This window comes from Rutidosis leptorrhynchoides, chromosome 3, assembly GCF_046630445.1.
Source record: "Rutidosis leptorrhynchoides isolate AG116_Rl617_1_P2 chromosome 3, CSIRO_AGI_Rlap_v1, whole genome shotgun sequence".
NCBI lineage: Eukaryota > Viridiplantae > Streptophyta > Magnoliopsida > Asterales > Asteraceae > Rutidosis > Rutidosis leptorrhynchoides.
The window spans coordinates 640521790-640593878 of NC_092335.1; the positions used below are offsets into that span (position 1 = coordinate 640521790).

The following is a 72089-nucleotide window of genomic DNA, read 5'->3' on the forward strand; positions in this document are numbered from 1 at the left end:
GTATAAAAGTTTAAATGCGAAATATTATTATAATCAGTTTTTCATATAGAATTGTAGTAGTTGAATTGTATATTAGCTACTAAGTATGAACTTAACGGGTAGGTACTACCCGAATTTAAACTTATAAAATGCTAATATGAAGAAAAAGCTTTTATAAATGAGTTCATATTATGCTATGAAATACTATTAACTACTCTTAATATTCTGTATGATTAACTTGTTCCATTTGAAAATTTTGAAGGAAATGGCACCGACTACTCGACACACCGTGAATATGAATGAAGAGGAATTCCGTACTTTTCTAGCTTCAAACATAGCCGCAGTACAGGCTGCGCTACATACCAACAATAACCTTGGATCTAGCAGTACAGAAAATCGTGTAGGATGCACCTACAAAGAATTCACTGCCTGCAAACCTTTGGAATTTGATGGAACCGAAGGACCGATCGGATTGAAACGGTGGATCAAGAAGGTCGAATCGGTGTTTGCCATAAGTAAGTGTACTGAAGAGGACAAAGTGAAGTACGCTACGCATACCTTCACAGGTTCTGCGTTAACATGGTGGAATACCTATCTAGAGCAAGTGGGACAAGATGATGCGTACGCACTACCGTGGTCAGCATTCAAGCACTTGATGAACGAGAAGTACCGTCCCAGAACCGAGGTCAATAAGCTCAAGACAGAACTTAGAGGGTTACGAACCCAAGGATTTGATATTACCACGTACAAAAGACGATTCACAGAATTGTGCCTATTGTGTCCGGGAGCGTTCGAAGATGAGGAAGAGAAGATCGACGCGTTTGTGAAAGGATTACCGGAAAGAATCCAAGAAGATATAAGTTCACACGAGCCCACCTCCATACAACAGGCATGTAGAATGGCTCACAAACTAGTGAACCAGATTGAGGAAAGAATTAAAGAACAGACGGCTGAAGAGGCCAATGTGAAGCAAGTCAAAAGAAAGTGGGAGGAAAACGGTGATAAGAATCACCAATACAACAACAACAGCAATTACAATAATAATCGCAACAATTATCCCAACAATCGCAACATCAATCGCAACTACAACAAACGGCCCAACAACAACAACAACAACTACAACAATCATCCCAATAACAATAACAACTGCAACAACAACAACAACAATCAGAAGCAGCTATGCCAAAGGTGTGAAAAGTATCACTCGGGGTTCTGCACCAAATTTTGCAACAAGTGTAAAAGAAATGGTCATAGCGCGGCGAAGTGTGAGGTCTACGGACCAGGGGTTAACAGAACGAAGGGAACAAATGGTGTCGGAATGAGTAATGGCGGAGCAAGTAGTGTCGGAGCAAGTTATGCCAATGTAGTTTGTTATAAATGTGGAAAACCGGGCCACATTATTAGAAATTGCCCGAACCAGGAGAACACGAATGGATAAGGCCGCGGAAGAGTTTTCAATATTAATGCGGCAAAGGCACAGGAAGACCCGGAGCTTGTTACGGGTACGTTTCTTATTGACAATAAATCTGCTTACGTTTTATTTGATTCGGGTGCGGATAGAAGCTATATGAGTAGAGATTTTTGTGCTAAATTAAGTTGTCCATTGACACCGTTGGATAGTAAATTTTTACTCGAATTAGCAAACGGTAAATTAATTTCAGCAGATAATATATGCCGGAATCGAGAAATTAAACTGGGTAGCGAAATATTTAAGATTGATTTGATACCAGTAGAGTTAGGGAGTTTTGATGTAATAGTTGGCATGGACTGGCTGAAGAAGGTGAAAGCAGAGATTGTATGTTATAAAAATGCAATTCGCATTGTACGAGAAGAAGGAGAACCTTTAATGGTGTACGGAGAAAAGGGCAACATGAAGCTACATCTTATTAGTAATTTGAAGGCACAAAAACTAATAAGAAAAGGTTGCTATGCTGTTCTAGCACACGTCGAGAAAGTACAAACTGAAGAAAAGAGCATCAATGATGTTCCCGTCGCAAAAGAATTTCCCGATGTATTTCCGAAAGAATTACCGGGACTACCTCCACATCGATCTATTGAATTTCAAATAGATCTTGTACCAGGAGCTGCACCAATAGCTCGTGGTCCTTATAGACTCGCACCCAGTGAGATGAAAGAAATGTAAAGCCAAATGCAAGAACTATTAGAACATGGTTTCATTCGACCAAGCACATCACCATGGGGAGCTCCTATTTTGTTTGTCAAGAAGAAGGATGGTACATTTAGGTTGTGTATTGACTACAGAGAGTTGAACAAACTTACCATCAAAAACCGTTATCCACTGCCGAGAATTGATGACTTATTTGATCAACTACAAAGCTCGTCGGTTTATTCGAAGATCGATTTACGTTCTGGATATCATCAAATGCGAGTAAAGGAGGATGATATTCCAAAAACTACTTTTAGGACGCGTTATGGTCATTACGAGTTTACGGTTATGCCGTTTGGATTGACTAACGCACCAGCTGTGTTCATGGACCTTATGAACCGAGTGTGTGGGCCATATCTTGACAAGTTTGTCATTGTTTTCATCGATGACATACTTATTTACTCAAAGAATGATCAAGAGCACGAAGAACATTTGAGAAAAGTGCTAGAAGTATTGAGGAAAGAAAAACTGTACGCTAAGTTTTCAAAGTGTGCATTTTGGTTGGAAGAAGTTCAATTCCTCTGTCACATAGTGAACAAAGAAGGTATCCAGGTGGACCCGGCAAAGATCGAAACCGTTGAAAAGTGGAAAACCCCAAAAACTCCGAAGCATATACGTCAATTTTTAGGATTGGCTAGTTACTACAGAAGATTCATCCAAGATTTCTCCAAAATAGCAAAACCCTTGACTGCATTAACGCATAAAGGGAAGAAATTTGAATGGAAGGATGAACAAGAGAAGGCGTTTCAATTATTGAAGAAAAAGCTAACTACGGCACCTATATTGTCATTGCCTGAAGGGAATGATGATTTTGTGATTTATTGTGACGCATCAAAGCAAGGTCTCGGTTGTGTATTAATGCAAAGGACGAAGGTGATTGCTTATGCGTCTAGACAATTGAAGATTCACGAGCAAAATTATACGACGCATGATTTGGAATTAGGCGCGGTTGTTTTTGCATTAAAGACTTGGAGGCACTACTTATATGGGGTCAAAAGTATTATATATACCGACCACAAAAGTCTTCAACACATATTTAATCAGAAACAACTGAATATGAGGCAGCGTAGGTGGATTGAATTATTGAATGATTATGACTTTGACATTCGTTACCACCCGAGGAAGGCAAATGTGGTAGCCGATGCCTTGAGCAGAAAGGACAGAGAACCCATTCGAGTAAAATCTATGAATATAATGATTCACACTAACCTTACTACTCAAATAAAGGAGGCGCAACAAGGAGTTTTAAAAGAGGGAAATTTAAAGGATGAAATACCCAAAGGATCGGAGAAGCATCTTAATATTCGGGAAAATAGAACCCGGTATAGGGCTGAAAGAATTTGGGTACCAAAATTTGGAGATATGAGAGAAATGGTACTTAGAGAAGCTCATAAAACCAGATACTCAATACATCCTAGAACGGGGAAGATGTACAAGGATCTCAAGAAACATTTTTGGTGGCCGGGTATGAAAGCCGATGTTGCTAAATATGTAGGAGAATGTTTGACGTGTTCTAAGGTTAAAGCTGAGCATCAGAAACCATCAGGTCTTCTTCAACAACCCGAAATCCCGGAATGGAAATGGGAAAATATTACCATGGATTTCATCACTAAATTGCCAAGGACTGCAAGTGGTTTTGATACTATTTGGGTAATAGTTGATTGTCTCACCAAATTAGCACACTTCCTGCCAATAAGAGAAGATGACAAGATGGAGAAGTTAGCACGACTGTATTTGAAGGAAGTCGTCTCCAGACATGGAATACCAATCTCTATTATCTCTGATAGGGATGGCAGATTTATTTCAAGATTCTGGCAGATATTACAGCAAGCATTAGGAACTCGTCTAGACATGAGTACTGCCTATCATCCACAAACTGATGGACAGAGTGAAAGGATGATACAAACGCTTGAAGACATGCTACGAGCATGTGTTATTGATTTCGGAAACAGTTGGGATCGACATCTACCATTAACAGAATTTTCCTACAACAACAGCTACCATTCAAGCATTGAGATGGTGCCGTTTGAAGCACTTTATGGTAGAAAGTGCAGGTCTCCGATTTGTTAGAGTGAAGTGGGGGATAGACAGATTACGGGTCCGGAGATAATACAAGAAACTACCGAGAAAATCATCCAAATTCAACAAAGATTGAAAACCGCCCAGAGTCGACAAAAGAGCTACGCGGACAGTAAAAGAAAAGATATAGAGTTTGAAATTGGAGAAATGGTCATGCTTAAGGTTTCACCTTGGAAAGGCATTGTTCGATTTGGTAAACGGGGGAAACTAAATCCAAGGTATATTGGACCATTCAAGATTATAGATCGTGTCGGACCAGTAGCTTACCAACTGGAGCTACCTCAACAACTCGCGGCTGTACATAACACTTTCCACGTCTCAAATTTGAAGAACTGTTTTGCTAAAGAAGATCTCACTATTCCGTTGGACGAAATCCAAATCAATGAAAAACTTCAATTCATTGAAGAACCCGTCGAAATAATGGATCGTGAGGTTAAGAGACTTAAACAAAACAAGATACCGATTGTTAAGGTTCGATGGAATGCTTGTAGAGGACCCGAGTTCACCTGGGAGCATGAAGATCAGATGAAGAAGAAATACCCGCATTTATTTCCAGAAGATACGTCAACACCTCCAACTGCTTAAAATTTCGGGAAGAAATTTATTTAACGGGTAGGTACTGTAGTGACCCGAACTTTTCCATGTTTATATATATATTAAATGAAATTGTTATTTACATGATTAAGTGTTTCCAACATGTTAAGCAATCAAACTTGTTAAGACTTGATTAATTGAAATAGGTTTCATATAGACAATTGACCACCCAAGTTGACCGGTGATTCACGAACGTTAAAACTTGTAAAAACTATACGATGACATATATATGGTTATATATATAGTTAACATGATTTTATTATAAGTATGTATCTCATTAGGTATTTTAACAATGAGTTATATACATAAAAACGAGACTATTAATTTAAGAAACTCGAAAACGATATATATAACGATTATCGTTATAACAACGTCTTACTAGGTACATATGAATCATATTAAGATATTGATACACTTGGTTAATTATGTTAAATGATAATTAAATATATTATTAAGTGTATTAACAATGAAATACATATGTAAAAATAAGACTACTAACTTAATGATTTCGAAACGAGACATATATGTAACGATTATCGTTGTAACGACATTTAACTGTATATATATCATACTAAGATATATTATATATCATAATATCATGATAATATAACAATTTAACATCTCATTTGTTATAATAAACAATGGGTTAACAACATTCAACAAGATCGTTAACCTAAAGGTTTTAAAACAACATTTACATGTAACGACTAACGATGACTTAACGACTCAGTTAAAATGTATATACATGTAGTGTTTTAATATGTATTCATACACTTTTGAAAGACTTCAAGACACTTATCAAAATACTTCTACTTAATAAAAATGCTTACAATTACATCCTCGTTCAGTTTCATCAACAATTCTACTCGTATGCACCCGTATTCGTACTAGTACAATACACAGCTTTTAGATGTATGTACTATTGGTATATACACTCCAATGATCAGCTCTTAGCAGCCCATGTGAGTCACCTAACACATGTGGGAACCATCATTTGGCAACTAGCATGAAATATCTCATAAAATTACAAAAATATGAGTAATCATTCATGACTTATTTACATGAAAACAAAATTACATATCCTTTATATCTAATCCATACACCAACGACCAAAAACACCTACAAACACTTTCATTCTTCAATTTTCTTCATCTAATTGATCTCTCTCAAGTTCTATCTTCAAGTTCTAAGTGTTCTTCATAAATTCCAAAAGTTCTAGTTTCATAAAATCAAGAATACTTCCAAGATTGCAAGTTTACTTCCAAGTTTTCTAAATCCATTCCAAGTAATCATCCAAGATCAAGAAACCTTTGTTACTTACAGTAGGTTATCTTTCTAATACAAGGTAATAATCATATTCAAACTTTAATTCAATTTCTATAACTATAACAATCTTATTTCGAGTGGAAATCTTACTTGAAATTGTTTTCGTGTCATGATTCTGCTTCAAGAACTTTCAAGCCATCCAAGGATCCTTTGAAGCTAGATCTATTTTTCTCATTTCTAGTAGGTATATCCAAGTAACTTGAGGTAGTAATGATGTTCATAACATCATTCGATTCATACATATAAAGCTATCGTATTCGAAGGTTTAAACTTGTAATCACTAGAACATAGTTTAGTTAATTCTAAACTTGTTCGCAAATAAAAGTTAATCCTTCTAACTTGACTTTTAAAATCAACTAAACACATGTTCTATATCTATATGATATGCTAACTTAATTATTTAAAACCTGGAAACACGAAAAACACCGTAAAACAGGATTTACGCAGTCGTAGTAACACCGCGGGCTGTTTTGGGTTAGTTAATTAAAAACTATGATAAACTTTGATTTAAAAGTTGTTATTCTGGGAAAATGATTTTTATTATGAATATGAAACTATATCCAAAAATTATGGTTAAACTCAAAGTGGAAGTATGTTTTCTAAAATGGTCATCTAGACGTCGTTCTTTCGACTGAAATGACTACCTTTACAAAAACGACTTGTAACTTCTTTTTCCGACTATAAACCTATACTTTTTCTGTTTAGATTCATAAAATAGAGTTCAATATGAAACCATATCAATTTGATTCACTCAAAACGGATTTAAAATGAAGAAGTTATGGGTAAAACAAGATTGGATAATTTTTCTCATTTTAGCTACGTGAAAATTGGTAACAAATCTATTCCAACCATAACTTAATCAACTTGTATTGTATATTATGTAATCTTGAGATACCATAGACACGTATACAATGTTTCGACCTATCATGTCGACACATCTATATATATTTCGGAACAACCATAGACACTCTATATGTGAATGTTGGAGTTAGCTATACAGGGTTGAGGTTGATTCCAAAATATATATAGTTTGAGTTGTGATCAATACTGAGATATGTATACACTGGGTCGTGGATTGATTCAAGATAATATTTATCGATTTATTTCTGTACATCTAACTGTGGACAACTAGTTGTAGGTTACTAACGAGGACAGCTGACTTAATAAACTTAAAACATCAAAATATATTAAAAGTGTTGTAAATATATTTTGAACATACTTTGATATATATGTATATATTGTTATAGGTTCGTGAATCAACCAGTGGCCAAGTCTTACTTCCCAAAGAAGTAAAAATCTGTGAAGGTGAGTTATAGTCCCACTTTTAAAATCTAATATTTTTGGGATGAGAATACATGCAGGTTTTATAAATGATTTACAAAATAGACACAAGTACGTGAAACTACATTCTATGGTTGAATTATCCAAATCGAATATGCCCCTTTTTATTAAGTCTGGTAATCTAAGAATTAAGGAACAGACACGCTAATTGACGCGAATCCTAAAGATAGATCTATTGGGCCTAACAAACCCCATCCAAAGTACCGAATGCTTTAGTACTTTGAAATTTATATCATATCCGAAGGGTGTCCCGGAATGATGGGGATATTCTTAAATATGCATCTTGTTAATGTCGGTTACCAGGTGTTCACCATATGAATGATTTTTATCTCTATGTATGTGATGTGTATTGAAATATGAAATCTTGTGGTCTATTGTTACGATTTGATATATATAGGTTAAACCTATAACTCACCAACATTTTTGTTGATGTTTAAAGCATGTTTATTCTCAGGTGAATACTAAGAGCTTCCGCTGTTGCATACTAAAATAAGGACAAGATTTGGAGTCCATGTTTGTATGATATTGTGTAAAAACTGCATTCAAGAAACTGATTTCGATGTAACATATTTGTATTGTAAACCATTATGTAATGGTCGTGTGTAAACAGGATATTTTAGATTATCATTATTTGATAATCTACGTAAAGCTTTTTAAACCTTTATTTATGAAATAAAGATTATGGTTTGTTTTAAAAATGAATGCAGTCTTTGAAAAACGTCTCATATAGAGGTCAAAACCTCGCAACGAAATCAATTAATATGGAACGTTTTTAACCAATAAGAACGGGACATTTCATTTGATGCGGGTGGGGTGGCTGCTCACATTACCAAGCCAGGATATGTAATTGGTTCCAATAGAATTGAGATCAGATATAGTGATGTTAGAGATGATTTGGTGTCTAACTTGAGGATTATCAAAAGAAATGTGGTGTTTAGAGATCCATCTGACGATTTGTTATCTGGTACTGAGGCTGTTCTGTTGTACTGTCTTATGGAACGTATCAAGGTGAATTTTAGTCAGATTGTCATTAATATCATGAAGGATGCTTTGGATAATGAGGAAAAACCATTTCCCTATGCCGTCCTTTTAAATCATTTGTTTGATGAGCTTGATCTGTTTGAGGACACGAATTACAAATTGAAGCCAGTACCAGAGGATGTTATTGAAGCATAATCCTTATGTTTGTGATTTAGTGTGATTATGTTTAACTATGGTTATTATGTAATTTGATAGGGCTAGCATGTTAGCCTTTGAACTATGGTGTGTAATAAACATAACCTCTGAACGATATAAATGTGTGGGTATTAGTTAATGTACTTGTTATGTTTGTTTATCCGTTGATTCGTACGATTAACTAGATACCCCATGATACATGGAGGTAAATGCTTATTGGTTATATTTTTTTGAGTGTTTTTTTCAGATATTCACGATGTCTCAAGAGCAACAGCAGATGTCTGATGAAGAACGTGAACCACGAATCCCTTTATCTTCTGAGTTACCAGGTCTGATTAGTCAAGAAGATACAAACGTACTTGCATGTGTTGACGAAAAGGGTCCTGAGGCCCAAAGAGGAGGATTTAGTCCTATTATTGCATTTTTGAAGCGTTCCAGGATCTTTAAAGCTATTACTGCTGAGTGTACTCCATATTATTCTCATCATAGAACATTTTTGAGTTCTGTCAATAACACGATTGTTCGTATTTCGGCACAGACTATCAGGGAAGATCTGAGGTTCCCGGATAATGATGATATGCCAACTGATTTGCCGATTTTGAAAGTTAGAAGGTGCTTAAAGAGATGTGATTATACTGGTGATATAACCAAAGCTGTTAAACGTACGAAGCTTCCAAGGCAATATCGATACTTTACGTACGTTCTTCTTAGATGTTTGAGCCCGATGCAGGGCGGTTTTGACGAGATGACAGCTAAGTACATCTCTATGTTTGTTGCGTTGGTTTTGAACGCTGATTTTAACTTTTCTCAAGTGATTTTTGATGGAATGGTTCTGAATGTTAAGAGGAAGATTCATCTGGTGTTCCCAAGGTTTCTTCAAATTATGTTGGAGAAGCAAGTTCAGGGGTTAGTGAAAATTCCTGAGGATGAGCTAAAACAGAACCACTTAAATGATCAATCATTCAACAGGTTTTTGCAGAGCCGGGTTGAGGTTCCGGAGAAAGGATTAATTGGTCATCTGATTAATGAAAATTACGTCTGTCCAGAAGGTTTGAGCTGTCGTCATGAGAACAGTACTTCTGGGGATGAGACCGATATTACTATTGAAGGAGGAGAAGAGGTGAATCAGCCACCGCCAAGACATACTGGTCCTCGATTAGTTGATGAGGAGAATGTTACAGCGCTTGATAAGAGTCAGGTGGATTTGGTTAAAAGAAAGCTAGCTGAAACTCCCAAGGTGTCAACAAGAGGGAGACAAAAGCGTTTGAAGATTTTAGTTAAAGACGGAAGTTCATCTTCCACAACTAAATCTCAGCCAAAGGTTGCTCCAACTGTTCAGGCTACTGGTGTTTCTACTCAAACTCCACCCACTCAACTACAACAAACTACATCTTCTCGGCAAGTTCAAGCTTCTCAACGTCCTGAGGTTGCATCAGGTGATTTGTCGGGAATAGTTAACAGGAGATTGATTCAGTTGTCTGCTGATTTTGCTAAATTTCAAAAGGCTGCTGACGAAGATAAAAGGAAGACAGAAACTGAAATGTCTGAGTTGAGGAAGTTAGTTGATTGACAACAGTTGAAGATTGATGAACTAGAGAAAAATGTGGGAAGTCAAGCTGGTGAAATTTTAACTCTTCAGACTCAAAATCAAGAATTGACTGAGAGGTTAAATGAATGGGAGAAAAAGGTTGTGTTTGAAGAGGAAGATGGAGAACCTGATCCTTTTGGTACTTTTGTTGAAGCTGAGGAAGACAGGGCTGTTGAAGTTGCAAAAGGCTACACGGAGGATAACCCGCTGTATGTAACTCCTCTTCAAGTTATAACAGTTTCTGAATTTTTAGCTATGCAGGATCGTCTTAATCACACTACTGTTTACACTGATTTAGAAGAAGGGGAGATCCCTCCGGATCTCACCGAAACTGAGCAGGAATTGATGGAGCGTCTAGAGCAAGAAGCTAAGGAATATGCTGACGCTGCATCAAAAGCTTCAACTGAAGCTTCGACTTCAGGGGCTCGTAATTTTGATGATGATATGAGTGATACTGATGTTTTTGATGAAAGTGATAACAGTTTTGATGAAGTTGTTATTGAGGATGAGCCAACCGAGCCTTATCCTCGTTATGAAGGTGTTGGTGATGAGTATCCAACTTTTGCTGATTATTTTCAGATGAATGATGAGCTTTTGAACAGACAGTGTAAAGAAAAGGAACAGAAAGAACAAGAAAGTGTGTTACCAGAAGGTTTCTTGCCAGTGAAGATCAACAAAGAAAAAGTTGAAGTGTTGGAAGAAGAATGGAAGATTATGATGCGGATTAGGAAGTATGTGATGAAACCTAAGGTGGAGCCACAATTTTTAAAGTTTATTGAGCACTGTGAGAGTTTACGTGCTAAGGGAAAAATAATTGTCTGGGCTTATATTAAAGAATTTGATATATATGCGATCAAGAAAGAACATGGAGTGGATTATATCAAATCTCCATATGAATTCAAAACGTTACCTTATTTTGAGTTTATGCAGGTGACCAGGCTTAAGATGTTGTATCAGGATTATTGTGGAGTTCCTGATATTTTGGTTCGTAAGATAAGAAGATCATATCAGTCACCTAATTTCATAGGATTCCGTCCTCAGTTTCCGAAGATCTCTTATCGAACGAACAAGAAAACAGGGGTTAGAAGGAAGATAGTAAAATATCAACCTGTGAGGTATATGCGGAAGGTTCCTCTGAGGAAGATGCCGCAGCACTTCAGTCCTCGTTTTCGTTGGTGGTATTATGATGAACGCTCGGAGGAAGCGGTAATTGTGTTAGACAAATATAGAGGATATGAAAATGATAGTATAAGGGGTTCTAGATCCAGTTTGGTTGAGAAACTGCTGTGAAGAAGATATGTTTACCCTTTACTACAACAGGATGATGTATCGCCCAGAGAATCGTGTGCAAGCTGAACAATATTGCAGAGTTGTTAAACTTTGCTATCTGAAGAACTGGGTGACAGATCCTTATACGGATTGATAACCGAATGCTTTATTGTAACGGCTAGGTCTTAGGGGGAGTTTGTTGGTGCATGAATCCCCAGCCGTTATCCGTTTTTATGTTTAACACGTTTTGGTTATGTAATAATGTTTTCTCGAGACTATTGATTATATTTGTGTTTGTGCGTACTTAATTGATTAAGTGATCAATATGTTAAACTGCACACAGTCGACCGAGTGTGTATAGACACTCGACCGACTGTGTCAGTCAGTCGACCGAGTGTTCACAGACACTCGACCGAGTGTGTCTGTGTTCACTATATATACGGGTTTAGATTTCTTTGATGAGGTTACTCGTCTCATTCACCCTAAGTCGTTGGTTTTCGTCTCCAGAGAACCCTAACACCATATACCACCGAAATATATCGTCTAGGAGTCGATCTAATCTAGGTTTTGCTCTAGGTTTGACCGATTCGATCCCGAAACGACCCATATCTCGGTTTAACCCTTTTCTAGTGTATTCCGCCTCTAGTTTAGAGTCCAAGCGACCTAAGATCCTTAGAACAATCGTCCACATATATATTTATTTTTTATTTTTTTTTGAAAGGCGTTGTTGCCCTTTAGTTGAATCGAGTTGTTTGTTTTATAGTTTTTATATACAGTATATAAAATTTGAGTTGTGTATGAATTATGAAATAATGAGTGTGAAGTATTTAGTGAAGTTGCTAAATGTAATGTTTGTGTCATTGTGTGGTGTAATATGTTGTCATATGCTTCTTTTGAGTAATTAATCGGATAGTGATAATATTATGTTTCATATATAATTTACACCTTTTTTTTGTTTATAATCGTATTGTTTCCCGTCGATTATCGGTTATTTTATACTCCGTAATATAGATTTATGGTCTCGCCTCCTCGGAACAAAAATTCAAGTTCCGCCAATGTTCTCACTACCTCACTCGTGAGGCTTAAACCCGCAACCTCTTGATTGAAGGGTTCCTCTCATACCGATTTTTTTTTTTACGGCCAAAGAATCAATATTATTAAAAAACGATCCCTAGCAAGACGCTAAGGGATGATTACAAAGGAATAGATAACCACAAGTTCCAATTTAAACCTAAGTGGCCTCTATTTTTAATCCAACGAAACGAATACATTCTAATTACATCAAATAAACTACCAATATTACAAAAAGAATCATTGAAAACGAGACCGTTTCTATATCGCCAAATCGACCAAATGCACGTACCATCACCGCAATGATTCGGCTTTTTGAGGAGCTTGCTAAACGAACTCCTTCCAACCAAACCACAAAAGAATCCCAAGAGGAAAAATGAGGAATACCACAATCAAGCCATAAAGAGATCTTATGCCACAAAACACGAGCCACATCACAATCAAAAAAATAAATGCTCCCTCGTTTCAACCCCATTATTACAAACCGGACAAACAATGGAACTCTCGTCAATACCTTTCCCGGAAAGATTCCAACGAGTATGTAAACAATTTAAACGAAACCTCCAAAGAAAAACGTTAACTTTTCAAGGAATAAAAGCATACCATAGAGTTTTGAGCTGATCGGAAGGCAACAAGTTTCGGTCCAAGGTGAGTCTCGCCTCCTTAACAGTAAACGAGTTATCTGAATTGATGGTGTTGACCCAGCTGTCCGTACGATCTGATAAGGTGGGCAAGCCAATAGCTCCATGAGCGAAGCCAAATATTGAGCATTTCTACCATGCGCAATATCTCTAACCCATGTAAAATTCCAATGACCATTTACTATCTTATCCGCAATGCAACAACCCGGCTTAGAATCAAGATGATAAAGTCTATTGAAACGAGAAACAAGTGTCGAATTCCCACACCATAAATCATGCCAAAAATGAATCGAGGATCCATTACCAACAACCATTTTAAAAATATCTTGAGGTAGAGAATTCGTGGTTAAAATCTTATTGCAAGACGATACAATATTCGCCAAAACACTATTTGAGGCAAAAGAAATTTTTTTCAAAAACTTTTCCATGAATAGATTTAATAATAGAGACCCACATATCGTTTGGTTTTGTCAAATAACGCCATCTCCATTTTAAAAGTAAGGCTAAATTGAACGCTTTAAGGCTACCAACATTTAGACGTCCTTTATCATAAGACGCTAACACTTTATCCCACTTAACCCACGACATCTTTCTCGAAGTATTACTACCACCCCAAAAGAAACGAGCCCGAATCGATTCAAGACGTTTTAACATGGATTCAGGACACTTAAAAATAGACATCAAGTATATTCCAAGACTACCCATAATCGATTTAATCAAAGTAAGTCTACCTCCTGATGAAATAAGGCTCGCTTTCCATGAAGAAAGTTTATAATTAAATTTATCGTACAACGTCTTCCAATTGGAAATTCTTTTCATATTCGAACCAATAGGCAAACCAAGGTAAGTGGTAGGAAAAGACCCGACCCTGGCACCCGTAATGTTAGCTAAAGTCACAACCTCAGCATCCGAAACACCAATGCCAAATAAGTGTGATTTAGTCACATCTAAACGCAAACCAGAAATACGATAAAATATATCCAAAATAATAGGTTCCTCTCATACCGCTGGACTAGTGCCATTTGGTGGAGTAATAGTTTTTATAAGTTAAAATAATTACCTTTTTATGTGAACCATTCAATAACAAAATAGTTAATTTACAAAATCTATATGTTCTTGTTTCCTTGCTTGTACTCTGTCAATGTATGGATTTATCTAGGGAGTGAGTTGGTAGATCACCCACAGAAAGCTACACATCACTGCAAATTTGTAATCCTTTATTCATGTTTTTGTGAACCGAATTTCAATATGCTCGTTTTCTTTCAATCATTGTACTCGTCCTGTGTGTATGACGATAAGAGCGAGTTCTTTCAATTTCAATCATTGTCATTTGTACGTTCCACCGGATCTTTACGATCTTTTTATATATATATATTAACTATTTTGCCAAAAAAAAAATGAGCTGAAATTACGATATACAGTATAGCTTATCTAATATTATAACCACCACAAGATCTAATATTTGACATCCTAATATAACCACTAAGAGGTTTCATGTTCAAGTCTTATTGACATCACATCATGTGATGTAAGAGAAATGGTTTGAAATAATCATGAAATAAATCAGCTAAACCCTATATAAGTCTAGGGATGTCAATGGATGAGATATGGATCGAGTGATGATGTATCCATATTCATATTCAATTAGTTTTTGTTCATCCATATCCATATCCATTTAATTTCAGTTTATCCATTCATATCCATATCCACTGGATTAAGCGGGTTAATGGATATCCATTGGATATTAAAAAATGTTATAATATTCCCTAATATGCGATTAAAAAAATAAAAACGTAGTATAGCAAAAATAAATATAAATGACATAATTAAAATCTCTCCATAAGAATGTGTAATTTTTGTCGAAGATAGAACGTACACAATTTGTTAAATTTACTCTTAAAGATAGATTATGAAAAATTAAATATGAAATTTGTATGTGTATTTAGTTAGATATACATGTTTTATTGTAATACCTCACAGTTATTTCATTATATCTTGACTTTTTTGCTTCGTTGGTCCCTGTATTATACTCCATTTTGCTAACAGCGTCCCTTGGTTATTAATTTGGTCTTTAGAATCCTTTGTTTATCAATATTTTGCAATCAATGTCCCTCGGAGAGACGCTGATTGCAAATTTGAAATATACCCCATTTTTCTAACAGCATCCCTCGAAAGGGACGCTGATTGCAAATTTTTGATAAACAAAGGATTCTAAATGCCAAATTAATAACCAATGGACGCTGTTAGCAAAATGAAGTATAATACAGGGACCAACGAAGCAGAAAAGTCGTATATGTTGAAAGCAAAATGTAAATCTTACGATAAATGCATATGTAATACTAGTAATTATGTAAGCAAATATCTATATTTACGTATTTATATATGTATTTTGGGTGTTAATGGATATATCCATGGATGAAACTTTTCGTCCATATCCATATCTATATCCATTTATGTTCGTCTATATCCAGGGTCATCTCAACAGTTTAAAGGCCCTAGACGAAAATAAAAATGGGCTCACACATACGTTAAAATTTTTTACTATGCATAAAAAAAATACTTCACTTTATCTAGTTATTTACTTACGTTGTATTTAACTATAAAAACACGGTATTTTAACTTTAATTGACAATTTTTTATTTGATTTAATTAAATATACTGTGATAAATATATATATATATATATATATATATATATATATATATATATATATATATATATATATATATATATATATTCAAAATTTTGGGCCCTTCTAAACTTTTAGGCCTTAGGCGGTTGCCTATCTTGCCTATGCTCGAAGACATCTCTGTCTATATTCGTATCCATATTCATTTAGGTTCATCCATATCCATCATGAAGCGGGTGGATCGAGTGGATATCCAATGGATTGGATGACCATTGTCATCCCTATATGGCTATATATAATAACTGAGTAAAAATGGTCGCCTCCCAGATAATCCTAACATGTAAAACATTATTAAAGCCTTAATGGGCTGTATGTCCTAGAAAACTTATTCGGTCAACTACACTTGATGTTTTATTAACGACTCTTTGGCTCACCAACATATCCATATGGGGATTATTGGTCAGTCAAAAAAGGTGTGTCTCCTGCATATAGCCATCTTTTTACATTCATTTTCCAAACATACCCTCATCCCTCCCAACTAAAATTTCTCTCTTTTTCCCTCATATCTCTATTATAGATTCTTCGTATAATGATTGTAACCCTTATAAAAAATAGATCCCCTTTTAGCGTTTTGTATTAATGATAAACTTTTAAGGTTTTGTGTTTATCATCGATGTGATATTTTGAATACAATGAATTTAATGTATTGACGGAGTACAGATCTCACATATCAATCTATATTGTTTGTTGATCTATGTACAAGCAGGTGTAGTATAACTAGGGTCTCTTCTTTTACATGATGGAACAAATGATTGAAGTTGAACAAAGAATCTGGTTTTGGGTTTGTGGCATCTGATCATTATTGGCCTACAAAAAGAGTGAATTTGGAGAGAAATCAAATAAATAAAGATCTCTCCAAACGATGTTTAGTCGATAATTAAATAACAAGATTAATTTTTCCTTATAATTAAAACTCTCGTGTCAATACATGTTTTGGTTTAGGGGTAAAATAGTCAATCTCATCATTCAGGTTGTTTATTCAACACTAAAAGTAAACAATATTCTAATTACTGCATATAGTCATCTATATTCATATTGTCATTTATATCCATACAGAACTTAATAAGAAAAAAAGTAAAGAGGCCCTCCATATATAATAACGTAAATTAGGATTACTCAATTTTATGCTTGCTCAATTAAAGTCCCTACTACTGTATTTTGTTGAACCCATAGATGCTTGCTCAATACTAGTCTATAGTCTGTTTAATCAAGTGGTTGAGCCAACTATTACGCTTCAACCATTTTCGTCTCTAACCTGTGATGACAACTATTTATTGGAAAGTCGGTTATCTATGATTGATGTTAAATACGCTATTTGGCTATGTGGTATTGATGAGGCTCCAGGACCAAACGGATTTTCATTTTTCTTTATTAAACACTTTTCGGAGGTTCTTAAGGATGACATTTTTTCTTTTGTCCCTGACTTCATGCACACGTGTATTATGCCGAATGGCTCGCACTCTTCGTTTATTACCCTTGTTCCATAGCTTGCGAACCCTCTTTTTGTTAAAGACTACAAGCATATTTCTCTAATTGGGTGCCTTACAAAATATAAAAGTTATTGCAAATGGGCTTTCGAAGGTGATCGATAAAACGTATAAGTGGTGAGCAGTGTGCCTTTATTCGTGGCCGACAAATACTTAATGTGCCTTTGATTCTTAGCGAACTGATTGATTGGTACAAAAACAGTCACGACAAGCTTTTAGTTTTGAAAATTGATTTCAATTATGCTTGCGGTCTCTCAATTTTATTTCATCTCAATTGGAAGCTCTATGAAACGCGTGGCCATTTGGACGGATCTGTTAACTAAATTCAAATCCAAAATTGCATCTTGGAAGGCTAATATCCTCTCTACCAGAGGTAGTTATACATTGATTAAATCGGTTCTGAGAGTGTCGGTATTTACTATATCTCTGTCTTTAAGGCTCCGGAAAAAAATCATTCAACATTATTACCAACAAACAGTAAATGTTACACTACCTGAGTATAAAGCTCACCAGTCACCACAGGTGCTGAAAAGGCTTAACATTTTGGTGACATAGATATTAAAACAAATAGGTGAAAAATGATTATTTACATTGAAGGACTGATGGGTTGGTCCTCATAATGAAGGGGGTAAAGTTGGTACTATAATGGATGATGGCAATTCATGTGTTGATAAATTGGTGATGGGGATACTTGACTGACCTCTTCACTAATTTCGTTAAAGTAAACAACATCCTGCATTGTTAGTTGATGGTATTCAACGATTTCTCTTAGAAACCGATTTTCCCTAGAATAAACTGAATTCTCCTGAGCTAAACGAGCTTTCTCTGCTAAAAGTGATTCCAGCTGGAGCCGTATCTGCAATGCAAATACAAGTTGTTAGAAGGATCAAATTGGGGAAGTGAGATAACTAGTTTGAACACACTGCTACAGCTATTTCAGCATTTAACAAACAAAAGACAACGGTAAATAAATGACATACCAAATCATCATCATCATCATCATCATCATCTTCAGGGTTGCCGCCTTTTCCACCTCCCTCACGAAGTACTCTGTTTTCGTCTTCTAATTGAGCGCATCGCTCCTTTGCAAAAGCAAGATCAGCCTTGACAGTTTTCAGCTCCCGAAGTAGAACCTTTGCCTTAGCAGCCATTGCCATTGATACCTGTGTGACAAATCGAAACACGTATCATGTATCTTACACTTAGCTAGAAGACACCATAACTTTCCAATAATATAGTAATTATATTTCCTCCTTAATCAATCAATAAATTATAATCTACATCATAATACACATTAGTGATGCATTGCAGTTCACACATCGATACTTAAGCATACACGGACTGTAATAATGGGAACAAAGGAAGGTGGGGTAATGGGTTAAAATGAGTGTGATTCCTATAGTATGGGCAAAATGGGTACTGACCCGTAAATCCTGTGTCCAGTTTTTGAATTATAAATTATTTGCTAAAATCAATTTAAAAGGTTGTATGAAAAAAGATATATCTTTGGGTGACTTCCGATTTGTTTGACCCATTTGAGTTGGTTGAGATAAAATATTCCACTTCGACCCATTCTTAAAGATGATGTGGATCGATATTCAATATTGGAACCTCTGCATAACATTTCATTAGAAGACTAGTGATACATGGTTGACACCTTACGTCTCGAGATGCCTTTAGTTGAATTGCTACATCGGTTTGAGTCTGATGTTGAGCTTGAGTTTGAGTGTGCGTCTGCTGTAACTGCTTAGCATTTTCAACATCTGAAGATGCACTCTTTGTCTTCATATGTAGTTTGCGTGTTTCGTGAATTATGTCTGCAGTTCTATTTTCTACTATTGTCTTGCCCTCCTGTAATTACAGACAACAAGATAAATGATGGATACCAAAACTAATATCACTCAATCCGTTTTGAATGGTATCTTAACAATGTTATACAGGGAAAAATGTTAATTTGTTTGTAATATGACGTCCGTAGGGATAACAGGAAAAAAATAATGTTAATTGGATTCTGAAAAAAAAAAAAAAAAAAAAAAAAAAAAAAAAAAAAATTGTCGCCTTTAAAAAAAGAAAATTGATTGTGAAAAAGTATATAGTAGAAACTAACCTCAAGAGCATTACCAATTGTACCACCGATGTAATTAAGAGATGATGCAATCGCTCCTAAACCCTTTTGAAATCCACGATTGTCTGACTTTTGAAGACTCTCAGGCAACTGACAACCTGCTAGTATACTGAAAAATATATACCAAAATAATAAATCTCAGGGTTTATGCTGAAAATAGGCTATATACTTTTTTTTTTAACCCGATGTAGGTCATATACCCCAAATAATACTAGTGTAGTACATAAAGTTTCAAAATGTGTTCTAATTTAAACAAATATGACCGGCTACCTGATGAACCGGTAAAACTACCTATGTGGCAGATATTTGTTTACATTAGAACACATTTTGAAACTTTATGTACTACACTAGTTAAAAAAATAAGTATATAGGCTATTTATGGCTTAAACCTTTTTTTATCACTTTTATCAATCGGTTGATTTAAGCTTCCGGGATTCACAAATTAATTGGTAAACCACGAGTCACGGAGATAATACGATGATGGTGAATCGATGACGATGATGATGAATCGACGATGATGGTGATGATGAATAATGATGGTGAATCGACGATGATGGTGATGATGAATAATGATGGTGAATCGACGATGATGATAAACAATCGATGATGATGATGATGAACAATCAATGATGATGATGATGAATCGGCGATAAATAAAGGAATAAATAAATAAATACACTTAATTATAAATAAATAAAGTATATTGGTTGTGGTTAAAAAAGTATATTGGTTTATATTAGCATACTTTTTTAAAGATTATAGCCTACACTGAGAGTATTTTGGGTATATGACCTACATCGAGTTAAAAAAAAAAGTATATAGCCTATTTTCAGCATAAACCCTAAATCTTATATTTAAAATTAGTTAGTCTAGCATTTAACAAAGTAATTTTATATATTTTGAAGAGAGACGTAAGAAATTGACACAGAACAAATAAGTTATAGATAGTTCGAAAAATCAAGCTATATATATGAGGCTGCAGAAACCATACATATTCGGTTAAAGAGGAAATTATGCCCCATTTACTTACGAATGGGTCGGTGGGTTGTGTTCTATCTCAAACGGGTCAAATAAACAGCTTAGCTAAGAGGGAATAACTCAAACAAATTGAAAATCACTCAAATCATGTTTTTAATGCGTACAACCTGGTTGTCATTCTACTATAAGCAAACATTATCAGTGCAAAAATGATTTTTTTTTATAATATCATATTTAACGCATTAACTATTAGAAAAATATGTATTTCGGGTGTTAATGGATATATTCATTGATGAAACTTAGTAACCCACTAACTACTCATTCTATACGTAATCATTACCTGACCCCTTTTCTCTGACTCATACATTTGCTGCCTCCTCTTTTCGGGCGTTTCGTATTGCTGGATGACATCATCATCATCCTCGATGATGGACCGGGCTTTTCTAGCCAGAACACCCCAAAATCCACGATTGCGTTTTTCCAAATTCTTTATCGATATGTAATCATCTTTCACAGAATCATCCTATACCGATATACAGAGTTATAAATTCAAAGAAAGCAGCAAACCATAAGATTACGTTTTAGTTCACATGTAATCGAAGTTTAAACATTGATAGAGGCTCATCAGAAACCAACTAAAAGCTGAAAAACCATCAAATTGCATTTAAAAAACGCATTTTATTTTCGTTCACGTGTAATAAATGTATTTTATACGTAACTTTATTACTTTCCGAATTAAATCAGGTTTTTTTTTTTTTTTTTTTTTTTAAATTTGAAAATATCTGAGGACATTCACGTATCGAATAAAGTTAATCACATAAAATCAAACACAATTTCAGATTGTAATTGAATTTTAATACAAACTCAAACACAGAGAGTGATATCGGACTTTATTTGTACCTGAATTCGAAGAACGAAGTGAATATGCGTTAACATCTGTAGATGAATCAGACGGTTGATCGTACGCCGACGAGAGAGCAGAATCACGATTAGCCGATGACGACGACGCTCTGATGGCTTTAGCAGCCAGTGACGATGTATCCGAAGCTGAAGATTTCAACAAGCTATCATCCACCAAATTCATCGACCTAGAATTAGGGTTAGCTGGGATTACAAATTCTTCAAATGATGACGAATCATTTTCAAAACCTTGACGTCTTATGTACGCCATGGACTTGGCAGGCAGAAGGAATTTTATATTATTATGTTGGTGTTGTTGTAAGCAACGGTTTTTAGGGATGTGAATGACGGTGTTTGGTTAATGACTCCGGTAGTTTGAGTAATTTTTCCGGTGAAGTAGTTTTTATTTAAGGGAGGTACAGAGACTGAATGTATGTTAAAATGGTCAACAGTTTCAAGTTTGCATTAAAGCAGCTCCCATGAGTTTCGGGTTAACTGCTTAAATACATAAGATAACGGACACGTTTATAGTAGCTTTCACAAGCTTCAAACTGTTTTGTGTTATATCCTAATTTTAAGGGATCACACATTTTTTTAATCATACCTTATTACCTTTTTTTTTTTTTTTTTTTTTTTTTTTTAAGGCAAGCTTGCATCAGTCCGGACCGAAGCCTAGTCATCATTTGCACACACACGCGCTTTCGGGCAGGAAACCCAAACCACACTCTGAGGATCCGACCCTTTAACCATCCCGAGGGGCAGGCGGGCTGGATCTTAGTCCCGGAGCGGGTCGGTAAAACATTCCCTTTGGGCCACCTTCAAGAAATATATTTCAATTCCTAGAGCGGATAACGAGGCTCGAACCCGAGACCTCTAGCCCTACGAGTACACAAGTGTAACCGCGGTACCATTGAAGCAATACTTCGTTGGTACCTTATTACCTATTTTACTCTTACTTATACTTATAATAATAATAATATAAGTTTAATTCTCTAAATTAATCTAAAACATAACTGTAAATTTATAAAACAAAGTGTACATGGATAAAAAAGTGGCGTAGAAAGGATCACGTCCCAAACCTAAGAGTTGTTAGAAAAGTGTTTCATCCGACCGAGTAGCTCACCTTAGTCATTTTAAAGATTTCAAAAAAATGATTCCAATTACAAATTTTCTAATGATAACCTTAAAAACAGTCTTTAACTCAATATATGTAACACCGGCCAATTTTTATTTTTTTTAATTTTTTTTAACACAGCGGAAGACTTTATTAACAAACACACTATAAGTCGCGTCATTACATTAATCTGAGTAATTAAGTGTAAGTTTACACAACGGTGTTACGTTATTACAAAACATGATTTAAACAAAAGTTCACATCAGAGTAGGGTTGTCAAACATGTCTTCTGCATCCATACCCATCCCGACTAGCAGTACCTAAACCTGCAAAGGGGAAAACATGTGGGGGATTAGCGCACCGCTAAGTGAATGGAATCTATCTAACAGATATAGCTTAAGTCACACACAAGCTATATACTAACAATAACACATGTTAACTACCAACTAGCATACACTAAGACAATACGAGGATCGGCAGCTTGTACGAGCACACGACTCTCAGCTGATCGGGCTTGAGTCTACCGATAGTCCCTGCTACTCAATTCACAGTATAGTTATCCAGATGCAGGGGGTGCATCGTTCACACTATACTCAACAATCAGTAGCCTATGGACCCAACCTCCCCTAGGCACGGTTGACCTCATACGGACTCTAACCTCTCCTAGACACGGTCTCGAGTCCCCAGTCTCCCTAGGCCCGACAGGTGCCAATCACACAGTGTACACATAATTCACATACAACATCAGGCATACTATATTATTCTAACATGGCAATTTCTACACTATGCATGGTAAAAGAGTCAACCACAGTAGCATGATATGCTACTTAAACTCTATCCGGAGATAGACCCACTCACCAATTACCAGCAACTGCTCAGTTATTATTTCTGAGCTTCCTCATTGTCCTTATCTCCTGAGAACAGCAAAAACCAAGTTAGAATAGTGTTCCCATCAAGGTTAGACACACGGACAGCGAATTATAGCAAATTAGTAAAAAAATGCGTCCGCTAAAAATTTCATGCTTAACACTTATGCATTTTCAAAATTTACATCCTGAAAATCTTAAAAATACACGGACAGCATAACGGCTATAAATCAACACTTAGTAAAAATTTCACTGTCTAAGACCATCGGTCGATGGTTCCATCCATCGGCCGATCGTCAACACACCATCGGTCGATGGTCTCACCCAATCGGTCGATCGTCAAAATTACATCCGCTGGTCAGAAATCATACACCATCGGTCGATGGTCTCGTCCATCGGCCGATCGTCCTCACCATCGGTCGATGGTCAACGACCATCGGCCGAAGGTAGTTCATCAGCTGCAACAGCAGCAAAGTGACGGGTTTCAATCCAAAATCACCAAATCTCGACTTTGGACACGTTTTTGACCTCAAAACTGGTTACCTCTTTTACACTAGACATTTAGAAACATAAACCCACAACTTTTATGCACAAACAATAACAAATTGAACCAATTTGACACAAAACCCCATTTTAACAAAAACTAACTTAAAAACTCATTTAATCACAGATTTGATCATGAAATCTTACAAACTTTACCTTGTTAGAACCACCATGACACAAGGAACATTTTGACACCAAAATCAAGCTTCAATTCGAGATCAAATGATTTAGGGTTGTTTGAGATGATGAAGATGAGGTTAGGTGAGAGTGTGAGTGAGAGAAAGGAAAAAATCAGGAAACTTCAAGAAAGGAGCTGGTCACCAGCTTTTATTTGGGTTAAAACACAATACCCCATCACACACGGGTATTTAGCAGTTATCTGATATCTTTCGCACAAGATTAGGTAACCCAAACGAGGTCCAATTAAAATAAACAAACCTGTTCTGGGACCCTTGTCACAAACTGGTCACAACAAAATTATAACAAAACACTAATAAAATAATTAAAATAAAAGAACTTAAGACTAAGTACAAACTCTAAGGGCAAAATAGGCAACTTACAACTAGCCCGGGTTTCAGTCTGTTACAATATACATCAAATAGTTATACACTTAATATAACTAATCACTTCCGGCAAACAATCACCCACCCCATGTACTACTTATTTATGCACATATTTATTTCTTAATGACAACCCTAAGAGTTATTGTTAAAAAATCTTTAAATTAATATTTATTTACATATTTGTTTTATCGTAACTAATTCATAAACTAATTAACTAATGTGAATTTTATATATATATATATATATATATATATATATATATATATATATATATATATATATATATATATATATATATATATATATATATATATATATATATATGTATGTATGTATGTATGTATATATATATTTTCTTTTTAAAAAAGATTAATAAACTAAATAATTACTAAACTAATTAACTAATGTGAATTATATTTTACTAATGACAATCCTAACACTTTATTCCAGAGTTCTATTTTGGAGAGATTGCAAGCAAATGAAAAGAAATTTAAAACAATTGATATTCTTGAGTTTTGACATGAAAGAAAGGGAAGAAAGTGGATGGATGATTTCGGTATAATTTTCCTTCCAATCCTTACTTCCAAATTGAAAGGATCACACGTCCGTCCTCTTCATCCCTCTTCGATCATCTCATGTCATTTCTCTCATAAACTAACTCGGAAACATAGCTTAGTGGTTGTCCTTAGTGTGCATGAAATGGTTGTACACGGAAGTTAAACATTGAGTTTCTATTGACAATTACTAAAATGTACAACAATTTGAAGCGCTTTAACGACAATACTTATGATTATCGTTAGTAAAATTCTTTTTTGTAATGATATAAAGTAAATAAATGAATGAAAAAGCTAATTAATAATTAATAATGACTTTTATGTTAAATTTGGAATTTGTTATATATTCATATAATAAACCATATTTTGTGATATAATAAACCATATTTTGTGTTGTAAGAACAAAAGCTAACTAATCCCTTATAATTTTTGAAAAAAAGCTAAATTAATTACTCTCATTGTAATTGTCCATTTAATATGTTTGTTTGTTCAAAGAAATTCACTTGCATTAGTGTCAGTATTTTACCTACATTATTACTTTTAATCATCTAATTATTAATTTTCAGTCAAACATGTGTTGAATACATTGTCCAAACTAACAAATAAAGTATTAAAATAAGAACAAGATGTCTTTTTTTTTTTTTTTTTTTTATACTAAAATTACTATAACTCATATAAAAATGGAGACGTTTTCAAAAGAAAACGTCAACAACCGAGAAATACAAAAAAGAGTATGGGAAAGGCTCGTATTAAGAAAGCTACATAGAAATAGAAATAATCGAGAAAAACTATCTATAACCATCTCGTCCGACATACCGAGCAAACCAAAGAAAACCAACCCAGCTAACAAGGAGCTTCTAGAGCTCGCTTTCAAGTTTTTAAAGGAAGATAAGAGAAGCCGAAAGAAATACAAATTGTATTGTGATCCTTGAGTTTTGTGGAGGGAGAAGAGAAAAAGAACGACATGAAACTAAGAAACCATCAAAGGACCTCCGACCTAACGGTATCGAGATAACTCATCAGGTTGTGAGTTTGAGTACTGTTGTAGTGGACTATATTTGTAATTGGTTATATGTGTTTGCCTTTCTAAACAAAATGAAACTAAAAACCATCCAATATTCTAAAGAGAAACTAAACAAAACGAAAGGGAAGCTAAAATTCCAAAAATCACTTAACAAAACAGAATTTTCAAACTATCATTTTGGAAGTATAATTTTCATGAAAGAATTCTGTATTTATTGATAGATACAGTCATTCCAAATATATATCTGTAGCAGAAAGACAGGCTTCCCTGCACAGCCTTGCGCAAATCACTAAATTACTTATATCAGTTGGATCATAAATACTCAGAACAAAACTTTTTGCAGCATGGTTTGATGTTGCAACATTGATATCCATCAACTGATAAATGAACAGTAGTCTTCTCTATATGCTTTAAAGTCAAACCACCTCTTGAATCCATTGACCATGCTTTATACAATGTTTCTCCCACTTGCTCACAGATTCCATTGTTGCTAACATCTAGCAGCCGAAGATGTTTTGCCGCTGAAATCGCACATGATAGCTGTTGAATAAAGGTTGACTTTGACTTTATAAGGTTGTTTTCGAATGAACTTGTACAACTCCCATCAGCATCATCTTCACTATCAGCAACTACCAGTTCACACACGTCTTGGTTGATGTCCTGATCTGGTTTGGCTACGACCAAAGTATGGTATTCGTCTTGAAGTGCGTTTTCTGACAAGTTGAGTTCCTCGATAGACGTGTTGTCGGATAAAGCTTGAAGAATACTGAGTACACCAACAAGGCTGAGTTGGCACTTGCTCAAATTAAGAAATTTTAAACAATGAGTTTCTTTGAGTAATGATGCCAAAGCAATGCCACCCTCTTGCATGAGTTGATTCCCTCCAAGATTCAACTCAATAATTCCACTGATCAGAGATGCATTGGAACTGAGTTTAATGATGTTGTTTGATGTCAGCAAACAAGATGATAAATCAAGCTTGAATACTTCCCCGTTCCATGAATCCATCAACTGTATCGCCCTCTCCTGCAAAATTGACAACACCATCATATATCATATAAAAATTAAGATGAACACAAAAACAAGAAGTTAAAAAAGATGTACAGAAAGATAGTTACAGTTCCAATACTTGTTTCTCCAATCATCAGTCCGGACAAGCAAGATGTTCCGACGAGCTTACAAAGACTGTCAACTGCATTCTTGGTTAACTTTATGCCATTCATATTTAGCTGACAGAAGCTGCAAACAGCAAAAAACATAAATACATATTGAATAAACTAAAGTTTTTTCATTCTTGAAAGATATAAAAACAAAAACGTTTACCTATTTAAAGATGCAAGTTTGTCCACTAGATTTACAATGGCCTTTTCAGTAATGGGGCTGTTGTATCCTGTAAAATGGTAGAAACTTAGGCCTGCTCGATAAATGAATGGGGAAGATAATAAACTTGCTATAAAAACGTAAGGCAGCAATTTTGACCGATTAAGACAATTTGGGGTATGTTTTATCTCTGACAGGTCAAAAAGGTCAACTCAAAAAAAAATAGTTAAAAACGAAATGGGACATAATGTAAAAAGTAACTCAAAGTGCATACAGAGTAGTAGATATTATTGTAATAGTAACTAATTACTTAATATTGTCATAACCAAACAATCAACTATTGCCACCTCTAATACACATTGTTGAATCTTAACTAACCTATGAAAAGTTCTGAAAGTAGCGATTCAGAATTCAGTGACTCGGTAACCTTTTGGATTGTTCGATATGTAATAGAACAGCGCTCTATATTCAAGCTGTAGAGACCTGCAGAAATAACAACGCTTAATATATATATGAAAAGCCAGGGCAGCAGTGAATATGGCCCCACTATTTGTTTTTCTTTGCATAAAAATGAATATAACTTAGGCAGACAAAAGTTAAATGGTTTTATAGTTTAATGAAACTGTATTGTGCTATACTTGGATTTTAATATTCTTATAATTATGAGAAATGGTCACCTTTGCACTTTTGTAAGATTATGGAAAGGTAATTCGCACATCCATCAGTCAATCGATTCCCTGAAATATTAAGTACCTCCAAGCGAGACAGAATCACAGGGCATTCAGAAATCTGTAGGTCAAACAATAAATTCACTGTTTTAACAATTTAAAATAAAGATAAAAAACTCAACGAGGATTTCATATTTACCCTCCTAAACCCCATAGATATCATATAATTCGCAATGCAATCCGACACGCTACCTTTCACGCATGCTTACAGATGTATAAAATTTGGATGGTTTAGTAGGAGAGATATGAATCTAAAGTGAAAGCAATAAAATACTGAACTACATATGTCTGGAGTTCAATATGTTGAGAGCCTCTATTAAGTTATAGTGACAAACAAAGAAGACTATTCATCTTTATTTATAATGAAACAACAAAGGATCATAATATATGATTATTAATTCAATTGATCTTATCGAATATCGAATATAGCTATGATAAGATAAACAATCCTTAAAATATGAGTGGATTCAAGATCAAACAAAGGCTAAACAGCATGTAAAACTAGTCCAAGAAGAAAAAAAACTAGTCGAACATATACCAAAAGACATATATTTAGAAAAATGTTGTCCCACAAGCAGCTGTCTAAAATGCAATTTTTAGTGTCACGCATATACTATGCGACAAAAGATACGAAATAAACAGAACAGGAAAAAAAGCTTTTGAGAGGTAAAAAAAAATCACACAAAAAATGAGAAACTTGGGGCCATTGGCCTAATACAACAATGTTATTAACCTTTGGATAGCACTAACTTTTTTTTCCTTTAAATAAGCCAATTTAAGGTTGGTATATATTACTTGAAGTATAAGAACCAAACAACGATATATCAATACAGATTGCAAAAAAAATAAAATTACCTGAGCTAAGGCACTAGGACCAAAGCGATTGTGGTGCAAATCGAGAACTAAACCACCATACGTTGGACTGGATGAAACAAATACTTGTTTTAGTTTCTCAAGTGTTTCATTTCCTGCCAATACATATAGGGCTTGTAAATAACTAAGAAAATGATGTTATTATTTGACTTGATACCAAGTATTATAGACGAGAGCATTCGCAACTCAAACGAGTAGAATTATAATGTATATGTTCACATGTGATAATGTAAAGTTCAAATACTGCTTGGACAACAGTTAAAACACATGTGAATTTATTGTTCAACCTTTTTTTGCTCTTACTCTAATCTATACCAATTTTCACATATAAAAAACTTTATTCTCATGTGAACTTATTACTTATACCTATTCGTGGTTGGCTTTATTTTAATTATTGATTGAACAATTCATTGATTGTCTACGTGTGTAAAGATTAGATACAATTATCATTACCTAACAAATTGTGAGAAAGGTTTAGCGCAGCAATCGCTGTGTGCAACCTTAAAGCATTTACAAGTGGTGTTGCTGATTGGTCTTCCAATTCACACTCAGAGACATCAATCACATCCTCCGATACCTGATAAAAGGATGCTTAGAAGATAAAAAATTGTAAACTGATACCATAAATTCATAATTTTTATCTAACTATAGCTATAATTTCGCAATTTTAATATAATTTTAAACTCTACAACCTTCCATATTGCAATTTATAAACTGATAACATAAACATCTACTTCTTACCTCTAACTTATAAAGCTTTTTAAGCAGGAGATGGTTGGGGGATTCAGAAAGATCATTACAACAATCAATATATTGCTTTATCAAGCGTTTAGCAACCCAACCTACAGAAACATACATTTAAAGATGATTAACTGCTTATTATATATAATAAGAAACATATAAGTAGAGGTGCAAGTATGCAACACCGAATTTATTAAATGAAACACGTACGATGAATAGAGACTTCAACCCAGCATTTTCCACACATAAAATCCTTTGGAGTATCCAATACATCCGACGATTCTAGAACTTCTCCACCACACTTCAAATGTTGAATAACTGGCAGAAGACCTAACGACAAGACGAGAAAATACAGATTCTATCATATAGGGGATAATCAATATATTTTTAAAGCTCTAATGAAAAATAATTTTTTCTTTAAAAATTATGTTCTTTAGGTGTAACACGTTGTACAATTTCTGAAAATGCATAGCTCCTGTTTTCCACTTATTACCATTTTCTGGAGATCCATAGCTATTACTAAACTTTTGGTATTCTTTTTGAATAACATGATTTTATATTTATATGCTTTCGCAGTTATACATGAAATTTTATGGAACGTATTTACCTTTGTAATTTTAACAAGAGCTAAGTCAGAGGTTATCATGCCGGATCTTTTTATCATCTATACCTTGTCAGTTTTAGAAGTAGAGGCCTACAATTTACTATCTTAATCTTATCATACATGTTATACATGCTTACTAATTCAGATTCGAAGAGTTTATGCAATTAATCTACCTGTGTAACATTACCAGATGTTTAATGGTTAAGTTATTGTGTCATATCTAGCTTCCATCTATCTTAGTGTTAGTGTGTCAAGAAGCCTTGAATCAATCTTTCAGTTATGCTTTAACAATTTGTGTAAGCAATACAGTAAAGCATAGCAAAAGCTAAACTAAAAGCATATAAGAGCATACCTGTAGACCTATTCTCTTTACAGAGTTTCAAGAAGTATAAGCATGCGACTTCAACCTTGATATACTCCATACTATGCTTATCACCAAATTTACATGTGCTTGGTTCTATGTGTACAAAATCATCCTCAACTTTGAATATAATATGCTTCTGCAAGATGCAAGTAACCATCTCAACATGACAAACCAGACTTCAATATAGTTTTAAACCCAAATACATGAACATAATTCGGATGGCATCCATTTAAAAGTCACTGGTTTCAAAATCATGCCAAAGAAAGAATGATTCACATAATTATGATATATAACTATACACAATGTATCATTCACATGAGCGACACGCGAAAATCTAATGTGAGCCTTAATAAGAGAACATATGGTATACTTACACAAGACTCATCATCACAAGTACCAAAAGAATGATCGGTTTTCAGACAGATATTTTCCGAAAGACCAGCTTCATTGGCCATTGAAAATCTAATAACTTGTGGAGTTCGTGTAGCTTGTTTCGAACTCCTAGATTTATGGGAAGAAGTGCTTTCTTCCATATGTACAGGAGTAGTAGTAGCACTGATTGCAGATCTAGTAGCAACTGGTGAGATGTCCTGTCAAGAAAAAGCCCTTGTCAACTTACGTACTCAACAAGTAGCAGTGTGGAAGAACTCAGAATTACTCGATGAGTACTCGGTTTTAGAGGCTCGGCAAGTGCTCGCTCAAAATCAGTCAAACTTGGTCAAATTCGGTTAAGACTCAATCGAACTAGGGATAACTCGAAAAATCGGCCAAAACTCGAGATTACTCGGAAAAACAGTCAAAATTGGCTAAAAATTAATCAAAATCGGCCAAATTCAAACTTAGTCAACGTCCGAGTACTCCCCGAGTTGCCGAATACTCCTTAAAAAGTCCCGATCATGTACTCCCCGAGTAGCAATTTTTGCAACCTTGACAAGTAGTGATAAGAAGAGAAGACAGATTGTAATTAATTGAAAGATTACTAACCGGATATTCGTCAACATGACTAGAGATATTATCCCTGCTCTTTACTGCAATAAAAAGAAAGTCAATTTAGAATGATGTTAGCAGTAACCAAAGTAACAGGTAGTGACTCACGTTCATTAGAAGTGGCAACATGTTCTTGCTGAAAATCATCAACGTTTCCTTGGAGGGACCGCACTTGGTCAACGTCATCATCTTCATCATCAGAAAGCACTAAACGGCCCCGCTTTCGGCCAACTTTCTGACCACATCTTCTGGGTGAGGTTGACTTTTTGGAACCCGTGGATTTTGATGGATAGTCATTTGAATGAGGTGAGAGCAAAGGGGGATCATCATCTGCTAACTCATCATTTCCATTTGACTTGATGATGTTTGACTTTGGTGAGTCAGTCTTCATCGGTGATACATCGTCTCCATCTGTATCAGTCTCAGAACAGCAGTCTTTTGGAATATTTGATGGTCCGCTCTCACTGTCGATTAACTGCTTTAATTTTTGTATTTCTGAGTTCAACCTCCTACAAGAGAATATATATACTTCATTGATCGAGACTTTACATATATTGTGGTATGTTGCTAACAGTATTGTTCCATTACCTGGCTTCTTCATCATTATCAAACCTCATCATTTGACTGTAATGCATATTGTTAAGTGCGGACAGCTGGGCATTAGGCAGGTTAGCTTCGCAAGCAATTCTGTAACAGCAAAAAAATAAAATACGCGCTTTTAACTAAGTGGAATATCAACTATCAGCCAAAGTTATTCGCTAACCACTTTTTCCACATCAAACAACATCCACTAACTTGAACACGAAGAAGATGGTACCATGTACCAAGTTTTATCTCAGGGGCTGTTTACTTTTTTCCTGTATCAAGTCATGTTTCTATTTGACTCTTAATGGGAAGGGTGTCTGATTCTATGTATCCTAGAAACAGACCGATTTTCAGATTAAGTGACAGATTACGTGACAAAGAAATAACAATTTTAATTACTGAAACAGATCATTAAGTGAAAAGTAAACAGGCCCTCGTGCTATTTGAAATATACTACCCACGATATAAACTAAAGAAAATGCACTTTTATAAAAAGTGAAACTATGTAGTATATAACAAAAATAATGAAAATAATTGCCTGTAGCCTTCAGTAAATGCTTCTAAAGCATCTGCCCATTTACCAACACAGTCCAAAACATCTCCAAGATTTATCTTTGCTAATGCTTGTCCCTGTGATAACTATCATTTGTAAGTAACATGACAGAAACCGCATAGTACATACACAGAAAAAGACAGTTCATAATCAACTCAAGAATACCTCCAAGTTACCAATTGACTTGTATGTATCCCAACTTTTAGAGTACCATTTGTTGGCTTTGTCAAAGTTTCGGAGCTTATGATAAGACTCGCCTATAAAAAGGTACGAATCACCCAACTTCTCTTTGTCACAAAGTTCACTTGATACTTTTTTCTTCTTTTTGGCAAACTCACAATGCTATCAAACAAAGTACATCATATTACATTATATTTATTAAACATTAAATAAAATTACATGCGAAACATACCTTGGTCCATGCAGAAATACTACTCGTTTGATCAATAAGTCGATCGAGAGATGCATTCTGCTGCAACAAACATTTCCTTTCACGCGATGTACCTTTACACACAGCCATGTTTCTTATCAATTTTTTGAGATTTTGCTTTTCTTTGTTTAATTCCTCCATCACCTTAATTGCTTTGTTTACAGTTTTAATATTCTGGTCAATTTGCTTAACCAAATCATCTTCATCATCCATAGATTTAGCCAATTTCATTGCTTTTTCATAACAATGACTAGCTTCTTCATATTTCTGTAACTGGTAATGTAGTTCACCAAGGTTGATGTATCCTTTAGCCTCACCTTGAACATGACCAATATTTTTACAAATCACAATATCTTTCTCAACGTGATCTTTGGCTTCATCCCATTTCCTTAATTCCGTGTAAACTCTACCTAAATTGTGATGAAGTCTAGTGCGCCCATCGTCATTTTCGTCAACCTCTTCCTCATCACAGATCCTTAATCCCTCTTCTAGAGTACTTTTAGCTTCTTCTGGATTATCAAGATCCATTTCTAACATCCCAATGTTATTATAAGAATCAATGTACTCCTTTAAAAATGTTTGTTTGTTTGATTTCTTGATGGTGCGTGCTAGCTTCATGGCACTAGTAAAATACTTCTTGGCATTTCGAAGAGAGGTTAGATCATCTTCAGATTTTAAAAACAGTTCATGATAAGTCCGACCAAGTTGGGTGTTTGCTCTTTGTTGCTCAATTAAGTCATTTGCATCCTTCGCGAGCTCCAGATGCATTTTCTGCCAATTGATAGTTTCATTTCCATTTTATATTTAATTTACATGTAAAGTAAATTCATTTGCATTGATCCACCTTAACTGTTAGGGTTATATAATAAGAAAAAATAGAAAGAACAAAACCTGCATATATATGTATGTTTGAACAACCTGATAAATAAAAGAAACAAAGTCAACAAAGGTGGTAAACCCCAACCCTAAAGACCCCATCCATTACCAAATTCTCACAGCTTCAAATTGACACGTCATCAGTGCACTTTCTTCATCAGTTTAACAAAACCATAACCCTAAGCAGCCCATCCATTACCCAATTTTCACACAAGAAATCAAAATACACTAAAATTATTCAAATTAACACCATCATCAAACCACGTAATTCACCAATTCATCAAAACCATAAACCGCTGCCAATTCATCAAAACCCTAATCCGTCACCAATTCATTAAAACCCTAATCCGCAATCGGCCACCAATTCACAGAACAATTATTCATTTTACCTTTAATCACACAAAATAACAACAATAACAACAAAACCTAAAAAAAAAAAATGTGAGTAGAAAAAAACCTGATAATTCAAAGCATCTTGAAAATGGCAAAGACGAAGATGAACTTCACCAAGTGATTGACAAGTAGGAAGCAGATGTTTCTCCGGTAAATACTTAACGGAAACCTCATAATCGGTTCGTAACCATCGCAATGCTTCCACGTATTCTCCTCTGTTTTTCAATATGTTTCCGATTTGATTCGCCCATCGGGCTTCTTCCTGATGATTACCTTCGCTTGATGCGTTTCTGTACGCTCGTTTAGCTGCACTTAGCTGACCTTCATCGCTTTTCTTCGTCATTTTTACTGATTTATTGATTATTGATTGTGTAAGAAAAATTGTGTTTAGGTCTTCTGTTTTCTTCACCTCTCTTAAAGAACGAAAATGAGTTTCTCGTATTGAATAATTGATTCACAATTTTATTTTAAATTGGATGATTATGATTATGATTATGATTATTCGTATTTAGTTAAAGGTAAATTTTGATCTACTTTTTTCCAGAAAATTTTTAATTTTCCCGCCAGAAGATATGGTCTATTGTGAAATTTTTGTATGTGCAACACGGTATTTTGATTTCCCGCCAACACCTCCCGACTTTTTTTAATACAATATTACGTAGTACGGATTATTTTTTTTAAACAATTAAAAAGATCCGAAGATTAAATTGAATTAATACGGATAAAACCTCACCATGTCATGTCCAATGTCAAATTTAGTAACAAGTTATAGGATCACCTAACACCATTAATTAGTTTGAAAATTTTTAGCGGATCCATATATTTTTCAAATTGATAGTTTTTCTTTTATATTATATATGACACCACTAAGTTGATTATTCGGGCTCCATATATTTTTTGAACTTTTAATTTTTTGAAAGTGAACTATCACTAAAATATCATTAAAATATATTTATTAATGAACAAATTTCCAGAGCAATATTGACTTATAATACTGAAATCGTAATTGATCATGTCTGCTTGCAAAATTAAATCCTACTGTGTATTGAATCTAGTCATACCAACTATGAGACATTGCAAAATCAAATAACACAACAAATATCTATTGAAACAACCAAACACTTGCATCTTCGTGAATCTTGATACGGATTACACCTCGAAAATAGTTTGTACAAACAACTTAACTATCATGATATTTTCAATTATTGTGTACTAAAGTTTTTTATGTTTAATACACTTTTCCTTGTTGTATACTGAGTATTATATATCAAATATAATATACACAATATATGTGTGTGTGTGAAAGCCAAAAAAAAAAAAAAAAACAAGATAAAGCTCCGTACATGTTACACGTTTTTGAGGATGTTTACCGGTAAATATCTTCTTTGTTACAACCGTAGCGATCCAGACCATGATGGAGCCTATGGCGAGCCATAACTACCTTTCATAGACTCATAGAGAGAGGTCTAAAAGGGATTCAAGGCTGGCTACTGCTCGTTTTATCAGATTGTTTTGATTCGAAAATCACAACTACGGTCTCTCATAAAAGGGACTTTAAGGTAAAGTCATAACCAAAACCCAGCCACCTCTTCATCTTTAGTGTTCTAAACATATTCATACAAACCTTTGTTTTACATACACAATAGCGCATAAATCTACCAAACACGAGAGAATGATTCTCAAGTTCATTTCTCTATTTTAATTGTGTATTTGAATAAAACAACGGAATTAAGTATGTTTCTCTAAACTCGATTCCTACACTGCAATTTGTTTTTGATATGATAACTTCATACTTCTAACATTTTCAACTTTTTGCGTTTCTTTTTTGATATGCAAAGCATACACTAGTTTAACAATAAAATAGTGATCCCTATTAATCAATCAATAACTATCATGCAGTCATGCACTACCATAGTTTAGCAACATAATCAAATCTATTTTTTGAAACCAACCCTATTCAAGAAACCTCCATAAGAACTATGCTTACATCACACAAATGAATCAAGTCATGTCATATGTTATAAATACAAAGAACCAAAAAGCAATATTGACCCTATTTTAATTTTTACCAAAACCAAATGCAAATCACACAGAAAATGACTAGTTGTCTTTGTATGCGTTTCAAGCCTCTATTTTAATGGCTGCATCAAGATCATCAACTGTGTTATTCTGCTGTGACCAGAGTTGTGCGTATCTACCACCTTTTGACAACAAAACATCATGAGAACCTTGTTCAACCACCCTTCCTTTCTCAAGAACAATAATCTGAAATTTCAAAATATATCACCGTGTAAGATACTTCATTTAACAACTTTTTAGATGCACAAAAATAGGTGGTTCAGTTGTACAAATAATAAAAAGGGGCTTACCTCATCGCACTGCATTGCGGTTGTAAGTCTATGAGCAACAAAAACTGCCGTTCGGTTATCGGCAAGTGATTTCAACGCAGTCAAAATCTCTGCCTCTGTTGTGCTATCGAGAGCACTTGTTGCTTCATCACACAACCTGAAAGTAAAAAAATTGCAACAAATTTGGTTATCTAAAAGCATGCATAATAATGTACCATAACTTTGCAAAACTTATTAATTACTACAAAAGTAGAATCTTTTATTACATGTTAATTAGTAATTACATGAAGAGATATTGATATTATAATGACTTCTGAGATTAATGTCATATCCTATGCTTAAGCATGCAGACAGGAAATAAAATAAGTAATGAGATTAATATATATTGTATGAATGTATCTATATTTTGTTTACAATTAACAAAACTTAAACTTACAAAATGGGAGGAGCTTTCAGGAACGCACGAGCTAGTGCAACTCTTTGTTTCTCACCACCACTGAGCTGTAATAATAAACAGATTAAATAAATTATAACATCACATTTAATTAACAATTAACTAAACCATTTTCAGATAACTTACGAGACGAAAAGAAAACATAAGAGCTTACCTTTAACCCACGTTCGCCAACTAGAGTAGAATATTGTTGTGGAAAATTCAAGATAGTGTCATGAATAGCTGCTTTTCGAGCAGCATCGTATACCTGGATAATTTCAACTGGTTATAAAAAATGATATCCCTTGCTATATATTTTTATTGTAATTGTAATAACGAGTTAAGATATGACAATGAAATGCAACATTAACCTCTTCTGGTTTAGCTGAAAGACGGCCGTAATGAATGTTGTGAAATATTGTGTCATTGAATAATACCTAAGATATTCGAATATGTAGTCGTTAAGTTATACAGATAAATAAATATAGGTGGCACGAAACGTGAAATTTTACTAAAAGATATTAAAAGGCTATGTAATCAATTTTGAACATACTGTATCTTGAGGGACGACACCTATACATTTCCTGAGGCTTTCAAGTGTAACCTTTCGAATATCTTGACCATCTACCCTCACCTGTCATATACATAAGCATTAACAAAATATGAGCACGTCGATTACTTTAGGTGATAATGGACCAATTCTGGATAACTTATTTAAACGAGTCGAAAGGGTAAAAAAAACAGAGATTTAATTACCGTTCCAGAATTAGTGTCAAAGAACCTGAATATCATTCTGAGAATAGTCGATTTACCTGCACATGAATTTGATTCCTAAATATCCTAAAACGACACATGTTTTCAGTTATCATTTACACAAAATTAAGTTAGCTAATCAGAAAAATTACCACTGCCACTAGTTCCAACAATAGCCACACTTTTCCCAGATGGCACCGTAAACGATATCCCGTCAAGAATCTTTCTTTCTGGCAGATAACTACAAATAGACAGATAGAAAATGACACATCAGCAAGTTAGATACATGACCACTCTATGTTGCTTTACGTTTACTCACATGTAAGAAATTTGAGACATTAAGAACTTTGACTTTTTGACTTACCCGAAATCAACATTTTGGAATTCAATGCTACCTCCACTTAACTTTAAGGGCTTTGCATCATCTGCATCTCCTACTTCTGCCCTCTCCTGTAGAGACAAAACAGTCAAACGGCTTTTATAAAACACCACTAAATACATTCTAATATGGGCCAACTTTAGGTAGCATGTATACAACAACCAATTGGTCTCAATCGTAATATTACTCTTCGACTGGGAGAAACACACTATGGGAGACTTTATTTTTTTTTTTAAATATGATGATTTTATATACCAATTAAGACAAATAACCCATTAGTCTCAAAACACAAATTAGGAGCCATCTTGCATCTATGAGCTCTATTCAACCTAATTTAAAAAATAAAATAAAAATTAACACATCAGGAACATGGAATTAAGAAATTGAAACTACCTCAAGCAACTGAAACATGGCTTTCATATCGACAAGACTCTGCACGGTTTCACGATAAACACTTCCAAGAAAATTAAGAGGTAGAGACAACTGGAAGAGAAGCCCATTTACCATAACCTGTGCAAATTGCATATACATTATACGCTAATTCATAAATAGTATTGGTATCGATAATGGGTTGTAATAGGGTAATAAAAATGGTATACCAGATCACCAACAGTTGCTAGACCGTTCATTACGCCATTAGCTGAGAGTATCATGGCGGCTGATAGAGCAGTACTGAACACTAAAGTTTGACCAAAGTTCAAAACAGCAAGACTACGTTGTGTCTTTAGAGCAGCCTCTTCATACCCTGCGGTAAAAAAAAATTAAAGTTAAGCAGTTAAAATAGGTGTTGGGTGAAAAAAAAAAATAAAAATCCTTTTTAGATGTAATCAACTCAAAATGAAACCAAAATACTTATCAAATATCATAAACTTGTTTAAGAAGACAAAATACTTACTCCTCAAATACTTATCATACTCCTCAGTTTCATGATGCTCGTTGTTGAAATACTTAACAGTCTAAACAAAACATTTAGAAAAAATTACAACAAACAATAAGATGTGATCTCAAATATTAATAATGCAAATGAAATTAAAATACTTCTCAATCAAGAACTCCTCACCTCATAATTAATAAGGGAGTCGATTGCCCTCGTACTTGCATCGTTGTCAGCTTTATTCATTATTTTCCTGAATTTAGTTCTCCACTACATAATTCAATTGATATGTATGCGTAAGTAACAAAAAACCTAATATATTGAATTTAGTTTAGTGAATGACATACTTGTGTTATAGTCAACGTGAAGGCAACATATGCAGCAACAGACAAAGAAGTAATAAGTGCAAACGTTGGTCCAAATTTGTATGCAAGAATACCTGATACCATTGATATCTGAAACACCAAGTTCAAAGATGATGAGCATATATTAAAAAACAAGAATCAGAATAGGGTTTTATAACTGATGCTCAAACAAAAACTTGATAATTACAGACTGTATGAAAGAGTTACAAGAAGAGGTCAATATTACCTCTAATACTGTTGGTACAACATTAAACACCATGGCAGAAAGAATAAAATTGATAGCTCGGCTACCACGATCAATTATTCGGTTCAAAGCTCCTGTTTCGCGACTGCAAAAAAAAAAATAATAATAATAATAATAATATTAAAAAAATAATAATAATCAACAAGCCCACTATAGGTAAGGACTAAGAAACAACCATAAACCATCATTCAGTAATATTGAAACTTAAACTAGTAGGGGCACTTTTCACCCACTTATATATGAATAGGTTGATTTAGGTTATGTTTTATCCAACACAAGTCAACTGAAAAAACAGCTAAAAATATATGGGTACAAAGTAATCATATTATAAATGCATCTAACGTATTGAGTCGTTTTTTTATTCTGAGAAGTAAAGTAAGAAGGCAATAATAATATTAAAGATGCGGACATAAACCTGGAACCAACAAGTAAACAATACATTTGAATAATTATAGTGACTTGATGATAAACAAATTACTTACCTTAGATGATACCGTAGATCGAGATCATGCAAATGTGCAAACACCTGAAATATATCAATATTGGTAAACTTTAAATCCTATGCATCTAAAAGATTTACAAAAGCACATATAATAAAATTTGCTATATAAACCTTATTGATTAGAGGTGGCAATGGTTATGTTTGATCTCTAACGGGTTAAACAGATAACAAAGACGAATTGCTTAAAAGTTAACAGGTCAAACGTCGCCCTAAACATATTGTAATGCATCAAGCCATCAAGCCTCCCAAATCATCTTATTCATATAATTACATTGTTGTTAACATGAAACATACTAATTACTTACTGAAAAAAAGGTAAATGAACAGGTAATATTTTGGGGTCAACCCACATAGGCTTGGATTGACCCGTACTGAAGATACCCGTTTAGAAGAGAACCCGTTTTGACCATACCTATCCAGTTCAGACCGTCACCTCTGCTAACAATCAAATGCCTAGAATTGCACCGACAATAAGAGAGGATGTTTCGTATTTAAGTATTACCTTTCGTGAAACTGATCTAATAGTCCGCAATGCCACCTTTGAAAAGACTGCAGTTCTCAGCTCTGGATAAACACGTACAAAAAAGTGTACATGTGAAATAACGTGGAATAATAATTAAGGTAAACTGTACACAAATATGCAAAGAAAAAATATTTTTCTCTTTTGAAATATTATTGGATTTTAAATTATGTTTTTTAATTTTAAAATTTTTAGATATATAAACATGAAGACAAGCATTAGCAATTACTTCATAATGAAGTACCGTTGAAAGCAGAAACCCCTGTTCGTGCTATTCCATAGCCAACCAACACAGCAGCAGGACTAACAAAAATCGCTAAAGCTGTTGAATTATTGGCTGCAAACTCAGCAATTGTATTAGGATTCCCTGATACTGTTGTTAGCCAATCAACAGCAAGCTTGAACAAAAATGGAACTTGCACATTCAAAACCTGATGAACAAAAGAATATACAAATGATATATATATAACCAGCAATTAATTTACAATCAATATCAATATATATATATATATATATATATATATATATATATATATATATATATAGATGATAGATGATATACACCACCATTGCTTATTAGTTGCTAACTCACCTTGGCTCCAACCAAGAAACCCAACGCGCTAAGCACTCGTAATCTAAACTCCACGTTATCTTTCATCCACAAGTACTTTGCAAGTGTACCAAGAATCTTTGTGTTACTAATATTTTCCCCTTTTGTAGCAAAATTCTTTTCATCTTCTTCTTTACTTTTCTTTGCTCCTTGTGCTCCACTTGATGTTGATAACGAAGCGAACCCATTTGGCACAGAACCCTGTTAATCCCAAGTATATCAGCACAGACTTTATTAAACACACTTGCTATATTACCAGTATTCTTTTTCGTGCTACTTAACAAGGAACATTATCAAAAGATTACATCTCGAAAAAAAATTGCTTAGCATAACACGTTGTGCAACCGTCCAACCCTCAATTATTTGTTGTAAATCAACTACTTACACACTCATCCAAACACACAGTCACAAATTAAAACTACCTTAAATATAAGTACACAGGCAGCGTTACTGTAAGCTTTTTTACACCTTACGTGCTTATTGAAATTTCAAAAAGTCAAAAAAACCTCACCACTAGCTTTAGCAACGGGAACTTAGGGTGCGTTTGATAAAATTGAATGATTTAGCGTCGAATGGTTGAAAATAAACTGTTTGATAATCATTTAGAATGAATGACATTAAATGAGTAAAATTACCTTATTAACGTGTTACACGAATAAAAAATTCAATATAGTTGTTTGTTAAGTGTTCCGGATATAATTTGAAGACGATATTAAAGAAAATTTATGTGCTTAATGGTTAAGAAAGTGTTTCGACTCTGAATGGTTCAACATTCAATTCAGCAACCATTCAGTTAAGAGGTAAACAAACCCACACTCAGACCAAAAGTTAAAGATTATGTTGATTTTTTTCCAAATTCTAATTATACTTCATGAGCTGTGAATATCAAACTTAACCAACAATACTTCAATTACATGTTTCATTCGAGTATAATAAAAAATATATTATCAAAAAACTCATTTAATACAGGAAAATTCAATAAAAGAGTAAAAACTTACAGGTTGATGTTTAGGGGGAGTAGGTGAGAAATCAGAAACAAAAGCATTTAAACTTTTAAAAAATTGATTCGAATTCCTCGAAACATTCCATGAATTACGCCGTTGTACGGACAACTGTCTAGTCGTTAATACACGATTAGTTAAACTTGTTTGAGAAATTAATGAACTAGAAACCCTAGAGGAGCTACTACTACAACAGGCGTGGCTCGAATTTAACATCATCGTAAAGTTATTGGTTGTGGTTGTTTGATGAATGAGTTTGTGAGCCCTAATTATGTATTTTGTGGCCATTAGGGTTTAATATATTAAATTTAACTGGTGGTGGTGGTGAAATTGAAACGAAAACTCATTGACCATGACGTGAACACGTAGTTGTGGTTGCATAGAATAGAACCCTAATTCAAATGAGTACGAAAAAGTGGTCTGTAAGTCGAATTTGTGGCGGCAACCGAATCGAGATGGGCTACAGGAATCAACAAGGGTCCGTAGTTTTTAACCTACATTTAAATTTAAGACCTTACATGGTTGGGACTTGGGAGCTCTATCAAAGGACACCGATGCTAGTAAGACCATATATAGTCTGTGACGTCACATGCAGATTGTCCACTTAACTCTGACGCCCCTCCAGTGTCAAACAGGTTCCACCAGTTTTATTTTTCTTTTTCTTTTTTATTTTATTATGCATACAAATTATATTACATATAATTAAAAAACATATAAAAATTAACCATTACATAAAATTTAACCATTACATAAAATTTAACCATTCATGGTGCGGAATGCGGACGAAAGGTTCCAAATATGCTCAACTAGATCATCGGTTAGTTAGTCGGGCACTAGCTTGAAACCTAGTAAACTTAATCCTTGGATCATCTGTCGGACACGCAAAACCTTTGACTAGAGTAGCCCAGTCAGGATATATACCGTCAGCTAAGTAATAGCCTTTTGTGTACTGATTACCGTTTACCTCAAATGGTGCTAGTGGAGATGTTCCCTTTTTAAGTTTATCAAAAACATAGGATTGATTCAAAACATTTATATCATTGTTGGAACCCGCCATTTCAAAAAATGCATGGGTTTATATAGATAAAAATATATAGAATTTAAAAAAAAAATTCAAACAATCAGAAGCCGCCACATGTACTGACGCTGCCTCACCCATCCGTGAAAAAGTTGACTGATGCCCCTCAAGCGTCAGCGGTAACGCCCCACTAGGGGCGTCAGGGGGCGTCACCCATTGCCAGCGGGTCTGACGGGACCCATCTGACGCCGCGTTAAAATTGGTCTAAAGGTCCTTTAATCATGCTAGCTAATTGTGCTTGTTTATAGTGGTGAGATAGTAGCCCCAATATAATATTGTCAATATCCTCATTGTGGTGCTTCAAGTCGTTGTGTGGCATATTGATGACGGAGGTTGTTGCGATCAACTGAGATCGTTCTCATCTAGGGTTTTACATGCACTTCGTGTAGGGTTTTTGCTCAACACCCCGATCGACTATGTCTCGATCGGCCGGCAATTAGTCGTTGACCACCCTTCCAATGTCACTTTAGTCGGAACTGGGTTATTCACTTAAACGTTCAAAATAAACATTAAAAAGAGTAATATATCATTTTCGGCATCTAAACGATCTCAAATGGAAAGATACTTTCAGAGAGTCTTGTTCGTTGGGTCGTTTTAGGGTGATCTTGAGAAAATTTCAGCATCATCGGGTTCTGGTAAGGAAAGATGTTTTGTGGTGGCATACAGTCTTGTTGGGGTATTTGATTCTGCATCGGTTATTGAAATAGGGTCTAGTTCACATTAGGTACGAGTTGATATTGTGCGGTTGGATATCCTGGTGGTGTATCATCATTTCCTGTTTGCTTAACTATCTCAAGCTCAACAACCCTATCTCGAGCCTTCTTCAACTTACTTTCTAACTCATGAATGTATGTCAACTACATCAGACTGATAACCCTCGGCAGGTGCTCTGAATGTTCCAGGGTTCGAAGGGATAGTAGCGTTCGCATCCCGATTAGCCATACATGTGCTACAAAACAACTCAAACAAATGTAAAGACCCGTCGTAATCCATCTGGATGAATACATTACATTTGGTTACATCGCGAGGTACTTGACCTCTATATGATACATTTTACAAACATTGCATTCGTTTTTAAAAGACAAACTTTCATTACATTGAAATTTGACAGTATGCATACCATTTCATAATATATCCAACTATAATTGACTTAATAATGATCTTGATGAACTCAATGACTCGAATACGACGTCTTTGAAATATGTCATGAATGACTCCAAGTAATATCTCTAATATGAGCAAATGCACAGAGGAAGATTTCTTTCATACCTGAGAATAAACATGCTTTCAAGTGTCAACCAAAAGGTTGGTGAGTTCATTAGTTTATCATAATCATTCATTTTCATCATTTTAATAGACCACAAGATTTTCATTTTCATTTCTCATAAAAATACGTCCCATGCATAGAGACAAAAATAATCATTCATATGGATTGAACACCTGGTAACCGACATTAACAAGATGCATATGAGAATATCCTCTATCATTCCGGAAAATCCTTCGGACATGATAAAAACGAATTCGAAGTACTAAAGCATCTGGTACTTTGGATGGGGTTCGTTAGGCCCAATAGATCTATCTTTAGGATTCGCGTCAATTAGTAGATCGGTTTACTAATTCTTAGGCTACCAAGCAAAAGGGGCATATTCGGCTTCAATCATTCAACCATATAATGTAGTTTCGATTACTTGTGTCTATTTCGTAAAACAGTTATAAAAATAGCGCGTGTATTCTCAGTCCCAAAAATATATATTGCAAAAGCATTTAAAAATGGAGCAAATGAAACTCACAATCCAATATTCTGTAGTAAAAATATTCATACGACGATACTGAACAATGCAGGGTTGGCCTCGGATTCACAAAGCTATATTATTCATATTTATATTAAAACATATAGTCGTAATCGAACAAATTTATATATATTATTATTAATGATATAATTTTTATATTAATAAATTATATGTTATTCTATTTATTTAAATTAATAATTTTTAATATAGTTAAGTGTTATGTTATATATCTTTTTATATAAGTAATCTTTTGTTTACATAATTTGGTTATAATAATACTAGAATAAGTACAATGATAAAAATAATAATTTTCTTAATAATAATAATGGTAGTATTAATAATAATTTTTAAAAAATATACATCTTTAAAGTAATGATACTTTTTAGTAATGATTATATTAAATTTTATTAATAACAGTACTCGTTAATGATAATCAATTTTAATAAAAGTGATAATATTAATAATAATACTTCTGTCAATATTAATGATACTAATAATTATAAAATGATACTAATACTAATAATATACTTATGTTAATAAAAAAAGTTCTAATATTTATAAAATGATAATAATAATAATCATAATCATAATAGTGTTAATAATACTTAAAATGATAAATTTGGTAATATTATTAATAATACTTATAATACTAATATGATAAAGTTAATAATAATGTTAATAACGATAATAATAATAATAATAATACTTAAGGACAATACTAAAATGATAATTTTATCAATGGTGATAATATTTATAAGCCTAGTAATAATAATACTAATAATATAATACTAGTAATATTGATAATGATAATAATAATTATGTTAATGATAATCATAATATTAATGTTAATAATAACATTACTTATCATTAAATTAACAATAATAATAATAACAATTAGTATCAACAATAATAATATTAATAATAATAATAATAAAAATAATAAGAGAACTACCTCATAAAGCTTTTCTAAAAAAAAATGCCCCGAACCGGGCTCGAACCCGCGACCTCCCGCTAACCTATCACACTCATAAACCATCTGAGTTGTTTCGATTATCTGTTGTATATTGTAACCATATCATTAAAATCCTTCAATAACATATCATAATAATAATATATAGATAATATTAATAATTATTATGATATTTATACCTAATAAAAAACTGTGGGAGTTGCTGTAGGGCGACAGGATTAAAAAGAAGAAAAAAGATTTCGATCCCCAATCTTCATCACTTATCATCTTCAATCGTTTTATCATCCTCATCATCTAACGTCAATCATCATCAATAGATCAATCAACAGCGAGCAGGTCATCTAATCGTCATCATTCTTGCTCGATCATCATCAGTCACCATCGTTGATCATCATTATCATCAGGTATGACGATTTCGTTTAATTAATTGGATTCAGAATTAGCCGCATATTTTAAAAGTATTTATCATATCGACAATTCAATTAGCCCTTCGATTTCACTTCTAATTGACGTATTGGATTGTAGGTGAAATTAGGGTTTTGAACCTAGATTCAAAACGGTATCAGCTTTCTTCCTGGTCTATACTTTCGAATCAGAGAACAAATGGACAATCTTAATAGAAGTAAGTAACAAATGTGATGTATTTGATTTGTGATTTGATTCAAAATAGAAATAGAAAATAGTAAGATAGTTTGATGGTATTTGGTTATGGTTTGGTCTCAGGTTTAATTGATTAGAAACAAGAAATTTGAAACATCTTGCAGGTTTTTGTTTATTTGGAACCAGACCCGAAACAGAAACAAGTTGATCATAATCGTTCGGCCAAAACAGAAAGTTGACTCATTAGTAGTGACGTGTTGCAGGTGGTGATTTGGTTTGGTTGCCAGTCGAAACAGAATAATAAGGATAGCAGGTAATCTGTTCGTTATCATCTTCTCATAATAGTTTCAGGTTTTGTATTTGTATTGTTGTTTTGATTTTTGAATAAAAGTATGCAGTAGCAGGAATGAAAACATGAATCACAGCAGTCTTGTAAGTGGAGATGGTGATGGTGATCGAGAAAAAATATATATAGCAGCAGGTAGTATTTGTTTGTAAATTGAATGAAGTTGAAATTGTGTGAGATTATGTATCTATAATCACAGCAGTCTTGTAAGTGGAGATTATGTAACTATAATTATAGATTATAGATATAGATATGTGTGCATATATAAGTATAAATCTCACTGAATAAATCTAAATATGTGTGTGTAAAGTGTGTGAGATTTTATATAATTGGAAATTTTGTTTTGATGATTGTTTGTAGTGGGACGGTTGTAATGGTTTAATCATGGATGTTTGATTTGGTATTAGCGTGAAGTAGGAACAGGAAACGAGTTGTAACTGTTTGATAGTTATGGTGGTTCGGTTGGTAACGGTGGTGCAGGGTGGTGATAGAGTAGAGAAGGAGAAGAGGGTGGCGGATGAAGGCGGTTCTCGGTGGTTGATGGTTCAAACTATATTCAAAATCATTTATATTCAATATACTTTATATATTTAAAATAACAAGTTTTAGTTGTTTTAAGTTACCTTTAATCACAAAATAGTTCCTTAATATATCTAATTTATTATATATAGTTATAGTTATTTACATATATAATCATTTATATATATACATTTGTTTTTACAATTCAAAGGTTCGTAAATCGTCGGTAATAGTCAAGGTCAAATGATTTCATAAACCATTTCAAAAATTTCGAGACTTAATATTACAGAATTTGCTTATCGTGTCGAAACATATATAAAATTTAAGTTTAAATTTGGTCGAAATTCCCGGGTCGTCACAGTACCTACCCGTTAAAGAAATTTCGTCCTAAAATTTGAGTGGGATCATCATGGCTGACAATAAGTATGTTTTCATGACTCATATGAGCTGATAAATAGAGTTTTATTACCATTGAGTGATAAGAATGAAATAATTCGATTATTCAAAGAGTATGAATGAAGCTATCACAAAAGAGTGAAATGAGGAAAATAAAGATTCGTCTTAACTTTTGACGTTTTCTTTGTTGAATTCCGGAATTCAAGGGATTCAAGGGATTTAGAGAAAATCATTGAGATCTGAAAGATTTGATTCTTAAGGAAATTAGAATCCTTCTTGGTTAAATGTGATGATCTGTTTCGATTGCTATGTCGGATACTTCCATTATAAATTAACCTCGCCCGTTTCATTGATTTTCACCACATCACTACTTTCTTTCTTAATTCATATTTCTAAAGATTTTGAAAATGCTTAATCCAGTTCTAATCCTTAATATCTTCTTGATTATCGTATCAATCACTCTTCTTTTTCAACTACCACCAGAGGAATCTATTCACTTCTACTATTACCTTGGGGTGATACTATTCTTAATTCTACCGTGTCTTTATATTGCTATTCATATTAATATCCACGGTTTGTAATTCCTGTGTTGTTGTTGGGCTTTATATTTTCTCTTATATTTTGGAGCTCTTTGCCTTTTTATTCTCTTCTCGATCTCTAGTAAATCGAGTAACGGTCCAGAATTCGTAAGTATGGAACTTCGAATGAACTTAATGTTCTAAACAATAAAGAACGTAATCGCACGATTTGATTTGTCAAATTACCCGAATTCAAGAGAAATGATAGGACTATCAAGAAAATATGTTCTTGATATGTTTATAGATTAGATAGAATATAAGAGTCGTGTAACATGGCACATGATGACGGTATGATCTGTGAATCATCACGTTCCATTAGAAACTCAGCATGACTTACTGTAATATAATCACGTTGATCAAGTGTCATTATACTATACTAATTCATGCATCAATTTCTTTACATTTCTCCATAATTCATTCATAAATTAAACTTAAATTTTACAGAAGTTTCCAATATAATGAAACACAGGAAGCACGAAGAGGTATATAATTTCGGAAGAGAATATTTATGAAAATATCCTCAGAAATATCGAAGATATTTATGATGATATTTTGGAATTTCTAAGTTCGATGGTTGATGAAGAAAGATTTTCCGCAAGATTTATCATGAGTACGGAGCTAGATATTCGTTGAAGGTTTCATCGAATCCAGAATTACCTGGTTTCTTTGAATATATGGTATGGTCCTTGTATTTGGCCTTGGTCTCCTTCATGGTTTGCTCAATCTGTTTTTCAGTACCAAATTTTCTGTCGAACGTTCCTAACACTCCTTTCTTTATCATCAAACTTTTGGCCGTTTAGACCATCTATAATTTTTCTGTTTTCTCTGCATTTAATGCTACGATATCTGAATCATCGGTTATCAATCCGAGGTGGGTTCAGGTGTAAGACCCAAATAATTGTTGTGTACATAAAGTGTACATAAGATGCTTGAAGTGGGGGTTTCGTTGTACATTTTTTAAAATGAAAAAGAATCTGATCTGAGGGAGTGGCACGCCGCGCGGCCTTTTGGCGCGCCGCGCCGTTTGTCTGTGACAGATTCCTTATTTCTTTTAAATTAGATATTTTGAGGGCAATTTGGTAAATTCACAAAAGGGCCGACTTTAAGGCCTTAGATTAGTTTATGGAGCCTCATTAACTCCATTTCCATCTACTTCAACCTCATCCATTCAATTCTAGAGAGAGAGTGATAACCTAGTGTGAGAAAACTCATTTTGGAGAAGAAGAAGAAGAAGGAGGATTCTTGCTAAAGCTCAAGTTCTAAAGTTGTTCATCTACTTCCTAGCTACATTTTGGTGGTAGTGGTATGCTCTAATCTTGATTTCTTGATTCAATTTTGTGTAAGGGTTAGAGTTAGGGTTTATGGTGAACTTAAAACCCACTTTGTTAGTAAATTGGGTGTTTTGGGTGAATTTGGGTTATGTTGACTCAAAGAGGACTAACTAGGGTTTTTCAAGTATTAATTGTTGTTAATGAACCTTAAGTAGTTAGTAAATTGCTAGCACACCTATATATATGTAAGTGGGCGTTGTGTGGGTTAATGGGTGACCCGAAATGGGTGTGTTGACCTTAAATTGGTCAAACGGGTCAAAATGGACCTAGGTTGGTTAATGTTTGTGATTAATGCATAAACTTAGTGTTAAAAGGTGTTTTAAGACCTAACTTGGCTAATATTAGGGTTTGAGCGAAAGATGACCCAATTTTAGGGTTAAGTGTTCAAATTGGTCAAAATGACCTAGTAGTAGTGAGTGTTGTGCGTTTGACCAACTTGAATGATTGATTGATTATGTGTATATTATAATAGGTGCGTTACCTTGAAGATTCAAGCTTGGTTTATTGATTCACCAAAGGCGTAAGGTGAGTGGAATAATTATACGCGTAGGTACATAATGTATTTATTTGTTGTAGCGTGAGATGTGAAGTGTCGATGTGCTAAGACACCACATTTAACGTGACGAGTGAAGTGTCGATGTGCTAAGACACCACTCAAAGTAATATGACGGGTGAAGTGTCAATGTGTTAAGATGCCACCCGGGATGAAGTGTCGATGTGTTAAGACACCACCCGGAGTGAAGTATCGATGTGCTAAGATGCCACTCCAAGTAAGTTGAAGGGTGAAGTGCCGATGTGTTAATGCGCCACTCGAGGTGAAGTATCGACGTGTTAAGATGCCACTTCAAGTAAAATGAAGAGTGAAGTGTCAAAGTGTTAAGACACCACTCGGGGTGAAGTGTCGACGTGTTAAGACGCCACCCAGGGTGAAGTATCGACGTGCTAAGATGCCACTCGTGGGGTTAGTGTACGAAGTGTTAAGTGCACTAATGGTAGTTGATGTGTGCGAGGCGTACTAGGAAATAGTTATATTTTTACTACGAAAAACTATTAAATACGATACAATTTTACACAAGTTATTTATTTATTTATAGAGTGGATATACCTAAACCTTGCTACAACACTATAGGCAGTGTACCTAATCGTAGAGTAGTATAGTTTTTAGTAAGTCCGGTTCGTTCCACATGGAGATGGCTTATTTCACACTATATTTTAAATGACTATATTTGTACAAAATATATATAATTATATATAATAATATATAAAAGGGGGTTTACCGTTTAATGACCGGTTTGTCGATTTTAAAACTTAAGCGTAAATATAAATGACAATAATTAAAGTGCGTAAAATAAATAACAATATAATAATTATGCTTATTTAAACTTCCGTAACCATGATGTTTGACGTTTTGATTATTTATTACCCTGGGTTAATTGTCCTTTGTCCTGGATGTATTTGAAACTTATCTGGTTTTTGTCCATAATAGTTCATCGGTCATAATTATAAAATGCTCGGCAATTTTAACCTTATACCCGAAGTCAAATATTCCAACTAACCGGGGATTCGAACTGTAACAAGGTCTTAATACTTTGTTTAATGAATACACCAGGTTATCGACTGTGTGTAATCCAAGGTTTTAATACTTTGTTAACAATTACACCAATTACCCTTGAATGTAATCCACCTCTGTTTTAATTAGTCCATTGACTATTAATCCATCCCCGTGTCCGGTCAAATGAACAATAATTTGTATTTATAAATATCCCGCCCATCGTATCCGATTAAGTGTATGTGGTTATATATAGATACGTCAAATTGTAACCTTTATATTAAATTAACGAGGTATCATTAATTTAATATAAAGCCCATTAATAGCCCATAGTCTAATTTTCACAAGTGTCGTTCTTTTGTCCAAACCCCAATTATGGTACAAAGCCCAATTACCCCATCTTTAATATTTAGCCCAACATCATGATTACTTCGGCTTAAATAAGCATAATATTAATTTAAGTACGAGACATTAATTTAAAAAAGAGAACATAACTTACATTGATTATTTATCGCGTAGTGTTACAAGGACAGAACTTCGACTTTAGAACCCGTAAAATAACTTTTACATAACCAAAACTAATCTAATATAAAACTAACCTATATTATATATATATATATATATATATATATATATATATATATATATATATATATATATATATATATTTATACTAAACAGAGGGAGTAATATATTTTTTTTGTGTGTGTTTAAACTCGATCAGAAGCCTGGTATTTATAGATATGGCCTGAGTTTTGGCCCCATGCGATCGCATGGAATTTGCTCTTCCAGGCCATGCGATCGCATGGCCAGCTGGATCCAGCCACATTGCTTTGTTTTCTTCTTTGTCGACGTATTATTTAAATATATATAATATATAAATAATTTATATAATTATTTAAATATTATATTATATTATAGTGCATAGTAGACTTGTAATTTTTGGTCCGTTGAGTCGGGCGTTGATAGTTGGTTTAGGTCCCGGTTTCGGATTTTCGAACGATCTTTTGTATAATTTAATATCTTGTACTTTGAATTCCGCAACTTGTACTCTTGTCATTTTTAGACGTTTCTCATCAATAATTTGAACCACTTGGATTGTATCTTGTACATTTGAGCTTTTTGGACGTTTGCGTCTTCAAATCTTCGTTTTCGCTTTTTGTCTTCGCACTTATTTATTTAAACGAATATTACTTGAAAATAGAACAATTGCAACTGAAAACTTTTCATATTGGAAGGATATTGCGCCTAAATATATGTTCATTTGGAGCACTATCAAATATCCCCACACTTGAGCGTTGCTTGTCCTCAAGCAATATAGAACTTGAAATAAACATACTAGAATCACTTCTTTATTTTTCACACTTTGTACATCAGTGATTTTGGTATGGCGCTATGAACAATGATAGTAACAATAGAACCATGGTTAAAGGTGGGTGTGCCATCCACAGTTTCCTCGGGTTTAGGTCAACGACACTTGCAATCAAATTGCCGATTTACTTTCGGTTTCCAAAGCAAAGTGCACATTTGAAAGGCGGTTTAAAGTCCCACATGACAATGAAAATTTAGATCCTTAAGGAAATTGGATCTTTATGAAAATATTTGCTCTTTTTTTTTAAAAAATTCATTCTAGCTTTTACCCTAGATAAGTTTTCCGGAATAACCCTTCACCGGTGTTGCAAAATATTTTTGTGTTCAGATTTGAAAATTTTAGCTCAACACTTGCGGTTTTGTGTTACCCACTTGCTAACCTTGTATTAGGAAAGCAACACGTCCAGTTTACTTGTCCCGTATATTACCTTTCGGTAAACTACCGTCCAGTTGTAAAGGAAAGCGATGAACAAGAAACTGTTAAGGCAATGTCTAATGACATGCATTTGTTCATGGCCTAAAACGTGTCGGATGCTATTACTATCCTTTGTAGGAGCAATAGTAAAGATCATCCTATGATTTTTCGGTCTGGCACAAGGTCCTGTCTCCGACCATGCTATGCAACCACCGTTCTTACGGTTGACACCCGATTTGGTTCAGGTGACCTAATGAATTCTGATGAATTCTCAGAATTTTACGTTCAATGGTAATGAACGCATTGAAAATAGGTTTTCAGAAAACAAATCAGTTTGTATTTTGATCAAAATATTTTCTCGTTCAAGCTCGAGTTTAGATATCATTGAATTCCTTGAGTTTGTAATTCTCAATCTTTAAGGTCAATCTCAAGGATTGAGCAATATCAGGCTTAAAAGTTGATTTTTAATCTTTAAGGAGATTATCCTTTCTGGGGGTCTGATTCATTAGTCTTATCAAGCTAATTTGCACGGCGCCCTCCCTATTTTACAAGACAGATCCTCTCATGGTTAGGATAAGTCTGACCACATGGCGACCCTGTTTGATGCTGAGGTCCGTGGATTTCCTGCTGATTTTAGAGATGACTTTTCTAGATTTTTCGTCAACCTACAGCTGGTCTGGACGACAAATTCCTGACCTAAATCAAGAAGCGCGTGTCTTTTTCGAAAGACTTTACTTTCTTTTAATGATGGAATTGATTCATCGTGTAGATCCATCTTTTATTTCAAATGTATTACAATAAACCTGGCAAAACAGTTAATTTTTTCCAAAACAAAAGCACCTGCAATAACTTTATAAAAACATGTGATAGATAGTTTTTAATTGAATAACTTGGTACATTCTCCCAACACTTGGCTTTTTTCATGCGTCTTTTTATATTTTAATAAATAAATTCAAGTGTTTTAGTTGTTTCTCAATTTATGTCCTTTCCGAGGTAACAATAATTTCAGTATTAACACCTAGTTTTCATCGTTCATAAATATGTATAAACATGATTTTGAATTCATTTAGTTGAAATTTTTTAAAATTTTCATAAAATTTAGAAAATAAACCAAGTATAAACCCGAGAGAATTTATAACCCTTCCCCACACTTGAGATCATGCAATGCCCTCATTAGCATGAAATCAGACTCTAATTATAAATTCATGAGGGTGATTGGTGTAGAAAGTGATTAAAAATACCCAGTTTGTAATTACAAAGCTCGTCGAATGATAGATGGCGCGCCTCATCGTTCATTCCTTCTTGTTTTATCACACATGTTTTTATTCAAAAACGGTTGCTTTTCTGAACTGTTTGCTAATATTTGAAAATGCGTCTTTTACCTTTACTCATCATGCATTTTTATTGACGAGTTATGCACTAACCTGAACTCCTAATTTAACGTTAAGTGGGGTTATACTTCCCCACACTTAGCTGACGACATGTGAAGTCGGTAGAATAAGTTCCAAGAATTAGAATAGTGAGCCAGTTATTTACATCTCGGGTGGTGTATAATATATCAATGGGTTTAAAGTTTAGACTCACCCGATCGTCACTACTTAATTCCTTTTTAAGTGTAGCTTTTAGTAAATGAATATGTCTCTTTTCCGGTTCTTGGTCAAATGGATCGTTATACACCGACATACATATTTCTATAGGGTGGACAATTCCTAACATTTCCTTCCATTTATTCTCGGGATCAAAGTTTTCACCTCTATTACCCAATTGGGTGAAATTCGAGATGTCATTATCTATTACAGCTCGTAGTTCATCTTCGGTAGATGACTCGTCTATTGAGAATATTGGGTTGGAAGGTTGTGGAATGGTAAATTTCGGGATCGAAACAAATTCTTCTTCTTTAACGGTACTTATCGGTCCCACCACTTTGGTCTCGGGGGTAAAAATTTCAACGTTATTATTTTTCCAAGAGTACCAATTTGTCACCCTTACTTATTCTTCATTCATTGATTGATCGATGATTTCGTCGGTAGAGGCTGATGTGTCGATATGTTGTGAAATTGGTAAAGCTGAATAAAAAGTATCATCGGGATAATTGGTGATTTCGGAGCTCTCGAATTCAACAAAATTCGATGATATGAGATTTTCTTGCACAATACTCCTCAGATCAACAGGTGTGTCATCTGATAGAGTTTCAGCTTGCCTATTTACAAACTCTCTCATTTGTTCATTTTGAGCATCAAGTTCTTCGAGTTTGATTTTCATATAATCTAAAGAATTTTCAGACACATAATTTTCCTCGTCTTCTGGTTGTGGAGTTTGGAAATATTCTTGGGAATAATCCCAATTTGAATTGTGTTCTTCATAATCATTCCATTCAGGTTCCATGGGTTCATAATTTTCCATAGGAACGTAATAATAACATTCCCGTGTTGAGTGATAATCTCCACAGATTTCACAACCAGTTATTGTTTCGTCATTCGTGATCTAAGATTGACCGAACGAATTGTCATCAACACTCGGTTGAGAGTATTGATTTCGTATGTCATAAAGAGTTTCCAAAATATTTTCGAGATTTTTCATACTACACTTATTACTTAAATTTTAAATTAATAGACTTTTCTGATTTTGCCCACGTTTCGAATAGCCAATAGATGCAGCAGGTAGCCAGGACCCTTTAAATCGGAAGCCCACAACTCGCCACTAACAAATCCAACTATTACTACGAACCAGAAAATTTGAATGTCTATCAATTTAATCGCTTAAAATAATTTTTCGACGAAATAAAAATCTATGTCCTAAAAACTAGCGCGTAGAAATGAAAAAGAAAAAGAGCGTCAAAAAACGTCGAAAAATAAAAATAAGAAAGAAAAACATCGAAACTTAAAAGTCTAAAAACTAAATCTAAAAAGTTGCTCCTAAAGGTCTAAAGGTAAATGCAATTTTATTCGGAAAACGACAATTACTTAAATTGGCACTATAATCTATAAACGGCGTCACAAAATTCTAAAGCGCATAAATCTTAATCTAAAGAAAAAGCACTTAAGGGATTTTACGGCAAAGCCTAAAAATATAGAAATATAAAAATTCTACGGCAAAAACTAAGTTTAAAACTAATTACGAACGATAAATATACAAATATTTAAAATATACAAATTATAAAAAGAGACAAAAAAATGACAAAATTACTTATTTTTATAAAAATATTATTTTTATATTATTTATTATATAAATATATTAAACTGTATAATTAATAATAATAATTAAAACTTAATATTACTAATTAAAAATTAAAACTAAAATAAACTAATTAATATATTATAACTAAACCCTAAATATTAATAATAAATATATTAAAACCCTAAGCGAATTAAATGCAGTCCAAGGTTTGGGTCTGTCACGTCAGCCATGCGACTGCATGGTTTTACAACATCCGGCTCATGCGATCGCATGGGCCTGGTTTCCAGTTTTTTTTTTTAATTTTATATTGTTTTTCTAAAAATTATATATAAATATATTTATATAAAAATAAATTAAAAATATAGCGTTTCGCCGAGTCCCTGGCAGCGGCGCCAAAAACTTGATGTGTGCGAGGCGTACTAGGAAATAGTTATATTTTTACTACGAAAAACTATTAAATACGATACAATTTTACACAAGTTATTTATTTATTTATAGAGTGGATATACCTAAACCTTGCTACAACACTATAGGCAGTGTACCTAATCGTAGAGTAGTATAGTTTTTAGTAAGTCCGGTTCGTTCCACATGGAGATGGCTTATTTCACACTATATTTTAAATGACTATATTTGTACAAAATATATATAATTATATATAATAATATATAAAAGGGGGTTTACCGTTTAATGACCGGTTTGTCGATTTTAAAACTTAAGCGTAAATATAAATGACAATAATTAAAGTGCGTAAAATAAATAACAATATAATAATTATGCTTATTTAAACTTCCGTAACCATGATGTTTGACGTTTTGATTATTTATTACCCTGGGTTAATTGTCCTTTGTCCTGGATGTATTTGAAACCTATCTGGTTTTTATCCATAATAGTTCATCGGTCATAATTATAAAATGCTCGGCAATTTTAACCTTATACCCGAAGTCAAATATTCCAACTAACCGGGGATTCGAACTGTAACAAGGTCTTAATACTTTGTTTAATGAATACACCAGGTTATTGACTTGTGTAATCCAAGGTTTTAATACTTTGTTAACAATTACACCAATTACCCTTGAATGTAATCCACCCCTGTTTTAATTAGTCCATTGACTATTAATCCATCCCCGTGTCCGGTCAAATGAACAATAATTTGTATTTATAAATATCCCGCCCATCGTATCCGATTAAGTGTATGTGGTTATATATAGATACGTCAAATTGTAACCTTTATATTAAATTAACGAGATATCATTAATTTAATATAAAGCCCATTAATAGCCCATAGTCTAATTTCCACAAGTGTCGTTCTTTTGTCCAAACCCCAGTTATGGTACAAAGCCCAATTACCCCATCTTTAATATTTAGCCCAACATCATGATTACTTCGGCTTAAATAAGCATAATATTAATTTAAGTACGAGACATTAATTTAAAAAGGAGAACATAACTTACATTGATTATTTATCGCGTAGTGTTACACGGACAGAACTTCGACTTTAGAACTCGTAAAATAACTTTTACATAACCCAAACTAATCTAATATAAAACTAACCTATATTATATATATATATATATATATATATATATATATATATATATATATATAATATTGGTTAGTTTTATATTAGATATATATATATATATATATATATATATATATATATATATATTTTATACTAAACAGAGGGAGTAATATATTTTTTTTGTGTGTTTAAACTCGATCAGAAGCCTGGTATTTATAGATGTGGCCTGAGTTTTGGCCCCATGCGATCACATGGAATTTGCTCTTCCAGGCCATGCGATCGCATGGCCAGCTGGATCCAGCCACATTGCTTTGTTTTCTTCTTTGTCGACGTATTATTTAAATATATATAATATATAAATAATTTATATAATTATTTAAATATTATATTATATTCTAGTGCATAGTAGACTTGTAATTTTTGATCCGTTGAGTCGGGCGTTGATAGTTGGTTTAGGTCCCGGTTTCGGATTTTCGAACGATCTTTTGTATAATTTAATATCTTGTACTTTGAATTCCGCAACTTGTACTCTTGTCATTTTTAGACGTTTCTCATCAATAATTTGAACCACTTGGATTGTATCTTGTACATTTGAGCTTTTTGGATGTTTGCGTCTTCAAATCTTCGTTTTCGCCTTTTGTCTTCGCACTTATTTATTTAAACGAATATTACTTGAAAATAGAATAATTGCAACTAAAAAATTTTCATATTGGAAGGATATTGCGCCTAAATATATGTTCATTTGGAGCACTATCAGTAGTTATGAACTCCGACGGTCTTTAAACACCGTTCCTTTGTTCGATTGGTTAACCATGGTTATTGTGTTGTAGTGTAAGCATATTATATTTGTTCAAGTTAAATATGCTATTGTTATGCTATTTTGGTTATTGGAGGTTATAGCTTGTATTTATGACGATAAGCTAATTGTGTTTGCTAGCATGTATACGGTATGCGAGTAAGTGTTTGCAAATAGATATATTATATATGTATGTGTGTAATTATTGCATTCACTAAGCGTTTGCTTACCTTCTCGTTGTTTATCTTTTTATAGGCTCCGGCGTGGACAAGGGTAAGGGCATTATTTTGAATTAGAGATCCCGCTTTGTTGATTGGGGGACGCTTTTTGGATTGAGTTAGCTTTTGGAGTTTGACCGAGACTTGGGTAGTTTAACCCCAAACACCGTGCTCGTAGTGTCGTTTGGAAATTAAACTCACGTGGTCAAAACTCAAACTTTTGTATGAAACTCGTAAAAAGGCCGATGTGGGCCCTACTTTGTAAAACTTATTTTATGATTGATTCGTGTTAGTTTTACATATTGGAACTTGTTGTTAAAAGCGTTTCGTCTAAATATGTCGGGAAGTGGCCAATCTTTTTCACGTTTTAAGACTTTTTGGACAGACCAGTTTGGCGCGCCGCGCGGCCATTTGGCCCGCCGCGCCATTTGCTGAACAGTGATATATTTTTTTTTTTGTGACATTTTAAGCGGGTTTGTTCGTGGTTTGGTTTGGGTTGTTACATCAGGAGAATTGTGTTTTTAGATGATTAAACGCTGATGGTAATATGGTGAAATATAAAAGGTTCCCTGATAACAATAAAAGAGCATACATATAAATCTAGGTGATAATAAGGTTGTTTCGAACGAAAAGTCGAAGTTGACTTGCTGGAGCTGTGATAAAATTTGCTACTTTGAAAGGAATTACCAAGTTATTTTGGGTAATAATAACACTAAAGGAATTAGCACAGATACGTGTTAAACGTTTACTCAGGTTCCGAGAGTTTTCAAGTGCATAACTATATGAATAAATCTTTTCTTCCTTAGATGAAGTGCGGTTGATTCATCCTCTCGATTGAGGTGTTTTCAAGAATCGTGAAAGGTTTGAACGCAGATTGTAATAGTCAAGATACAAATGAGGTTTAAGATGAAATCAAGTGGCAACTTGAAGAATTGTTTAGTTTCATATGTTATAATCAATATTTTAATACATTTTAATTGTCCAATGTTGGCAGTCCACAGTTAGCAGTCCACAATTAGTAATCCAATAATTCATATATAGTTTAATATATAATATTCGAATTAATTAATACGTGTTCGTGACTCATTGTATACATGTCTCAGACTCGATCACAACTCAAAGTATATATATTATTGTAGAATCAACCTCAACCCTGTATAGCTAACTCGAACATTACTGCATATAGAGTGTCTATGGTTACTCCAAATAATATATATAGATGCGTCGATATGATATGTCAGAACCTTGTATACGTGTCCCGATATTTAAAGTGCGTAAAATAAATAACAGAAATTAAATGAAAATAAATAAAATTGCGAGAATTTAAATTGCGATAAATAAATTGCGATAGTTAAATTGCGATAAATAAATTGCGATAAATAAAATGTAATACGGAATTAATCAGTTAGCTAGGAACAGTTAGCTAGGAACAGTTAGCGTGGATTCTTATCAAAATTCTTCTCATAGTTAAATTGTTTGTTTCTAACAAATTTTATTTTTGTCCAATGTTTTTTTCATTATGCCACTTGTTGGATTCTGATAGGTCAAAATCCAAATATGAATTTGAATGAAAATGGTTATTCTACGGTGAACGGATACGTATATCTGTGGGTGTAAGTAGGATAGTAAATGACTGTTGAATCAGATTCAAAGAATGTACAGGGTAACTTATTAATGTAAAATCTAAATATTTCTCGGGTATTACCTACCCGTTAAAATATTTTCACCATTAATCATTTGTACAAAAGAATTTTTAATTACAATCTTTATTAAAATATACTTACATATATATTCTCTTTAGATGTAATCATGGATTTAATGAGTCAATATGATATTAAACTCATTTGATTTACCGTTAGAACAATAATATATAATCTCTATAACATTAGAGATTACATAATCGTCATGTCGTACGAAGATAAATGATGTAGAACGTCATGTAGAATGATGATTATGCTCGAGGTACATATTGAGATGTTGAGGCATGTGATGTTGAAACTTGGGTTGTTGGTGGTACTGTTGGTGCCGGTAATGTTGCTGAAGCTGGTACGTTTTGCACCATATTTTCCAAGGCTACAACTCGGGCGCGAAGCTCGTTGACTTCTGCTATTACTCCGGGATGATTGTCGGTCGGAACAAATGGATGAATAAGGTTTAGATTTGTGGATAGAATATAATCGTGACGAGATACTCTGGAAATGAGACTGAAAATGGTGTTATGAATAGGTTCACCGGTAAGTGCTTCAGGTTCTTCGCCAAGAGGGGAATGTGGTGGATGGAAGGGATCGCCTTCTTCTTGCTTTCAATGATCAAGTAGGCTATGAACCCATCAGATGAATTGGGGATGGCTGATTGGTTGATTCTTTCTGGTGACGCTGCTTCCGAAGTTTAGGTGAACATCCATGTCGGAATATTTATCGGGTTCCGAAGAACTTGAACTAGTGACATGTTCCATTTCGTACGATTGAATAAAGAATTTTTCGATATGAAATGATTTTCGGATACCAGATGATATTCTAATTACATAAAATATTTATATATATAGTACTAAAGATTTCGTAGACTACAGAGGAATTTACGGCATATGTCAGGCAGTCTACAGTAACAGATACGCTAAGATATGGATTAGCAGATATGCCAAGATATGAATTTTGTCTATACACTATTCATGCAATCAATGCAATAAGATGTGTCTAGACTAAGAATGATAAGCAGGTAATTTCTGACAACAAATGATAAGTAAAAATTTTGACATGCAGACACGGTCGAAGTCCAGACTCACTAATACATCCTAACGACTATCAGTTAGACACACTAATGCAGACCTGGCTCGCTAAGACCACCGCTCTGATACCACCAGTAAAGACCCGTCCTAATCCAACATATAGTCGTAATCGAACAAATTTATATATATTATTATTAATGATATAATTTTTATATTAATAAATTATATGTTATTCTATTTATTTAAATTAATAATTTTAAATATAGTTAAGTGTAATATTATATATCTTTTTATATAAGTAATCTTTTGTTTACATAAGTTGGTTATAATAATACTAGAATAAGTATAATGATAAAAATAATAATTTTCTTAATAATAATAATGGTAGTATTAATAATAATTTTTAAAAAATATACATCTTTAAAGTAATGATACTTTTTAGTAATGATTATATTAAATTTTATTAATAATAGTACTCGTTAATGATAATTATTTTTAATAAAAGTGATAATATTAATAATAATACTTCTGTCAATATTAATGATATTAATAATTATAAAATGATACTAATACTAATAATATACTTATGTTAATAATAAAAGTTCTAATATTTATAAAATGATAATAATAATAATCATAATCATAATAGTGTTAATAATACTTAAAATGATAAATTTGGTAATATTATTAATAATACTTATAATATTAATATGATAAAGTTAATAATAATGTTAATAACGATAATAATAATAATACTTAAGGACAATACTAAAATGATAATTTTATCAATGATGATAATATTTATAAACCTAGTAATAATAATACTAATAATATAATACTAGTAATATTGATAATGATAATAATAATTATGTTAATGATAATCATAATATTAATGTTAATAATAACATTACTTATCATTAAATTAACAATAATAATAATAACAATTAGTATCAACAATAATAATATTAATAATAATAATAATAATAATAATAATAATAATAATAATAATAATAATAATAATAATAATAATAATAATAATAATAATAATAATAATAAGAGAACTACCTCATAAAGCTTTTTGATAATGCTAAAAACGAGCATATATTTCATAGCATTATCCCTCAAGAAAGACAAGCTTTTAGTTGCAACTGTTCTATTTACAAGTGATATTCGTTTAAATAATAAAAGGTGAAGACAAAAGACAAATTCGACAAATTGAAGACGCAAACGACCAAAAAGCTCAAAAGTACAAAATACAATCAAAGAGGTTCCAATTATTGATAAGAAACGTCTAAAAATTACAAGAGTACAAGATTCAAAACGCAAAGTACAAGATATTAAATTATTCGCAAGGACGTTCGAAAATCCGGAACCGGGACCAGAGTCAACTCTCAACGCTCGACGCAACGGACTAAAAATTACAAGTCAACTATGCACATGAATATAATATAATATATAATTAATTCTTAAAATTAATATATATATTATATTATATTTAAAAACCGTCGGCAGAAGAAAACAACCAAATGTGGCTCTCCCCAGCTGGCCATGCGATCGCATGGCTTTGAAGGGCAAAGTTCATGCGATCGCATGAGGCTCTTTTCCAGCTCACAAAGCCTATAAAACACGAGCTCTGGTGTACCATATATCATATATCTCTCTCTATCTCGTAAACATATATATATATATATATATATATATATATATATATATATATATATATATATATATATATTATAATTTTAATTTTAATTTTAATTCTAATAATAAGGGTATGTTAGCGAATGTTGTAAGGGTGTAAGTCGAAATTCTGTCAGTGTAACGCTACGCTATTTTTAATCATTGTAAGTTATGTTCAACCTTTTTAATTTAATGTCTCGTAGCTAAGTTATTATTATGCTTATTTAATCCGAAGTAATCATGATGTTGGGCTAAAAATATTAAAATTGGGTAATTGGGCTTTGTAGCATAATTGGGGTTTGGACAAAAGAACGACACTTGTGGAAATTAGACTATGGGCTATTAATGGGCTTTATATTTGTTTAACTAAATGATAGTTTGTTAACTTTAATATAAAGATTTACAATTGGACGTCCCTATAAATAACCATATACACTCGATCCGACACGATGGGCGGGGTATTTATATGTACGAATAATCGTTCATTTAACCGGACACGGGAATGGATTAATAGTCTATGGAATTATTAAAACAGGGGTGAAATTATGTACAAGGGCACTTGGCATAATTGATAACAAAGTATTAAAACCTTGGGTTACACGCAGTCGATAACCTGGTGTAATTATTAAACAAAGTATTAAAATCTTGTTACAGTTTAAGTCCCCAATTAGTTGGAATATTTAACTTCGGGTATAAGGATAATTTGACGAGGATACTCGCACTTTATATTTATGACTAATGGACTGTTATGGACAAAACTAGACGGACATATTAAATAATCCAGGACAAAGGACAATCAACCCATGGGCATAAAACTAAAATCAACACGTCAAACATCATGATTACGGAAGTTTAAATAAGCATAATTCTTTTATTTCATATTTAATTTCCTTTATTTTATATTTAATTGCACTTCTAATTATCGCACTTTAATTTATTGTTATTGTATTTAATTGCACTTTTAATTATCGTACTTTTTAATTATTGTATTTTATTTCATCGCACTTTTATTTATCGCAATTTCATTATTGTTATTTACTTTACGCTTTAAATTAAGTTATATTTATTTTTATTATTTTACATTAGGTTTTAACTGCGACTAAAGTTTTAAAATCGACAAACCGGTCATTAAACGGTAAAAACCCCCTTTATAATAATAATATTACTTATATATATATTTGTATTTTTATAAAATAAAACTAATATAGCGTTAAGCTTTGATTAAAAGATTATCTGTGGAACGAACCGGACTTACTAAAAACTACACTACTCTACGATTAGGTACACTGCCTATAAGTGTTGTAGCAAGGTTTAAGTATATCCATTCTATAAATAAATAAATATCTTGTGTAAAATTGTATCGTATTTAATAGTTTTTCCTGTAAAAATATAAGCTATTTTATATACACCTCGCATAACATCAAGTATTTTTGGCGCCGCTGCCGGGGAGAAAAATCTAGCTTAAAAGCCGGAAGCGCAACGCTAAATATAAAAAAAAAAAAAATTATTTTTAGTTTACTTTTATAAAAAAAATACACTTTTGTAAAAATACGTTTTAATATATTCAAAAATATAAAAAGAAAAACAAAAATATAAATATTTTTAAGAGTTTGTTAAATTTATAAGTTCTATAAAAGTTTCTTTATCTTTATTTTATAAAAATATAAGTTTTTTTTAATTTATATTAATATATTACATAAATTTATAAAACATAAATATAATACAGCAAAAAAAAATAATAATAAACTCTCGGCCTGTACTGTAGCAGCCCAGTGTCTGGCCCGAAACCCTAGCCCATGCGATCGCATGGCCGGGTAACATAGAACTCATGTAATCGCATGAGCTCACCTGACACGTCTGATTAGTCTGCCAATTGCATTAATTACGGTGTAATAATTATTATTATTATTATTTAATTAAAACCCTAATTAGGGTTAGTATTTTAAATAATTAATTTAGTTTTATTTATTTAATTTGTATTTTAAGTTTAATTAGTTTAATTAATTTATAAAATTAATAGTTTTATAAAATAAATAATATAAAAATAATATTTTTATAAAAATTGTAATTTTTTACAACTTTTAATATATTTTTTATATTTTGTATCTTTTTAATTGTTTTAGCGTAATTTTTGTATTTTTCACTCGTATTTAGTTTTAAGATATAATTTTTGCCATAGTTATTTTTATATCTAGAATTTTAGGCTTTGTCGTAAAATCCCTTAAGTGCTTTTTCTTTAGACTAAGATCTAAGTGCTTTAGAATTTTGCAACGCCTTTTTAAGTTTTAGTTCCTTTTTAAGATATTGCCATTTGGGATATAGTTTTACTTTTAAGCTTTAATATTTTTAGACGCAACTTTTAATTTTTAGTTTTTAGTTCCTTTTTAAGTTTCAACGCGCTACTTTCTTATTTTTATTTTTCGACGCCTTTTACCTATGTATCAATTATCACTCCAATTAGTAATCTCAATTTGCAATTTTAATTTTAAGTTAGTGATAGTAATAAGGTTGGGTTAGTCGAGTGTTTTTAAAATTTTATAAGTCGCTCTTTTTCTTTTCTTTTTCGCCCTTTTTCGACGCGCTTTCTTTTTCTTTCTTATTTCTCGACATTCTAGTTTTAGGACATAGATTTTTATTCTTCTTCTTATCTATATTTTTTAAAATTACGAAAATTTATTTTAAGTGGTTAAATTGATAGACATCAAAATTTTCTGGTTCGTAGTAATAGTTGGATTTGTACGTGGACCGGGTTATTGGAGCCAAACAATACTCAATTATATTGAGACCAAACGAATCCTGCCCCTCTGCTACATCTTTTGGCTATTCAAAATGTGGGCAAAATCAGAAAAGTCTATTAATTGGATAACTTATATAATTTTTCTTTCCTTTTAAAAACTAATAGGATATTCAGTGAATGCACCGAGCAAGACGTTCACCACCTTTTGTACGTTCACCACCTGTAACCAGATCAAGACATCTAGCAAATATTGCCGCCGTTGATTTTTCTTTAGAATCTTCATCCAGTCAACCAAGTACTCCAATTCAAATTTTCGATAATCCATTTTTTAAACCCGACCTCACAATTGAGAATCCGGAGAATATTCAGGGACGATTCATAGATCCTGAACCATTAAATTTTCCTCCGGAACCACCAATCATTCAAACAGAGATTGTTGAGGAACGAACCATTAAATCAGAATCCTCTAGTGATTCAGATTCAACAAATTCAATCATGGAAAATCTAGAACCTTTAAGTATGGAAGACCGAATGAAAGCTAAACGCACGGGCCAAGGTCACGCAATTACTCATCCTGACATTAATGCGCCAGATTATGAAATCAAAGGACAAATTCTACACATGGTGACTAATCAATGCCAATTTAGTGGTGCGCCGAAGGAAGATCCAAACGAACATCTTCGTACCTTTAATATGATCTGCACACTATTTAAAATATGAGAAGTGGAGGATGAACAGATATATCTCATGTTATTTCCCTGGACTTTAAAAGGAGAAGCCAAAGATTGGTTGGAATCGTTACCTGAAGGGGCGATCGGTAATGGGATGTTTTAGTTGAAAATTTTCTTAAACAATTCTTTCCGGCATCTAAAGCCGTAAGACTTCAAGGAGAAATTGTTACGTTCACACAGAAACTGAATGAAACTCTATATGAGGTGTGGACCAGATTTGGAAAGTTATTGAGAGGATGTCCGCAACATGGTTTAGACACCTGTCAAATAGTACAAATATTCTACCAAGGATGCGACATCACTACAAGGAAAGACATAGATATAGCAGCTGGTGGTTCTATTATGAAGAAAACCGAAACTGATGCTTATAAAATTATTGATAACACTGCTTCCCACTCACATGAGTGGAATCAAGAAAAAGATATCGTTAGATCATCTAAAGCAGCTAGAGCCGATTCTAGCCATGACTTAGATTCTATTTCTGCAAAGATAGATGCTGTCGAGAGACGAATGGAAAAGATGACTAAAGATATCCACTCAATACGAATTAGTTGTGAGCAGTGTGGAGGACCACATTTGACAAAAGATTGTCTCAGTATTGAGCTAACAATGGAACAAAGAGAGAATATTTCATATCTAAACCAAAGGCCTGGAAATAATTATCAGAATAATTATCAACCGCCAAGACCGATTTACAATCAAAACCAGAATTATAACCGAAATGTTCCATACAACAACTAACAAGGTCCTAGCAATCAACAAGTATCCAACAATACTTACAACCAGCAAAGACCTAATTTTCAAAACAAACCACCACAAACCAATGATAAAAAGCCGAATTTAGAAGATATGATGACAAAGCTAGTTGAAACTCAAACACAGTTTTTCACATCTCAGAAACAAATTAATGAACAAAATGCTCAAGCATTTAGAAATCAACAAGCTTCTATTCAAAATCTGGAACAAGAAGTAAGTAACCTAGCAAGGTTAATAGGTGAAAGAAAACTGGGAAGTTTACCTAGTGATACAAATGCTAACCCCCGGAATGAAACAGCTAAAGCCATTACCACAAGAAGTGGTACAACACTTAAACTACCTGAAATACCTGTAACTTCTGATGAAACTATTCCTACTCCACAAGAACCACAACCTGATCAAGATAAGAAAAAAGAACCGGTAGTTGAAAAGGTTAATGAAGATAACACAGTTAAGGCTAAACCTTATGTTAAACCATACCAACCACCACTTCCTTACCCGAGTAAAATGAAAATAGAGAAACTTGAAGCCGAGCAATCCAAATTCTTGGATATGTTTAAACAGATAAATGTAAATCTTCCTTTCATTGATGTGATTTCAGGAATGCCTAGATATGCTAAATTTCTGAAAGATCCAATCTCAAATAGAAAGAAAATGGAAGAACTCTCGGCTGTTACTATGAATGCTAATTGTTCAGCAGTGCTGTTGAATAAGATACCAGAAAAACTATCTGATCCAAGAAGTTTCACAATTCCATGTTTTCTGGGTAGTCTTAGTTCAATAGAAGCATTAGCAGACTTAGGTGCTAGTATAAATCTAATGCCGTATTCACTATACACTAAACTAGACCTTGGAGAATTGAAACCAACAAGAATAAGTATACAACTAGCCGATAGATCAATAAAATATCCTAGAGGGATAATGGAGAACATGCTAGTTAAAGTTGGTACTTTAGTATTTCCAGTAGATTTTGTTGTTCTGGACATGGAAGAAGATTCTCAAGTTCCTCTCATATTAGGAAGACCATTCTTAAACACGGCTAAAGCAATGATAGACGTGTTTAGTAAGAAACTGACCCTAAGTATAGAGGATGAGAGTGTTACCTTTTCAGTTGATAGAGCAATGCAACAACCGCAATCTGCAGATAATACATGCTATTATATTCAAACTATAGATTCACATGCAGAATTATTAGAAGAATTTCCAGGATTACAAGGAACAGGAGAATGTTCTTTAGGAGAAGGAACTGAACCAATTGATGAAACTGAAATGTTAGCTACACTAATGGCTAATGGATATGAACCAACAACAGAAGAAATTCAAATGCTAAAAGAAGAAGACAGATATCGATATAAATCATTGATAGAAGAACCTCCGAAATTAGAGTTAAAGCCACTTTCAAACCATTTGGAATACGCTTATTTACATGGTGAATCTGAATTACCTGTAATAATATCGTCTTCTCTTACTGAAAATGAGAAATCACAACTCATTTCTGTGTTGAAAGCTCATAAACCAGCTATTGCATGGAAGATTCATGATATCAAAGGAATAAGTCCTTCGTATTGCACACATAAAATCCTTATGGAAGAAGGTCATAAAATGTATGTGCAACGCCAACGAAGACTAAATCCTAATATGCAAGATGTAGTTAAAAAAGAAATTATTAAACTGCTAGATGCAGGTTTAATTTATCCGATTTCTGATAGTCCATGGGTAAGCCCAGTTCAATGCGTGCCTAAGAAGGGTGGCATGACTGTCATTACAAATGAAAAAAATGAGCTTATTCCTACTAGGACTGTAACAGGATGGTGTGTTTGTATTGATTATAGAAAATTAAATGACGCCACCAGAAAAGATCACTTTCCCTTACCTTTCATTGATCAAATGTTAAAAAGATTAGCCGGAAATAGTTACTATTGTTTTCTTGATGGTTTTTCCGGATATTTTTAAATTCCAATAGCACCCGAGGACCAAGAGAAAACCACATTCACGTGCCCTTATGGTACTTTTGCTTACAAACACATGCCATTTGGACTTTGCAACATCCTTGCAACCTTTCAAAGGTGCATGATGGCGATTTTTCACGACATGATAGAAGAATGCATGGAAGTTTTCATGGATGACTTTTCAGTCTTCGGTGATACTTTTGAATCATGTCTAGTTAATCTGAACGAATGCTTATTAGATGCGAACAATCAAATCTAGTACTTAATTGGGAGAAATGCCATTTCATGGTTAAAGAAGGCATCGTTCTTGGTCATAAAATTTCAAAGGAAGGAATTGAAGTGGATAGAGCTAAAGTAGATGTAATTGCTAAACTTCCACATCCCACCAATGTTAGAGGAGTTAGGAGTTTTCTAGGGCATGCCGGTTTTTACCGACGTTTCATAAAAGATTTTTCTAAAATTGCCACTCCTATGAATAAACTCCTAGAAAAGGATGCTCCATTCATCTTTTCAGATGAATGCATCAAATCTTTTAATATTCTTAAAGAGAAACTCACTAATGCGCCGATCATGATAACACCAAATTGGAATCTACCGTTTGAACTTATGTGCGATGCAAGTGATTTTGCAATGGGAGCCGTTTTAGGACAAAGGATTGAAAAACGATTTCAACCTATATATTATGTTAGTAAGACGTTACAAGGAGCACAAACAAATTACACAACTACTAAAAAAGAACTCCTTGCTATTGTCTTTGCTTTTGACAAATTTCGTTCATATCTCGTTCTAGCAAAAACGGTGGTCTATACCGACCATTCTGCTCTTAGATACCTATTTTCGAAACAAGATGCCAAACCAAGATTAATCCGTTGGATCTTACTCTTACAAGAGTTCGATATTGAAATCCGAAATAAAAGAGGAGCAGAAAATCTCGCCGCTGATCATCTTTCTCGTCTTGAAAATCCCGAATTAGAAGTTCTAAATGAATCGGCCATACAAGACAACTTTCCTGATGAATATCTATTGAAGATAGATTATAATGAAATTCCATGGTTTGCAGACTATGCAAACTACGTAGTATGTGGATTCCTTGAAAAAGGATTATCGTACCAAAAACGAAAGAAATTCTTCGGTGATATAAAACACTATTTCTGGGAAGATCCACATTTGTTTAAAAGTTGTCCAGATGGAATAATACGCCGATGTGTATTCAGAGATGAAGCTAGTAAAATTTTAAACCATTGTCACACAGGACCAACAGGAGGGCATTATGGGCCTCAACTAACAGCAAGAAAAGTTTATGATGCTGGATTCTATTGGCCTACAATTTACAAAGACGCACACCTTCTTTGCAAATCCTGTGATGCTTGTCAAAGGGCCAGAAAAATAAGTCAACGTGATGAAATGCCACAAAATGTCATTCAAGTATGTGAAGTATTTGACATTTGGAGTATTGACTTTATGGGTCCATTTCCAAAATCTCATAATAATCTATATATTCTCGTAGCCATTGATTATGTATCTAAATGGGCGGAAGCACAAGCTCTCCCAACTAACGATGCACGAGTTGTAGTCAACTTTTTAAAACATCTTTTTGTAAGGTTTGGAACATCGAAAGCTTTAATAAGTGATCGGGGAACTCATTTCTGTAATAATCAACTTGAGAAAGTTCTCAAAAGATATGGAGTAACTCATAAAATCTCCACTGCTTATCATCCACAAACAAGTGGACAAGTTGAAAATACCAACCGAGCTTTAAAACGCATTCTAGAAAAAACCGTAGGATCAAATCCGAAGGAATGGTCCATAAAATTGGAGGATGCACTTTGGGCTTTTAGAACAGCCTACAAAACTCCAATTGGAACCACACATTTTAGACTCGTTTATGGAAAAGCATGTCATCTTCCAGTAGAAATTGAACACAAAGCATTTTGGGCTTTAAAGACATGCAATCTTGATTTACATGAAGCTGGACGTCTACGGTTAAGTCAACTAAATGAATTAGAAGAATTAAGACATGAAGCATACGAAAATTCGTTAATCTATAAAGAAAGAACAAAGAAATGGCATGATAAAAGAATCAGAAGTTTAAAAGAATTTAAAGAAGGAGACAGAGTTCTTCTTTTCAATTCACGATTCAAGCTATTTCCTGGAAAATTGAAATCAAGATGGTCTGGACCATTCATAGTCCAAAGAGTTTTCCCATACGGAACGATAGAATTAATAAATTCAAATGGAATTGAATTTAAAGTTAATGGTCACAGAGTTAAACATTACATAGATAGTCCGATGGAAGTC

The 72089-nt window shown here is 33.5% G+C and overlaps 3 protein-coding genes across 3 annotated transcripts; all 3 read right to left on the bottom strand.

Moving 5' to 3' along the window:
* Positions 1 to 15319: 15319 nt before the first annotated feature.
* On the bottom strand, positions 15320 to 21681 carry LOC139902417 (uncharacterized). Its single transcript, XM_071885044.1, has 8 exons — positions 21400 to 21681; positions 20851 to 21033; positions 20563 to 20615; positions 19515 to 19641; positions 19070 to 19258; positions 18388 to 18570; positions 18099 to 18263; positions 15320 to 15442 (listed from the first exon to the last, which is right to left on the bottom strand). Exons 1-8 carry the CDS (start codon positions 21679 to 21681, stop codon positions 15320 to 15322), a joined length of 1305 nt encoding a protein of 434 aa, XP_071741145.1.
* Positions 21682 to 26386: 4705 nt separating this feature from the next.
* Positions 26387 to 34871, bottom strand: LOC139902418 (protein TONSOKU-like). Its single transcript, XM_071885045.1, has 18 exons — positions 34593 to 34871; positions 33242 to 34030; positions 32995 to 33171; positions 32815 to 32906; positions 32280 to 32378; positions 31800 to 32200; positions 31689 to 31732; positions 31079 to 31294; positions 30693 to 30840; positions 29947 to 30066; positions 29737 to 29837; positions 29449 to 29572; positions 28978 to 29090; positions 28072 to 28183; positions 27773 to 27877; positions 27398 to 27464; positions 27193 to 27313; positions 26387 to 27100 (listed from the first exon to the last, which is right to left on the bottom strand). The coding sequence occupies exons 1-18, from the start codon at positions 34869 to 34871 to the stop codon at positions 26387 to 26389; spliced, it is 3822 nt and encodes a 1273-aa protein (XP_071741146.1).
* Positions 34872 to 36471: 1600 nt separating this feature from the next.
* On the bottom strand, positions 36472 to 42942 carry LOC139899100 (ABC transporter B family member 25, mitochondrial-like). The gene is made up of 20 exons (XM_071881915.1): positions 42555 to 42942; positions 41539 to 41757; positions 41191 to 41377; positions 40929 to 40990; positions 40407 to 40450; positions 39907 to 40009; positions 39663 to 39770; positions 39502 to 39585; positions 39337 to 39397; positions 39041 to 39186; positions 38835 to 38951; positions 38427 to 38512; positions 38215 to 38303; positions 38066 to 38121; positions 37863 to 37943; positions 37681 to 37746; positions 37485 to 37577; positions 37313 to 37377; positions 36898 to 37033; positions 36472 to 36793 (listed from the first exon to the last, which is right to left on the bottom strand). Exons 1-20 carry the CDS (start codon positions 42843 to 42845, stop codon positions 36650 to 36652), a joined length of 2238 nt encoding a protein of 745 aa, XP_071738016.1. The 5' UTR covers positions 42846 to 42942; the 3' UTR covers positions 36472 to 36649.
* Positions 42943 to 72089: the final 29147 nt, after the last annotated feature.

What these genes read in the sequence shown, in the direction of transcription:
- LOC139899100 (XM_071881915.1), bottom strand. Translation starts at nt 42,845, where the DNA reads ATGGCCACAAAATACATAATTAGGGCTCACAAACTCATTCATCAAACA. An exon ending in AGGGGTTTCTGCTTTCAACG is followed by an intron (nt 40,991 to 41,190) that starts GTACTTCATTAT and finishes GTGTTTATCCAG; the next exon opens with AGCTGAGAACTGCAGTCTTT. An exon ending in TTGTACCAACAGTATTAGAG is followed by an intron (nt 39,771 to 39,906) that starts GTAATATTGACC and finishes TTGGTGTTTCAG; the next exon opens with ATATCAATGGTATCAGGTAT.
- LOC139902418 (XM_071885045.1), bottom strand. Translation starts at nt 34,871, where the DNA reads ATGACGAAGAAAAGCGATGAAGGTCAGCTAAGTGCAGCTAAACGAGCG. An exon ending in AGTCAATTGGTAACTTGGAG is followed by an intron (nt 32,907 to 32,994) that starts GTATTCTTGAGT and finishes TAGTTATCACAG; the next exon opens with GGACAAGCATTAGCAAAGAT. An exon ending in AAACTTGCATCTTTAAATAG is followed by an intron (nt 27,314 to 27,397) that starts GTAAACGTTTTT and finishes TGCTGTTTGCAG; the next exon opens with CTTCTGTCAGCTAAATATGA.
- LOC139902417 (XM_071885044.1), bottom strand. Translation starts at nt 21,681, where the DNA reads ATGGCGTACATAAGACGTCAAGGTTTTGAAAATGATTCGTCATCATTT. An exon ending in AACTAAAGGCATCTCGAGAC is followed by an intron (nt 18,571 to 19,069) that starts GTAAGGTGTCAA and finishes TTTGTCACACAG; the next exon opens with GTATCAATGGCAATGGCTGC. An exon ending in TTAGTGAAGAGGTCAGTCAA is followed by an intron (nt 15,443 to 18,098) that starts GTATCCCCATCA and finishes TTTGGCATTTAG; the next exon opens with AATCCTTTGTTTATCAAAAA.